Below are 72,089 nucleotides of genomic sequence, written 5' to 3'. Positions count from 1 at the left end.
CACTTATTTTTACAATGCATAAAATGAATGCTAATTTGGTACATTGATACTACAGGCCAACAGGAACCCACAAACCAAGAATGGCCAACATTCGCCCCTAGGGGGCGCTACAGGCCACGCCAAAATTCCCATTTTCTGGTCAAAAATGTTCTTATTTGGTACATTGATAGTACAGGCCAACAGGAACCCACAAACCAAGAATGGACCACATTCGCCAATAGGGGGCGCTACAGGAAATGCAAAAATTCTCATTTTCCGGTCAAAAATTTTCTAATTTGGTACATTGATACTACAGGCCAACAGGAACCCACAAACCAAGAATGGCCCACATTCGCCCTTTAGGGGGCGCTACAGACCACGCCCAAAAGTCTCATTTTCTGTTCAAAAATGTTCTAAATTGCTACTTTGATACTACAGGCCAACAAGAACCCACAAATCAAGAATGGCCCACATTCACCCTTAGGGGGCGCTACAGACCACGCCCAAATGTCCAATTTTCAAACAGTTCGTAATGATGTCTCGCATGTTTCTGTATGGGCAAAAATGACGCAGTGTTTTATTTAAGTTGTTTCCGCTGTTTTGAGAGAAAAATATAGCAGGACGTCACCTGGAATAATGCCAGAATTCAATATAATTATACCAGATTTCTTTCTCAACTGTTTGTTCACTTGAGACATAACAGACTCCTCAATATTCAAAATTCTAATTCAAAACAGTTAATGTCACCTTTTGCATCCTCACTGTGACATCAATATTAATACATACTACTGATTGCAAAACACATTTTCTCAATAAATGTAAATAAAAGTCAGTAAATTTGGGTGAAAAAAATGTCACTTTATTGTATAATTCACAAGCATTTAATTAGCTTGTAATGCAATAAGTCAATTTGGTTTTAAGTGACATTCTCACTTAATCTATTGTAATAATTCACAATCATTTAATTTCGGATAAAAACACATTCTGACTACATGCATGTTTTTGGTCGCTGTAATTCTAAAATTAACATTTGAAGTGATAATCAGTTAATTTGGGAGAAAAACAAATCTCAATTTTAAAAAATGTGTTAAAACACTACTGACTGAAAAAACATTTTCTCACTAAATGCATTTGGCTGAATAACAAATTCTCACTTACTCCTTTAAGGTAAAATAATTCACAAGCATTTAATTTGGGTGAAAAAAACATTAAGACTAATTGCATGATCTCTGTCACTAACACACTAATGAATACAAAACAAATTTTTTCACTTAATGCATGCTCTTGTTTATTGTAATGTTCATTTGTGTGAAAAAGTAATTCTGACTTTATTTATTGTCAGTTCCCAGGGTGATACTAAGAAGGCTGCTTGCTGCCTTGAGTCATACAAGCCAGCTCTGCGACATTCTGATCCAGAGATATCCATCTAAGCAATTTTGAATATAAGTCAATGGGCGATGTGTGAATGGGTGATTAGGGTGCTCTAAATGGTTGCTAGGGCATGGCTAAGTAGTTGCCATGATGATACTTGAAGACTGATTGCTCACCCAAGTAAAACAAGCCAACTCTCATTTCTCTTGAACAAGGGTCTTCAACAGGGGGTCCGCAAATTCTTGTTTTATCCACCTTGGTGGCATTTGTAATAATAACTGACTCGCACACGAGCGATAGCGAGAGACAGGAGTATGAATTATCAAAATGTTGAAGTCCTTGCAGCTGCATGCCAAATCTTAGCGTGACTAAACATCGGTAGTCAGCAGAAGAACGCAGCCCGGAAAAACCCTTCACGCGCCCACCATTCATCACGAGCTGCTTAATGCACGACAATCATCAGGTTCAGCAGCACTGCAGCGGAGGATCATGTAAGTAAGCATGTCTGCTTTGCGTTGGTCATGCTGTGTAGTTGAGCAGATGACTGCCTGCTTTCAGAAGAATTTTAATCCTTCTGAGCCAATTCGAAAGAAAGTTTATGGGGCGGTTGTCGTAAATGGTTGCTAGGGTGTGGCTATGCCATTTCCAAGATGATACTTAAGACTGATTGGTAACCAAAGTGAAATTAGCCTGCGCCCATGTCTCTATGATTGGGAGATATGATCCCCCAAAATTCAGTATAGTATGAAAAAACTTGTTTTCACGGGCAAGACCCTAGCCATAGGATGTCTATGGGGCATCGCAAGCACCACTAATAATAATATGTGAGATTTTAATAGTAATTATTTTCTTCATAAGCAACACTAATAATAATAATACTACTACTACTACCACTAATAATAATACATTTAAATAGTAAATCAGTAGGTTTGCTTTTTCAAGCTAACCTAATTATAATAATAAGTTTAAATAGTGGATCAGTAGGTTGTCTCTTTCAAGCCAACCTAATTAAACAGATTGAACAATCACTGAGTCATAAAGAGTAGTACAGGTGAAGTAGTACAGAATTTCATTTAATAAAATGTATACAACAATAAGATAAATAAAACACACACACGTGTGTGTGTTTTTTTTTTTAAATAAGTCATGGGTCAGGAAAGATCTAAATTCAGCATATAAGGATACACAGCTTTTAATATTAATAATTTGCACTTCTGTGGAGTATGTGGTAAGGGGCCGATATATATATATATATATATATATATATATATATATATATATATATATATATATATATATTAAAGATATACTTTCAAACAACATCAATAATACATATTCCCAACTAAACTACAAATCCCTCTCCACAGCCCCTCCCTGAGAACCCTCCAAAAAAATCAAAATACACCCCCCCCCCCTTCCTGACAAATAAATCCTATTTCCCAAGCCTTCTAAAAATCACCTTCACAAACACCGCCACGCTGCCCATCTCCCCGGCACCACGGTGCCCCAGATGACTTCCAGCCACTGAGAAGTACTTTTCTGCCAATCATGACTCCGGCTAGGGCCCAAAAAAATCTAAAAATCCACCCTTCTTCCTATTAAACAAATCCCACTTTCCCAACCTTCTGTGAATCACCTCCTCGAATGCCGCAATCTCACCCAGAATTATACGCCTGGCCACCATAACTCTGGCCAGAACCCAACCTCTTACGTGGCTATCCCCAAAATGAATGACCTCCCAATCACCCAAAATCCTGAGTCTGGAGCAAAATGAAAATTGTGTGTCCAACACATCACACATAAATGCTTGAATTTTCAACCAAAATTCCTGTATTTTAACACATCCCCCCAAAAAATGGGTTGTGTATCCAAATGTTATTGTGTGTCTTTAAGACCAAGTCTATGCAATCTAGAGGGGGTCCAATACAATCGATTCAAAATCTTAAATTGCACCCTTGAATCTCTAGATGTATTTTAGTATCTTAGCCCACACCCCCTCGTCCAACACCAAGTTTAAATCTCTCTCCCATATCCTCTTTAGAGAACTTGAAGCTCCATTCCCCAGACTCTGAATTAGCAAGTAGTAGTACACTGATGCCTCATGACCTTTTCCAAAGCAGTAATCACCACTTCTAGAGTATCTGCCCTTTTAGGGGGGTGTATGCTACTTAAAATAGTACAGAGCAGATGGCGCAGCTGTAAGTACCTGAAAAACTGAGATCTAGAATTTTCAAACAATCTCAACCCACCACTCTCATATAGGTCACAGAGCATATTAACAACCCTCACAATTCACTCCAACCAGCAGAAAAGGGACTCACCAATACGCAACTTTGGGATTAGCCATATGCTCGAGGCAACATTTAAATAAATGCCTCAATTAAACACTCTGGACACTTTTGTCCATAGTGCATGAAGACGCGAGGTAACATGGTGCGATTTAACTTCTTCGGTTAGTTTAATAGAAAGGCTTTGCAGTAGTAAAATAGGGGCAGTCATTTTCTGTTCAATTCCAAACCAGGGAGGGGCTCTTTCATGTGGAAGTGATTAATGAGCTAAATGTCTGAGACTGAGTGCATTATAATAAACAATATCTTAGGTAGGCCTAGCCCACCTTTGTCAACCGGCCTATGTAACTTTTTTAAATGTAACCTGGGACGCTTTCCATTCCAAATGAAGGACTTCGCTATGGTATCAAATTGCTTGAAATAAGAGAGGGGGACATCTACAGGGAGCGACTGTAGTAGATTGAATATGTATTAGATTGTAGTTGAATTTTGGAATACACTATACATTTTAATAACATTAACCTTTCCAATCTCCAAGCCCACCTACACACATCACTCGAAAACCTTTTTATTAAAGGGTCAAAATTAACTAAATCACATAAATTTGCTGGGACTAAAATACCCAAATACTTAATGCCCTGTTTGGGCCATTGAAAGGTGAAAAGCCTGAAATTAAATCTAGAAATTCAAATGGCTGAAAAGCCATTACTGGACAGTACGCAGTCAGAGCCAACGCTTCAGATTTAGACGAATTTACTCTATATCCCGATAATTTAGAAAAGGAATTGATAATTCTGTGGAGGTAAGGCATAGATCTAGTGGGGTCGGAGACGAATAACAAAATATTATCCGCATAAAGTAAAGGCTTATGCACCACACCTCCCACCGTCACCCCTGGAAAATCATCCTCCTATCTTATCACAGCTGCTAATGGTTCCAGAGCAAAACACGACAATAATGGGGAAAGAGGGCAACTCTGCAGAGTACCCCTATCCAGAGTAAAATAACCTGAAATTAATCCATTTGTTTGTACCGCTGCTACAGGGTGTCAATAAATTAACTTAATTCATCCAATAAAAGTATTTCAAACCCATATATTTCCAAAATCTTAAAAAGTCCCATTCTACCATATCAAAAGCCTTTTCAGCGTCAAGTGAGATGGCCGCGACCAGAGTCTGATCATTTGCCACTGACCACATGAAATTGATGAGACGCCTAACGTTATCAGAAGAACTACAGCCCCGAATAAACCCTATCTGATATATATGTATAAAAGATGTCATAAATTTACTTAATCGGGTAAAAGTAATTTTATTTTCAAATTCTCTGAAACCATCATTCAACATACGGCACTTCAGTTCTGCCCCTGCACTTTTAATATTTCCTTCCAACTCCACATGTTCTCGTGCTTTGAATTTTCTGATGAATGAGGCATGCTGTATGATCCAACCCATAAGAACCACCTTAAGTGCCTCCCAAGCCATGCCCACAGAAGATACCAGTTGGTCTTCATATCCACATTGATTTCAGTCCTCAACATTTGTTGAAAATCAGGATTTTGTAAAAGGGATACATTAAGGCACCAACTATATGATTTATTTTTCTCTGTATGTTGCAGCACCTCTAAACTCACCAGGGCATGATCTGAGACTAAGATGTTTCCAATTGAGCAATCGACAACAGATGAAATGAGGGACTTGGATATAAAAAATAAAATCAATTCTAGAATAAATCTTATGGACTGATGAAAAAAATGTATAGTCCCTACCAGATGGTTTCAAAAGTCTCCAAATATCTGTAAGACACAGATTTTTACACATCCTGTGAACCATCAATGTTGCTCTAGTGGGCTTACAGACTTTTGCTTCACTATGATCAAGGACTGAATCCATCATTAGATTAAAGTCTCCTCCCAATAGTATATAATGAGGGGTGCCAGCAACTTGCAACATCCCTTCTAGATCTATAAAATAGCCCTGATCATCAGAATTAGGTGCGTAAATTTTAGCCAAAATCAGCCTTTGCTCCTGAATTTCACCTTAAAAAATAATAACTCTTCAAAATGACTTGCCTGCTTTAACTTTAGCCAGCACTGAAGAAAACATATCTTTCCAATTTTTCTAGCATCCTACAGGGAAAAATTAGTTTCTTGAAGAAACACTATATTGTATTTCCTACGTTTAAGAAAATAACCTTCCTTCTTTTTATGGGGTGCCCCAACCCATTCACATTCCACGTGGAGAGAGATAACCCACTCATATTAACATTTTACATTTTGATATATTACAAAAAATAGATTGTGTATCAAAAATAAAATGATAAAGACCAGCAACAAAACAAACAGAAAAAATTGAAATGTGCGCATTAACCCCGAGCGCCAACCAGCGTCAATCCCTCCAAACTCAAAAGGTCCATGTATGCCTACAAGAGCCCCTGCAACAACTTTGCCATCAGATTGCTAAATTTTGCCACACAAATTTGTAAGGTAAAATTACATAACAGAAAATAATTTGTAAAACAAACCCAGCCAAAAATCAGAATTTAATCCTAAACAAAACAAATTCCAGCCGATAAAAAGCCGTTCAGTTTCCTCGGACAGACAAACGAATGTTCAGTGAGCCAGCTGTTTATGAGTGCAGCAGATGATGTAATCCTTCCAATGTCCCGCAAAAATACTCCACAAAACAAACTCCAGACAACAGGAGGCATAAGCACAAGGAACGAACAGATTCATCCACAACTGTCCCTAAGCAGTGTTATTCCACAAAACAAGCTCTAGCTGCTAGGCGGAACCAGCACATAAAGAAACAAAACATGCATCCCAGTTCATCGGATGGTTCACCCGGAGGCCGCATAAAAATATATGTACCATGACTTACTCAGTCCATCACCTTTATAAAAGACATCGTTTGTGTAGGCATGTAGATATTTTGAGGTCATCCGTAGTGTCTATTCTCAAACTGGCTGGGAACTTCAGTGTAAATGTGATCTTCCGTCAATGCAAAAGTTTCTTTAAGGAAGAGTGTTATTCACAAAACAAACTCTACTCGCTAGGCGGAGCCAACGCAAAAAGAAACAAAAATGACGCCCAGCTTCTTCCAAAAGCCAGAGTAAGTTCAGCGAGTTGACCCATTCACGAGAAACACCCAATGGTTTACTCACCCATTGAGTCTATAAAAGACAGAACCTGTTTCGGACATGTAAATACTTTATGACCGTCCTTCACTTCTATTCTCAGCTTGGCCAGAAACATCAATGCAAAAGCGATTTTACGTTGATGCAAGTGTTTCTTGCATTCCCTGAACTGATCGCATTTCTCTCGTCGAACTCGCAGTCTGGGAACAAGAAAATATTATGATTCTTCCAAGAAAGCTTTCCTTTGCTCCTCGCCTGGCGCAACACGTCATTTGGCCAGGATGGAACGGGGCCTTTCTCCCTCAGCAGATCTCCGAGCTCGCTCGATTTCCAGCTTGTGGCCTGATATGTTGAGCAAACTCAGGAAAAGCTTGTCTAGGAATTTCACCATATAAGCTGGTCGCCTTTCTGGTTTCTAAATAAATTCACTGTTGTCTTGCAGTGAAAATGTATGAACCGGTTGTAATAAGTATACTACTAGAGTGGAACAAAGCCAAGTTAATCTTACTCTACCGTGGCCAAATAGTGAGGTTAGAAAAATGTGGTCTCTCTTTGTCCTTTGTCCAGAAGGAGGGAAAACTCCTTCATATGTGCAGATACGAGTCTCTTTTCAAACCGCTGGCTTAAAAGCTGGGCGCAGAGAGGCCGAAATCAAATCTGTCCGCTAGTTTTGTTGACAAGATGGCCTCATCGGTCATAGGCCACTTTTTGACCAATGCCGTTTGAGATTGGACATGGACATTTCTCCAAAAAATAAGATCTTTGTCCCCATTTGCACTTGCAAACTGTAGTCTGGCTTTTTAAGGTGGTTTTAGAGCAGTGGCTTCTTCCTTACTGAGCAGCCTTTCAAGTTATGTCGATATAGGACTTGTTTTAATGTTGATATAGATAGTTGTCTACCTGTTTCCTCCAATATCTTCACAAGGTCCTTTGCTGTTGTTATGGGGATTGATTTGCACTTTTCACAACAAACTATGTTCATCTCTAGGAGACAGAATGCATCTCCTTCCTGAGTGCTATGATGGCGCATGGTCCCATGGTGTTTATACTTGCGTATACAGATGAATGTGAAAAACCTTCAGACATTTGGAAATTGCTCCCAAGGATGAACCAGACTTCAAGGATGAAGTCCACAATTTTTTTCTGAGGTCTTGGCTGATTTCTTTTGATTTTCCCATAATGTTAAACAAAGAAGAGTTTGGTAGGCCTTAAAATGCATCCATCGCCAATTCAGTCCACCTCCTCTAAGCTAATTGTCTAAAAGCTTGACATAAATTTCTTGAATTTTTCATGCTGCTTAAAGGCACAGTTAACTTAATGTTTGTAAACTTCTGACCCACTGGATATGTCTGTAAAAAATTGTTGGAAAAATTACTTGTCAATCACGAAGTAGATGTCCTAATTGACTTGCCAAAACTATAGTTTGCTAATATGAAATCTGTGGAGTGAAAAAAATTTGTTTTAATGACAACCCAAGAGTGTGTAAACTTCTGACTTCAACTGTATTTGATACTAATCTGTCCTTTGAAAATCACATTTCCAATGTTTGTAGAACAGCATTCTTCCACCTGAGAAACATTGCTAAATTAAGGCATATGCTCTCTGTTGCTGATGCCAAAAACTCATTAATGTGTTCATGACCTCAAGACTAGATTATTTTAATGCATTACTAGGAGGATGTCCAACAAGTTCATTAAGTAAACTTCAATTGGATCAAAATGCAGCAGCCAGAGTGCTGACTAGAACCAAGAACTATGATCATATTAGCCCTATTTTATCGTTGTTAAATTGGCTACCTGTTAGATTTCATATTAATTAGAAAATGTTGTTAATTAAGTGCTATCCAGAGGTCACCACAACTGACCAGATCCAGCTCCATTCCTGCTTGCTGCCGGACTCCACTGCTACGTGTCTCTGAGTGATAATGACTAAATTCAGCTGGTGCTAGACATCACTTCAGTCTATTACGATCGACTTCAGAGGATGAACTGATGCCAACGCCAACCTTAAGACATGGGATACTTCTTATGCCACTGCCTGAACCTTGGACATAGGATAGATCTCACCGAAATGACTGGCCGGTTGAACTGCTATGCACCTCACTCATTCCTGCCTGCATCACCTTGGTCTAATGATGGACTACACTCTTATAATGGAATACATAGACAATTAATTGCCAACAAAAGCCTTCATCAGTCAACTAACAAAGGACAATGCATCTATGTGAACTCAGTGAATCCAAGATGAACTTCCAAAGACATTAGTCATTAATCTTACAGTTTTTACAAAAATTGTTTTTAAAACTGGCCCTTAACACTTAGTTTACTACTTTTAAACCAAGACTTGCACTGCACATAAGTAATATTGGCATTATATTCATGCTGTTAGCCAGAGGGAAACTGGCCCCAACAGTGAGCCTGGTTTCTCCCAAAGTAATTTTTCTCCATTATCCAACATTTTATGGAATTTTGTGTTCCTTGCCAAAGTCACCTTCAGCTTGCTTATTGGTGTTCTAAATACAATAATTTTATTATTTATTTTTATACTAAATTTAAAATCATATTTAATCAAACTACACAATGATGACAAAGACTTTATAGATATTACAGTTTAATTTTTTCTGTAAAATCATGATTTTCTGTAAAGCTGCTTTGAAACGATGTGTGTTGAGAAAAACGCTATACAAATAAAAATAACTTGATGACTTAAGGCATAGCTTAATACATTTTGTGATGTAGTCTATTTTGCAATTAGAGTTAAGTGTATTTTAACCATGCATTACATAGTATTTGAGAAAAACACATTGAGGATAAGCAATGTGCAGGCAACAGCAATCTGCTGCTCAATTGGTAAACCTACAAGATGCTTATGTGAAAAGATATTAAAGGAGTAGTTCACCCAAAAATATAAACGCTCTCATTATTCAATTACCCCGATGCCATCCCAGATGTGTATAACTGCCTTTCTTCAGCAGAACACGAATGAAGATTTTTAGAAGATAGTGCTCTATCGGGTCATTATAAGGGAAGTAAACAGGTGCCAGCACTTTGACGGTCCAAAAGTCAAATTTAGGTAGCATAAAAGTAATCTACACGACTCCAGTCAATCAATGAATGTCTTCTGAAGCCATCAGGTACATTTGTGTAAAAAATAAATCGATAATTAAAACGTTAAAAAGTGCTTCCTTCCAGCAGCTTATGTGAGGTGCGAGTTCGCGTGAGAATTCGGAAGTGGCGCTTATTTACAACAGAAGAATGAACATCATTCGCGATTTTGACCATTTCAAACAGAATTAGAGCCCTGGAAGGAAGTGTTGATTTAAAGTTAAAAACTTTTTTTTTTAATTATTGACATGTTTCTTACATAAACCTGTCGATTCGTTTTAGAAGGGCAGGGGGTAACCAATAATCCCTCAGCTGTCCGAACTGTCCTTTGTGGTCTTCTGATATCCGAATTCATAGCTGAACCAAACCAGACAGTTATTGAAGTGCAGAGTACAGATTCAATGACTGCTTAGTAGAACTGTATCAGCAGCTGCCTGTGGCAGGTTAAACTTCCTCAACTGGCTAAGGAAGTACAACCTCTGCTGGGGCTTTTCCACAATGGAGTCAATGTGGGTCTCCCACTTCAGGTCCTAGGAACCCAGGTAGTGCCCAGGAAACTGAATGACTCCACTGCTAACACAGTGCTGTTTAGAATGGTGAGGGGGGTCAATGTTGGGTTGTTTCTCCTAAAGTCCAAAATCATCTCCACCATTTTGAGCGTATTCAGCTCCAGGTTGTTTTGACTGCACCAGAAATTGCCAGATGTTTAAACTTCCTTCTTTATGCAGGCTCATCATCATCTCGGATGAGGCCGATGACAGTGGTATCATCTGCAAACTTCAACAAACTTGTTGGTGTTTGTGTGAAGTGAATGTCAGAGCAGGTGTGGGGTGTGAGATTGGGCCTTTCAAATCTACAGAAGAACACATTCAGGTCGTCAGCCAGTCGTTGGTAAACCACAGGGTTGGGGGTAGAAGTCCTGTAATTCATAAGTTGTTTCATGCCACTACACACTGATGCATGGTCATTAGCTGAAAACTTGTTTTTCAGCTTCTCAGAGTATCTCCTTGTGGCATGGGGGGTGTGGTCGTGTGTCGGTCTGCGGGAGAGAGAGCGGTAAGGCTTGTCACCTGGTTTGAAATTATCTCTAACACCTATGTCTTGTTGTAGTGATACGGAGAGAGACATTTAAACCAGGTGACAAGCCTTACCGCTCTCTCTCTCTCCCGCAGACCGACACACGACTACGCCCCCATGCCACACTCCTTTTACCCACTCTGATTTCCTTATTCATTGTGTTCCTGGCCTGATTGTACAAGACTTTATCCCCACCTCTTTAAGCATCCTCTTTGGCTGACAAAGCTGCCTGAGTTCTGCTGTAAATCATGGTTTGTCATTGTTGAACTTTAAATAAGTTCTAGTAGGAATGCATATATCCACACAGAAACGTATATATGATGTCTCAGTATCTGTGAGCTTGTTAAAAACACTCTAATCAGTGCAGTCAAAGCAAACTTGTAGTTCCAGCTCTGCTTCATTGGGTTCCCTCTTTACAGTCTTTACTACAGGCTTAGATGATTTTAGTTTCTGTCTGTAGATTGGATGAAGATGAACCAGACAGTGATCAGAGTCCTAAAGCTGCTCTAGGAACAGAGCGATATGCATCCTTTATTGTTGTGTAGCAATGATCCAGTATATGGATTATATATTGTCTCTTTTGTGTTTGTTTTGTGATTGTGTGATCTAATTTGTTCTGCTATCTTGGCCAGGTCTCTCTTGAAAAATAGATTTTATATCTCAATGAGACAAACCTGGTTAAATAAAAGAAAAATATATATGTCTGTCTCTGGTGGGACATGTAATGTGCTGTTTGTGTTTGAGCAGTTCACCTGTGAGGTTTGCTTTGTTAAAATCCCCAAGAACAAAACTGAGTCCGGGCATTGTTGTTGTGTCTGTAATTTGATCAGCCAACTGTTGCAGTGCGGCATTCATGCATGCCTTTGGCAAAACACTCACCGGAATAAACGAAAACTCCTGCAGCACATACAAAGGCTTAGAGTTGATAAGAGTGCTTCCAAATTAGGACAACACATCTTCTTTAATGTTGTTACATATGTACACCAACTTTCATTGATGTAAAAGCATGTTCCATCACCTCTTGTTTTCCCCGTTAAATCTGCGACGCGATCCGCTCTGAACAGCTGAAAGCCTGGCAGATGTAACGTGCTGTCCTGAATGGCTTCACTCTGACAGGTTTCTGTGAAGCACAAGCCAGCAGAGGTTGAAAAGTCCTTGTTTTTATGGGTGAGATGATGTAGTTCATCCATTTTGTTAAGAAAGGAGTAGTAGTACGTCCATTTTGTTAGGAAGAGCGGAGACTGGCTAGATGAATACTTGGCAGCACTGTTTAAAAGCAGCACCAACGTATGTATGTTGTGTTTTTCACAGTCAATAAGAGTCAGTAATTGATACAGCATAAATAACTCTGATTCCAAGTATTTGTGAGCATCATCCAATAACTGCAACCATGTTAAAATTAAACATTATAAATTCAGAATCTATGTACTGATTACCATTGTCCCATGTCTGCCAAACATATTGAGTGGTCCAAACATCATCTACAGCCAGAAACTTAACTTTAAATAGGAAGTTTGTATTGAATGCACACAGCTACAGGATGCTCCCTTGCTCCCAATTTAGTGAATGACTTAACCTCCAGTGTACTGCCCGTCTGCATTGATCTCAGAACAGTTAGAAATGCACCTCATTTTCATCCTAACTTCATATAAACGTATGATATTTCATCCTAACTTCATATAAATCTAACTTAATATTCACAGCGTGCCGTTTCGTAATAAATCACTTAAATTAAAAAAATGGCATATTGGATGAAACTAGAGACTGATCTTTTGACTCGAGCAGGTTTCAATGAAAAAATATTGTCCTTTTTTTTTTTTTAGATGTAGTTTTGTTGGCGTTTCAATCAAAACCATCATGGGAGAAAGGTGCCACTGGTTGTTCCTTGCAGTGTACTCAGCCTTCCTGGCTCCATGCATTTAAGATTAGGGTGGGGGTGGGGTAAGGCCATCTGCAGCCTCCCAGGAACAAACTGAAGCCCCTTTGTACAATGGGCCAAACACAATCTCCACGGCAATCTCCGCCATGTTGTTTGTTCCCATGACTCCGTGTGTCAAAAGTTTAACCCTTTACTGAAAGCACAGTGTCTCCCAAACTGAGATCAGTTGGTTTAAATGAAATGAAATTACACTTTGTGTACAGCGAAACCAAAAAATAACGTATTAATTAATAATGGTCCTAAACAGGTTTATGGAAAAAAAAAAAAAAAAAACATCAAAAAAAGGGGTGATAAATGACCTGCAAGGATATGATTCACCCCAGTTAACTGGAGATATATAATACAAAAACTAACCGGTGTGAGTTAGCCTAAATTGACGATAATTAGAGATACATATTTACAAAGGAGTAATATTATGCAACTTGACATTCGTTCAATGACTGTGAATTGAATCCCCAAATGAATGACACAGGAAATAAATTAGCTGTGTAAATTTAAGTACGTTTTGGCCTCCTTCAAATTATTCTCACACAAGAGCTGCTTTATTTATAAGAAAAGGCTTCTGTTCAGCCCATTGGCCTTCAGTTCAGATCAGCTGGTTGAATAGCTGTGACATGTTTCTGTGAAACATATGACCTGTGTGCTTGTCTTCTGATGCCATATGATAACTTTGTGAGAGCAACACACCAACATTTATGTTATTAAAAAAAAATGTTGTTCAATATTGCTCTTCGATGAAACATTTTGTTTTGACACAGGAGAACAAATTACGTTTGAGGCAAGATTATCAGTGCATAATGACTTAAATTTGAGTCTGTTGTTCACTAAAAGCTAGCATATGGATTCAGAAGAGTCATATGGTCTACTTTTAAGGTTATTTTTGTCCTTTTTGGAGACTGACAGATCACTGTGTCAGTAGTCACTGTGACCTATGCTAAAACAAAAACAAACAAACAAACAAACAAACAAACAGCATACAGGTAAAAAGGATGACATAAGGGTGAGTAAATAATTTAGCTCATGGTAAAGCAGACAAAAAACTGATCGGGTGAAACAACCACACTAGTTTTAAAACTGTAAAATGTATTTTAAGAATAAAAATTCATGAAAATATTAGTTGTAACACAAGAATTGTTTACAGTCTGTTTATTTCAACAAAGAAAGCTTTTCCACAAAAAGGGAGAAAACTAACACCACATTATCTACAAAATGCTATACATTGCAGACTGACTGTACAGCTGTCTGTAAAACATTGAAAATACTCAAGAAACAGATAAAATATTGTAATAAAAAGTAAATGCTAAGGCTGTTCAGGGAGGTTTGTATCAGTATAACTGTATAGCTGTGAGTACCACAAAGTCCAAATCTGCAGTCATTCAGTGTTATTATCATTTAGGTATGATACATGAACATTTGAAACCTATCGGAGATAAAAATGTGTTTTCAGTATTTCTGTGTCTTCTAGGTGGTTTATTTTTTGTTACTTTGGAGTTTGGCACAGAAGTAGTTAAAAATCAATACAAGACAAACATTTTGTGAAGCACTTCACGGCAGTAACACCAGACAGTTTTCCACTCCCGTATGTTACCCGATTTTGTATATATTTAGCTGATTTTGTCTCATTTTGTACACAAGTATTCAGATATTAATTTTAAAGTCAGCTAACATCTGCACATCATAAATAATGACTTTTCTGCCATTGAGACGCGTCTTACTGGGGGCAGTTGTAAGCAGAGGTGTGGGAACCTTACTCCACTTGTTTGCTTCCATCTGATTTCTGGTCCAGTCGACTTTTACTGCTCTTCACCATATAAATAAAGTATGTGAGCGTTTCTTTTTCATTGACTGGAATATTCCGGAAATGACGGCTCACTGTCTGAAAAAAACAAACAAAAAAAAAAAACAATTATTAATAAATAAATTATACAGATTATGCAAATAATTGTGGGTCGCTTAATAGACCACCAATGCTTATATCAATTCAGTCCACTATGATGGACTTCACAGAAAATTAACTGCTTCCAACTACTGGCCAGAAAATCATGGATAAACAATGGATACTTCTTGTATCTTAGGATGGGCATCACAGAAAATTAACTGCTACCAACCACAGCATTTGCCAGTTCAAACAGAAGTAACACTTCACTGATCACTGCCTGCATCACTTAATTCTCTTAAAATGAAATATCACTGCTTTAAATGCATTTGAAAAGCCCTCTTTGTTTTATGGTAAAGACCATGAATTGAGATATGACACACTTAAAAGGAAGCCCAAAAAATAAAAGGCGGAATTAATAAAAGCAAAAGGAATTGTGTTTCAAATGTTTAGGAAATAGGCAAAATCTGACAAAGCACATGTGCTGCCAAATTTGTAACCAAAATCATCCAGCCATCCAACATGTGAAGACAAAGGAAAACTAAAGAGAATCTCAAACTACTATGATCTTGTTGAAAGAATCATCAATAAGTGAATTGGTCTCTTTGGGTGATAGGAGGCATACAGGGACCACCCCAAAGGAGTGCCATTGCTATATTTTCAGTTAAGGTGAAGTTAAATATAGGAATCAAAATTAAACAGACATACGCTTTCCACAACCCTGGCAGCTCTGTAACATTCTGCACAGGGGAGTAGAAGACAATTAAATGCTGCTGGAACGAAAATGAAAATACTTCTAAAAACCATGGTTCAGGAGAAACCAGAGGAAAGTTACATTGTAACAACAGAACAGAATCTAAAATTGATTACTGAAAAAATGTAAAGTTATTCCTTACATCAGTTCATAACGGGAAAATGTCATTGATTCTGATTAATGTGATGGGCCACACCCGACATTGCTCAGTAGCAGCTCTATATGGTCTTTCCAGTGACACTGAATAGACATCAAAATGATAAAATTGTGAATGAGTATTTTCAATATAAGTGATCACTGTTCCAATACAAGTTTAATATATAGATGATAAGTAATGGCAATTTAGTAGGATCTAGCCCTTTTTAATTTTATTTTTCTTAATTTGGCCATCATTAGAAAAAGTTTGGACACCTGGCATAAGCAAACAACCATACCAAGACTGAAACGTGCTGCTGCAGTACACTTGGGACTGAAATCTGAAAACAGAGGCATAATTTTACATGGATGAATCTACCTTCTGGTCAGACAGAACTACAATTCTTAAGCATATTGTCAAAACTACAAAGAGATTCAAAAGGTACGTGGCAAATATCTCCATCATTTGAACCTATTCAAAGGGTGAATAGTGGAGGTACATCAGTTCTAAACTGAATCCTGCAGATGCAGTCTGAAGAGGCATGATGTTTTAATTCAGTCTAAAGCTTAAATTAGTGGCCCTCACTTTCCCTAAAAATAGCCATGTCACTGGTAAGCAACAACCAAAGAAGTGAGCTTAATCCTAGATGATGATCCAGAGGTGAGAAACCGATCTCTGCTTGAGCTATTGTGATAAATAAGAAGGAATGTCTAGCTAGCAGATGATTTAATTACTTCTAATTGGACACATCATAAAACAGTATTGACATGGGTTCACAAGTTCATAAAAGTTATTAAACAGTTAATAAAGGAAAGAAGAAAACAGAACACACAATCAGTGAACAGAAGTATTGTCAGTTATCTTTCAGTTAAAGATTTAGCTACAGCAGAATATGCAAGTATGTACTTTGTACAAAGCCAGCATTTCAGTGGGGAAATAGCTGCTCTAAATGCACTGTGAAGAACGGGCAGGAGAGCATGTCATAACTTGCAATCATACCAAAATTATTCTCTACACATGTACATGAAAAGTTTGGTAAAAAAAAAAAGTTGGTTAAAAGGTTCATAGAAGAAGAACTCACTTGCTTTCCACTATTCATCGGCACTACTGGGTCACCAATGAGTGATTAAAGAATGCATGATATATGGTAGGTCTGAATGATTAATCGAAATAAAATCAAACTCGTCATACAAGGTAGTTTGATTATCAAACCCGTCATACGAGGTAGTTTGATTATCAAACCGTTTAATGTATGTGTGCAGCTCTGTTTCTGGACACAAACTCAAAGCATTCGTGAGCCTAATGATGTGAGCAAGTTACATTTACAGCACTCTAGATGTACTAACGGCACTTTTCCACTGCACGTTATGGTTTGACTCAACTCTATTCTACTCACTTTGCTTTTCTGAGCTTGCTTTTCCACTGCTGTTTAGTGCCGCCTCAATATGGGTGGGATTATAGGCTGATCGTCATAGTTGCGCCACCACTACTGCCATGAAATCATCTTAAACGCGACACAAAACAATGAACAATAGCACGACCGTTAGCTGTTAGCTACTAGCTCATTGTGCTGCATAAAGCAGTTGTTGCATAGTGATTTTACACAAGTGTAACAGTTAAATTGGCCTGGTTGTTTTAGAAGCAAGCTTTCCAGTAGCTGGTCAACTAAATAAAGAGAAGCTTTCAAGCAGAGTATAGAGTTATCGTACCATCATCCATCGTGGACTCCAACAACACTCTCCCTTCCATTGCTCGCCGGTTTAGATAGCGTCCATTTGGTCGAACCACTTCCACTTTTCCTTGATAGTTCTGCAGTCACTTTGAAGTAATTTTTTTTTACTTTTCCCTACACTGTTGGTAGGTCTGGTGGTTGCCGTGTGTGGCCAACAGCCAGAGCATGTGAGCGTAGCGGAGCGTGAGCGTAGCAGGGAGCGGAGCGGTAATACTTCCTCCTGAGCGGAGAGCGCCTTTCTGAAGATTCCGCTCCGCTCGCTCCGTCCGCTCAGCGCCGCTCGCTCTACCCGGAATGCCCTATTGTGATTTGCTAGTTCGAGAATCGGTGAATTAGCTAAAGCAATAGTGGGTTGGTTATGGAGTTCAAATATTGTTTTAAGGAAGTTGCGAGCCTTATGCATAAATGCACAGTAAAAATCACAGTTAAGAACGAGCAGGGAGGAGAAATTGAAAGGGAGTGTGGACAGACTGTGAGAGTTAGCAAAGATTCATATTGGAATCTAAAGCGTCACATTGCCAGAAAGCATGAGGATGTGCTATGCAAACATGGTAGTGCAGCAAAAGGTGAGCTATAGCCTATACCATTCGAAAATAAAATTAATAGATAAATGGGTAAGGTAGGCTGTTGTACTGAGCCCCTCTCATGACATGCAGACAAAAATATATTGTAATATACAAATTAACATTTCGTTCCCAACTTCCCAAATTATTACAACGTGGTCACGATTTACTAAACCATGGATCGAAATATTATATTGTTAATTTTGTACGATTTACATAAAATGAGGAAATTAATTATTAAAACATGCTGACGTCAGGTTGGAACGAATTGTTAATTCGTTATGCAATCATCATATCAGTGCAACTAAAAATAACCTATAGCCAACTCACAATATGAATTAGCCTACATAATTGTAGTTGATGTAGCCTATTTTTAAGTTGAAATTAGACAGAAGTTATTGAACCACTTGTTAAATTTAAATTAAAAAAAAAAACTGACCCGAATAATTAGGTAGGCCTATAATTTAGATGTAGGCAACAGAAAATTTACTGTACGCTATTATAATGTACGCAAATTTGTTTTTACAGAAAAAACTGCTACCAATCAAAGGGAGATAAATAATTTTTTTTCTCTCCTGCGTCCCCAGACTCCCCAGTTCTCTATGTCTAATGCACGGAAGAAAGAATTAGATGATGCATTTTTTAAGATGGTTTACGTGGATTATGAACCTCTCACAAAAGGTGAACGTGAGGGTATGCGTCATTTTGTCAGCGTTGCCCAGCCCGGCTATACCACACCGTGCTACAGTACGTGACACTCTGATGCCAAACTCTTAGCGAGATGGAAGGCAGACTTAGAGAGCTGTTGCAGTTAGGAGATGGCTTTGCACTTACTTTAGACATTTGGACAAACAGAAGAGGACACAGCTTTCTGGGTGTTGTGGCAAGTTTCATTGATGAAATGTTTAACAGTCACACTGTGCTGCTGTCCTGTGAACATCTTAAAGGACACCACACCGCTGAGAATATTTTTCATAAATATGAAAGTATCTTGCAACACTGGAATTTACAACGGCGAGTTGTCAGGGTGGTGACTGACAGCGCAAGTAACATGGTAAAGGCTTTCGACCTCCCAGGGTTTGATGAAAGTTCAACTGAAGAGGAGGGTGAGGAAGAGGTCCCTGAGGAAGATGGCAGTGGCACAGAGGAAGGTCCACTTTCACCATTCCAGCCAGATTTTGCGCAGATCATAGAAAACACGAGCGCCACATACATCACTGAATCTAATCTGCATATGCGATGCCCCATCCATTTACTGCAACTCGCCATAAAGGATGCAATAAACGGTCATGCTGATGTAGACAAAATGATCACACGAACGGCAAAACTTGTAAAGAGTATTAAAAAAAGCACCTTAAACACAGAGGATTCTGATAAACTAGGTGTGCGTCCCACCCCAGCATGTGTCACCAGGTGGAGCAGTCAGCTGCGCATGATCGAATCAGTACTGAAAATGTTTGAAAGAGACCCGCAATTCCAAAACAAGCTGAAAATTCCCGCGCACAGTAAGCTGACCATGAATGACGTACTTCATCTCCAAGCCCTGACTGAGGTGCTATTGCCTCTGGCAGAGCTTACAACTACTATGCAAAAAGAGCTCGGAAACCTTGGCATGATTCTTCCAGCTGTAATGGAAATCAAACAGCTTTTGTCCAGTGTCCCAGACAACCGCTTTGTCAACATTCGTGCATTTGTGGAGACACTGTCAGATAATGTCTCTACTCGTTTTAACAGATTTTACTCTGACAAGCACCTTGTGTTGGCGGCTGTATTGGATCCACGTTTTAAAACTGAATGGATCATTAGAGATGGTACAGTGAGCAATCAACTCGTAGAGATTCGTGAAATGTTGGTAAAGGAGGCAGAATGCAGTGGTGTGGAGACTGCGGTGGACACAGTGACTGAGGCTAGAAGCGCTCCCAAGAAAGCCCACATTTTCGGCTCATATGAGAGCAACTCGAGTGTAGCTGACAGTGCCAGAGGTGAGATGGAGGAGTACCTGGGCTTAATGAGAAAAGGTCCACATGAAGACGTCCTAGGATTTTGGAAAACCAATGCTGGATCAATCCCTCGACTAGCCAGGGTCGCCCGCAAAATCTTTAGCATCCCCAGTGGTTCTTCCAGTGCTGAGCGCGTGTTTTCCGCCGCTGGATTACTGTCCCGGGCACACCGCATGAGCCTGAAACCTAATACTTTGTCCAAGCTAATGTTTCTAAAAGTAAATTCTAAAGTGATGTAAAGATTGAGACGTTTTTAAATAGACCGCAATTACCCACAGTTTTGGTCTATTTAAACTTTAGAACACACGTTTATTTTACTAATACCAGTAAATCATCCAGTTGTGCTTTGATAAGATGTTGTTAAGTGCATTTCACCTGTGTGAGCTTTTATGAGCATGATAGTCCAGATGTGTTTTGTGAAGTTCTACATGCATTTCATCTTGTTTGTGTGTGCGTGTGCGTGCGTTTTAATATGCCTGTTTTGCAACTGCAGTTATGTTCACGGAAATAAAATAACGGAAATCAAATATACCTTTTCAGTTATTGCATTTAATAGGCAAGTTTGCCAAAGGGCTAGACATGTTTTTTAATTAAGTTAATTTAATGCATTTAAATGAATAAAAAGGACAGACTTTTATTCAGAATCACCCCGAAATAACTTCTATTTACAATCCTAGCTACTGTAATTTATACATGTATTCCAGATATTCATTACAAAGTACAAACAGAAAGCAAGTAGCCTACAGAGACATTTTATGTCTGAGCGGGATCTGAGCGGGATTTGTTTTACCGGTGAGCGTGAACGATTCATCAGTGGAGCGTTCACTTGGGACGCGAGCGACTGAGTGGAGCGCATGCGCATAGAGCGGAATATTCAGCGTCACACCGCTCCGCTTCGCTCACATGCTCTGTTCAGCACCAAGCGCTTGAATGCAATCATCAAGTTTGCTGACGATATGACGGTGGAAGGTCTGATCACTGATGATGATGAAACAGCCTACAGAAAGGAGGTGCACACTCTGACACGCTGGTGTCAGGAGCACAATATCTCCCTCAACGTCAGTAAGACCAAGGAGCTTGTAGTGGACTTCAGGAGGAAAGACAGAGAACACAGCCCCATCACCATTAATGGAGCACTGGTGGAGAGAGTCAGCAGCTTCAAGTTCCTCGGTGTCCACATCACTGAGGAACTCATATGGTCCTTCCACACTGAGGCCGTTGTGAAGGCTCACCTGCACCCACCACAGACTCATACGGTTCTACACCAGCAATGTAGAGAGCATCCTGACTGGCTGCATCACCGCCTGGTATGGTAATAGCATTGCCCACAACTGCATCAGAACATGCACCAGCTGACTACATGACAGCTTCTTCCCCCAAGCAATCAGACTTTTGAACCCTTGATCTCTCATGATCAATATACATCAGCACTGCACTTTATTAATCTTATTATCTCACACTGGACTGTCAAATTATATTCTCTTCACAATAAAACTACTATATATATATATATATCCTTTTATACACTTTATATACTCGTTTTATTTTTATTGCATGTGTATTCTATATTGTGTGTATTGTTTACTGTACATTGTATATTATTATTGTGTTGCGTAATTATGTGTATATTTGATATGTAAACTGTGTTTGGTAAATATGTTGTTTATCGCCATGGAAACCTAAGCCCGCGGACGGGCCCTTAAATGTACAAAATAAAAGTATGCGATAAACAAAACTGCTGTGTGTTACATTGGTACACGTGCCACATATCTTTGGAAAGCTACATTTCTTGATTTTCTATTGATATAAACCATTTTAAGATACAATCACAACAGCAGGTACAATCTATATCTTTGTCAGACCACCAACATATAAACAACCAATAACAAAATTTAGGCAACTCACCTATGAAGCTTCATAGTAGTCCACTGAGCCATAACTTCCCGACAAAAACGGTGTTGTTTCATTGTCAAATGTCCAAATGATCAAATCAAGTAAAATGTTTAGTCCAAATCACATTATTACATCAATAAATATCCACAGACTCTTGTTGCATCATTTCAAAGCACCTGGCAGCTGTGCCTAATCTTTCACACATAATCGGTACTAACTTCAGTTCAGATGTAAACATTTCCTATATCCGGTATCAAAATGGAAGCACGCACTCTGACCTTTCGATTGACACCTCATTTGACCCAATAGGAGCTTCCATGTCCTGTCCAAAGCCTTCAATACCCAACCATAGTCTGTGTCGAATGTAAGGGCATACCCACTTTCCTTTGTTTACTGATCAAACCAATTACATTGAAGAGTGGAAATGACTGACGCATTGTATAGCCAATGAAATTCTGATAACAGTGATATGCGGCTTTAGTGGAACGATTAGAGCACGATTCTGTTATGCGTGTGCGCAAACTATAATCTCCTTTACCCACTGTTTTGCGCCTCCGCGTGTAAAGCCATTGGAGAGTTGTTTTGGAACCGTTTACACATTTGGCGATTTAAATATGGTGAAACGGACGCGAAAACAGGATTTTCACCTCAGGATGTGATATAAGAAGGCATTTATTGTGAAAATTCTGAGTTTGGAGATGAAATTTCTGAAAACAATACGGATGATTTGGAGGCAGAGGAAATATGGAGAGATGAGACATTGCTCTGGACAAGTAAGTGTTTTCTTGTGTTTTATAACATATATTACTTTATATTCCGCATAAATAAGCTTTAGTTTGAATAATGAATACACATTTTGTAATAACCCTTTGTCGTGTGTTTCCTCAGTGAGTGTTTGAACCGTTTGTGCGTGTTTTTAGTTCATTGTTTGTTTCAGATCTATTGACATGCTATATAGATGTTTTGTATATTTACTGTAAATATATATATATAGAATACAGTAAAGATGGAAAAGTTGTGTCTAGCTTTCTAAATTACATTTATTTATTCTCCCCCACTCAGCAAGCGGCCACATAAAGTGGAGCAGCAGGACAGCACCTCATCAAGAGAGGAGGGCTTTCAGAGAGACCCTTGCTGAGGAGCTGGCAGAGTTGGGGTCTCACTCCACAGCCAGAACCGTATCTCCTGCTCCACGAAGAGCACATCACAGGCCGTTGCACATCACCAAATCTTGCACCGCTGGTCGTCTGAAGTGCAGGCAGTGTCATGCAAAGACACCAGTGAAGTACTCTTCCTGTGTTGTGCCTATGTGCTTTGTACACAAATGTGACTGCTACAATGACTGGCATGTTGCTAGAAACATGTAAAATTTTATAATGGTTTGTAAATACTTTGTGTAAAAATTCATGTAAATAGTTTGTTGTGTATTTTTTATATAAACAAATTGTCCACCATAGCACTAGTTTTGACTCTTTTATATGCACGACATTTAGTTTCAAGAAGGGAAAAGGCACTCTAATGTGTTTATGCATCAGTTACTCTGTGTCAGCAAAACTAATAGTGGATCTGGATATGGAATATGATAGCTCTAAGTGTCATCTTTCATTAGAGCCCAAAATTATGACTGTACGTTGAAGTGTTCAAAAGTAGTAGCCTTTTTGTCCTAGGTTACCAAAGGGTCCTTTTGGAGTATCCAAAACACATGTTACACATGTTTTGTAAAACACACTTTTGTAAAACGCCTGGGTGTACCCTTAGAAAAACATGTGTAAAATATTCATTTTTTATGGTATTGTTATAACATTTGAACTTGGACTAGGTAAGGCTTCATGCTGTGATCCCATTGTGTTCTCAAGCTAATAGCTACAAGTTATAGTCATCTGCAGGCATCTGTATGCAAAAAAAATTTCAGGCGGAAAAAAAAACTTCTATTTCATTGTGTTCAAACTTCTATTACTCAGAATCAGTAGCACTTACAGTAATTCTGACTGCTGGGGAAAAAACTTCAGAGTGTCCCCTTTCAAATGTGACCAAAACCATGCATGTACTCCAAACGGTTCAAGAACAGCTTTAAATTTACTTTGGGTATGCCTTGATTAGGCGTTTTAGGCTAATTTTACAGGATTGGGAAGAGGTTATTGTAAAATGGTATATGTCTCGTCACTGTCATGACTGCTATGTTACTCGGAACTGCACACAAGACTTTCACCCACTGTTGCACTTGTGTATATGGTCGTGTGACAATAAAGTGATTTGATTTGAACCCCTAATAATAATAATAATAATAATAATAATCTCAATATAAATCTCAACAATTACAATAAGTTTTCAGCGCTAACCAATTGAACCCCTAATAATAATAATTATTATAAAACTGTCAATAACAATAGATTTCCTCCTACCGGAGGAATCTAATAATAATAAAAACGTCAATAACAATAGATTTCCTCCTACCTTGGGCAGTTGTCCTGTTTGTCCAACTGGAGGAATCTAATAATAATATTAAAACAACCAATAACAGGCATAATAATAATTAAAAAAAAACATATCAAACACCTTTTCGGCATTAAGTGAGATGGCAGCGATCGGAGTCTTATCATTCGCCACCGACCACACGATATTGATGAAACGCCTAATGTTATCAGAAGAGCTATGACCCCAAATAAACCTCATCTGATCTATATGTATAAGAGATGTCATAACTTAATCGGTTAGCCAGTTTTTTGGACAATATTTTAATCAGAATCACTTCCCTGGATCTGGGAAATTGGACGGTAACTCTTACACTCACTTAGATCTTTGTCTTGAATCAGACTGATTCGTATTGTGTTATGGTTGGCGAAAGCTTTCCATTCTTTAATAATTCTGTATAAACGTCAGATGTTGAGCCAGATCTGTAGCATAGATCTAAAAAACAAAGCCGCAAAGCCATCTGGCCCCAGAGCCTTGCTCTTCCAATTTATCTCAGAATTAAGATAATGCTCAGTCACAAATTTTCTAATATACTCATCAGTAGATGAAGATGTGGAACTATAGAGATTAAGAAAGAATTCTTTAAAAGCATTATTAATATCAAATGGCAGAGATAAAAATGTCACCATCAGCAGATTTAACTGAGGGAATGGAAGAAAAAAACTCTCTCTGCTTTATATAACTAGCCAGAAGTTTTTCTGCTTTGTCCCCCTACTCAAAGTATGACTGTCTTGCCCTGAATAGCCAAAACCCCACATTCTAAGACAAAATCATTTTATATCTGTATTTCAATCAGGTCAGTTCTCTGAGGCCATCAGACAACATTCAGTGCTTCAGCTCTGCCTTTTTAATACTCCCTTGCAACTCCACAAGCTCTCGTGCTTTGTATTTTTTGATAAATGAGGCATACTGAATGATCCGACCCCAAAGAACCGCCTTAAGTTGGTCTCCATATAGACTTTGATTTCAGCCTATAACATTAGTTGAAATTCAGAATTTTGCAAAAGGGATACATTAAAGTGGCAACTACATGATTTATTTTTCTCTGTATGTGGCAACACCTCTAAACTCACCAGGGCGTGATCTGGATGTTTCCAATTGAGAAATCAACAACAGATGAAATGAGGGACTTAGAAATAAAAATAAAAACTATTCTAGAAAAACAATCTATGCCAGAATAAATCTTATGAAAGGGATGTATAGTCCCACCAGATGGGTTCAAAAAGATTTTTACACATCCTGTGAAGCGTCCATGTTGCTCTAGGGGGTTTACACACTTTTGCTTCACTATGATCAATCAATAGATTAATCCCAATATTATATAACCAGGGGTGCCCACGGCTTGCAACATCCCTTCAAGATCAGCGAAAAAGCCCTGATCATCAGCGTTAGGTGCGTAAATATTAGCCAAATTCAACCTTTGCCCCTGAATTTCTGCTAAAACAATAATGACTTCCTAATTTATCTTTAATCTGTCTGAGACATTTGAATTGTAAATGCTTATTTGAATGCTTATTCAATGTAATTACTCCCCTACTCTAACTTGAGCCAGCACTAAAGAAAATATCTCCACCTCATATCTTCCCAAAATGTTCAGCTTTCTGCGGGGAAAGATGTGTTTCTTGAAGAAACATTATCATATTTCTTACATTTAAGAAAATAAATAACCTTCCTTCTTTTTATGGGGTGCTCCAACAAATTCACATTCCACGTGGAGAGAAACAATCCACTCATATTAACATTTGACATTTTGACATACTAGAAAAAATAGATTGTGTCAAAAATAAAATAATAAAGACCACATTCCAATATTGGTGCAACAATCAACACCCCAACATCCCCCAGAATAAAAAAACAGAAAAAAGAAAAATGTGTGCATCAACTCTGCGCACGACAGCACCAACCGCATCCATCCCTCTAAACTCAAACAGTCCATGTACGCCTAGGAGAGCCCCCGTGACAACTCTGCCATCGGATTGCTCAAGTCCGGTGCTTCTATACAAATTTTGTGAGACAGAATTACACAACAGAAAATAATTTATAAAACAAAATCCAGCTGCTAGCGGAACCAGAACAAAAGAAAAAAAAGCCATTCAGTTTCCTCGGGCAGTCCATTCATTTGTAACGCGAGTGCAACAAATTCCCTAATCACTCCAATGATTTGCAAGAAATATTCCACAAAACAAACTCCAACCAATAGAGGACATAAGCACAAAGAACGTGCAGATCCATCCACAAACTGTCCTTAAGCAGTGTTATTCCACAAAACAAACTCCAGCCACTAGGCGGAACCAACACAAAAAGAAACAATAAGGCACTCAGTTTCCTCGGACAGTTCAGTGAGTCAGGCCCACTTGACTACATCGAGAGTATCACATAATGACTTATTCATTCCATTGACTTTTTGAAGGACATCGCTTGCTGTGGGCATGTAAATATTTTGTGGCCATCCTTATCTATTCTCAATTTGGCCGGGAACATCAGTGCAAAAGCAACCTTCTGTTGATGTAAGAGTTTCTTCCATTCCCTAAATCGATCACGTTTATCTTGTCAAATTCGCAAAGTCTGTGAACAAGAAAATGCTGTGGTTCTTCCAAGAATGCCTTCCTTTAACTCCTTGCCTCGTGTAACACAAGATCTTTATCGGATGATCTTAGAAATTTGCCCAGAATCGATCAGGGCCTGTCCCCCTCAGCGGATTGCCTAGCTGGAACTCTGTGAGCTTGCTTGATTTTCAGCTTATGGCCTGTTATAGACTTGGGAAGAGCCTGTCTAGAAATTTCACCATATCTCTGCCGCCTTCATCCTCAGGAATTCCAACAATTTGGATGTTGTTTCACCGGTTACGATTCTCAAAGTCTTCCCACTTTTCCCAGACGTGATCCAACTACCTTGGGTTAGCAGCGGTCTGATGACTTCAGATAATCGATCCGTTTCTCAACGTCTGACACTCTTGCAACCAAACTCAGTGATTTTTGTCTCCATAGCAGTTATGAATCGACGTATTACAGCAAGATCCTTCAAGTCAGCAATGACCTTCCGTCAGCATCGCCGACATGTTCAACATTTGACGCTGAATCTCTTTAACCTCACTGGCCAAACGGAGTTCCCAGGCTTTCGGCCTGCTGCTGAGAGGCTACCGCTTGAGCACGCAAAGTGCGCAGAGCTCGCAGATCACAACCCTGAACCTTGAATTGTGCCACTCTCTGCTGAACATCGATGACTCCTCTGTGGAGATCGTCAAGCGCACCAAATTCCTTGGTGTTCTCCTGGCTGAGAACCTCACCTGGTCCCTCAACACCAGCTCTATTACCAAGAAAGCCCAGCAGCATCTCTACTTTCTTCAAAGGCTGAGAAAAGCACATCTCCCACCCCCCATCCTACATTCTATAAAGGGACTATTGAGAGCATCCTGAGCAGCTACATCACTGACTGGTTAGGGACTTGCACCGTTTCGGACTGAGAAGATCATCGGGGTCTCTCTTCCCTCCATCAAAGACATTTACACAAAGCACTGCATCCGCAAAGCAACCAGCATTGTGGATGACCCACACACCCCTCACACAAACTCTTCTCCCTCCTGCCATCTGGCAAGAGCTACAGAAGTATTCGGGCCTTCACGGCCAGACTGTGTAACAGCTTCTTCCCCCAAGCCATCAGACTCCTCAATACTCAGAGACTGGACTGACACACACACACACACCCCATCCAACTTTTGCACATGTTCAGAGTTGCACTTTAATTCGTTGTCACTTTATACCTGGCTGCTACCTCAATAACGGCTATGTCCATAGAACACCATTTCATAGTATGTTATGTTTACATTTAGCATTTTTAGAAAGTGTCATCTTTTTGCCCTATTCATTACAAATGTGTACTGGTCGGCACTGCACTGTCTCTTACTGTGTCCATTGTCCTGATCCTTTTAGTAATTTATTGTACTGTCCCGTACTTTTTTGCACACATTTGCAAGTGCACTTTATGAAGAAATGTTATTTAGTCTGTGTAGTCTCATGTGGTTCTGTGTTTGTCGTATGTTGGTTTATGTAGTACAATGGTCCTGGAGGAATGTTGTCTCGTTTCGCTGTGTACTGTACTAACTGTATTGAATGACGGGGCATTTAACGACGAACATGACTGCATGTCACAAATCGCAGACCAAACCTCTTGCAGCCCGGACGTCTCAACGTCCGCTCTGGAGGAGGGGGATTATTGGTATATAGATGGATCATGTTCAAAACCGAACGATTCAGTATATTGGTGCGGCTATTCAGTAACCCAACTTCCAGGTACCGTAATTGAGGCATATTCATTACCGTACATATCAGCACAGGCGGCAGAACTGTTTGCATTAATTAGAGCATGCCAATTGGTGAAAGGAATACCCATTAATATCTCTCTCTCTCTCTCGCTATACCCACAGAAAAACCCACTCACCCATATGTTCCAAATCAGCAGGTCCTAATCCACAGATTGAAACCAACAAAGACTTGAGAACCACAATACCAAGGTCCGGCAATGGTCATAGCCATGACCCGAACAGCAATCCTGAACGATCTACAGCCACAGTGGATACACGCAAGCCGCGTTAAGCCAGCACGAGAGGAGGGACTGAAAGGGGACTGTTGAGTGCGGCCCCACTGAAGGAGCTGAACACGCAGCGTCAGTGGCAAGCACAACGCAGGAGCCTGAAGGTCCTGAAGAACCACGATATATGTGGGACCTATTGATAATCCAAGCAAGTGGAAGGCATAGAAAAGGCCCAAAACTGTCTGTGTCATTAATTTGGACACCACCCTACCTGTGCAAAGTGTGATCCGGGTCGAGAGAAACAACCCCTAGTCACACAACAGGATGAAGGAAATCATGATGATACTGACCGCTCTCGGAGCCGTCACAGCCGTAAAGCACCTTAGTGATCTCGAGCACCCCGATCAACCCCACTCATATGCCACAAACTTGTGGTGGCAATTAGCTAATCACACAGCCTGCTCGGCACACCCCAACGAACCATGTTATGTTTGTTCCCACTTTCCCCATAGTTCCAAGCACATGGGAACAAAAGTTACGGAATTAAGTTATCTTGAACCCCTGAAGTGGACGACGCATTACAAAAGACACCACCCCAGCAGATCAAGCCCTGTGGTTAATACAGTACTTTCGCCCGAGAAACGGTTCTGGGGCATTGCCCAAGGTGACATATTATCCATACCCTATAACTTAACCTGCCATGAACGAAAAGGAGGTAGTGACCCAGTAGGTAACATACCCGATGAACACTACAGGATCACCTATCAGAGCACACCCTGGGGAAACCGGTCGATCTGCTGCCAATGGTGCCTGAGGAAACATGACAGGTACTCCATGGGGGTCTTCTTAGTGCAGAATCAAATTAAACTCTCACAGTTTAATCTTGACAATAGCCTATCATCATACACCAAAAAGACCTGCGCAAACACCATAACGGATTTTGAGCCACACCGGCAGCAAGCATACACCTGGATGCGGGCCTCACGGGCAGCCCGGAGACATTGCTCGGATGTGTGCCTGCGTGATACACACCCCTTAACCCCCACGGTCGATGGAACTAGGTCCATGAGAGGGGTACAATGGCTCTGTGGGCATAACCTACATGCCTCATTACCAAATGACTGGACCGGACGATGTGCTCTAGTCAACAGCTCTGGATCAGTGATGATAATCAGGATGAGGCCAAACAGCTCCAAAGGACCCAGTCGAGTGAAGAGGTCACCTTCATCAACTCTGACTCTACACTCCGGAAGATCAACGAATATGGGGTAGAGTGGACAAGTTTTTCCAATCATTTTTTGCCCCCATTGGCGTAGTGAATGTTATGAATCCGATCGAAATGAATAGGTTTGACTTGGTTACGTTTATGAATGTTACAGAGCAAGTGTTAGAGGGAATAAAGAAAGAGCTCAGGGAGCTGCGTTTAATGCCCTCCAGAACAGGATGGTTTTAGACCAGCTCACTGCAGCGCAAGGAGGAGTTTTGTAATGGTAGGTGAAGCATGTTGTACGTACATCCCAGAAGAGGATGGAGCAGGTGGAATCATAGAGCAAGGTATAAGAAATATTTCTGAAATGGTAAAGAGGTCACAAGACCGTGCCAATGGGGATGTTGATTTCTTTTTAGGTTTTTGGATGTTCATTTATAAAATTGAACATTACTTAATGGTCATATTCTGCGTTTTGCTTGTATTTTTCATCATCGCCTGCCTACGGCCTTGTTTTATGGCTTTAATCAAACAAATGATCTCCAGCTCTATTAGCTTAGTGGTAAGACCACCTCATGTTGCTTATTGACTGCTAAGAATGAGCCAAGAAGATACAAGGGAAACATTTTATGTGATTTTAGCATGGTACAATGTTCAATCTGATTGTGATCATTTTATGATCAAAGGGAGCATTGTGAGAAATATAAATTGTACATGCTGTCTTAAGTTTGACATCTAACTATGAATGTATGTGTGTGAATCACAGAATCACACCACACGCACGAAGAGTCCATGACATTCATAGATGTTGTTAGTTTCTCTTGTCTTATCCTCTTTCAGAATGTTTTGCACTCCAACCAGCACATACTCTTTTCCTTAGCTAAATATCTCAGTCGGACATAACAAATATCTAGGACTGCTTGACCTCATATGATTACCGTTCCCGTGCTATTCCGGTCAACATTTATTGTCCTTGGCTGTCTCGCAAGTCTTGCCATCACTATACTATTGGCTGTTGGTTGTTCTTTGTTCTATGAAAGGTATAAATATTATGCTTGCTGTAATAAACTTTGAGTAGATTGAATAGAAACAACCGTGTGTTGTCGTTCTTTCTTCTCCCTTCATGAAGTCTCCAGATACGCAGACTCCCGACTGCAGTTACCTGGGCATGCACATAAAGGGACCGTGGAATTCTTGATGGTAGAAGTGTTGTGTGCTAAACTACAATGAGATCCAAGTTTCATTCCTAACAGGGCCGGATTCACGAAAATACATTTCTTCTTAACTACAATCTTCTTCTTAAATTTTAACTTAAGAAAAAAGCTAGGAATATTTTGTATTCCCAAATAAACTTCTTAAATTTCTTCTTTTTTTTTTCTCTTAAGAACATTTTCGTGAATTATTCGTGAATAATTTGTTAACATTAAATTAAATTTATAAACGGTAAATTATATATTAAAATGTAAATGACGTCATCACCACTACGTGCGGGGGGATTACGTATCAACAGGTTAAGACATGTCAAACGGGAAACTTTATTTTTGTTTGTTAAACTTCATAGGACTGATTTCTGCTTTTTTCAAAAATATCATTCGATTCCTGATGATGTCTGTTTTTGGAGGACACAATGGGGCAACGACATCTAGTGTGCACATGGATCTGAGCTCTCCGCTGGTGTTATCTCTCTAAAGAACAGATTCACCTGGGAGATTCTGCATACCGAACATGACGATCAGGACATTTTTTGTGCCAAATTCTCAAAGTTCATGGTACTATATTATTAATTGCGAATATTTATTGATATAATACTAAAAATGAAAATGATAATTTATTTGAAACTTTAGAAGAACATATCCTTCAGGGACTGTCGCAATTCCTGGATCTCTCTCTTATCATAGGGGGTGATTTTAATACTGTTATGGACAGCTTTCTCGATTGTTTACCATCAAGACCATCTCATACTCAAAATGCAAACCTTAAACATTTTATGGAGAAATTTTATTTGGTTGATATATGGAGGCCTAAGTTTCCTGATTCGTTGATGTATATTTGGAGCAACAAGTCTGGTAACAGACAATCTTGTATAGATTATTGGTTAGCATCTGTGAGTATACAATCCTCAGATGTCTCTGTTAATATGATTCCTTTACCGCTCAGTCACCATAAGGCTGTTCTTATTTCCATTAACCTAAGCACTACTCCACATGCTCATATTGGAAACTTAATAGTTCACTACTGCAATATGAACAAATTAAAACAAAGATTCAAAAACTTTTTTATATCTTTGGTATAAAGCACTTTCAAAAATGAAATTCTGCAGTAATTGGGAGCTACTGAAATTTGAGGTAGCCAAGTACTTTCGAAAGCAGGTTTAAATGGCAAAAGAAAGAAGTATTCAGGAGGACAATATTATTTCAAGATTAGCGGTCAACTCCTCAAAACCATGTCCAAATGAAGGTGAACAAGCCGAGTTAAGCACCCTACAACTGGAATTGGACAAATTATATAAGAATAAAGCAGAAGGAGCCTTCGTTAGGTCACGGAAGCAATGGTTGTAAAAAGGGGAACAAAACTCTGCATATTTATTTTTTGAAATAATACAATTGAACAACTTAAAATAGATGGGGATGTCACAGATGAACAAGTTAAAATATAAAAATTTTGTACAGAATTCTATAGTAGGTTATATTCATCCAAATTCTGTGAAAACTCTCCTTCTCCATTTCTGAACTCTATTTTTTTAATTAATTTTAAGACTACCAAACCTGTGCAAAAAGAACTCTGTGATAGATCAATTACTATTGAGGAGTTCTTAAATGCTATCACACTTAAGTTTACCAAATCTCCTGGGGTTGATGGTCTCTCAGCCTACTTTTACAAAACCTTTTCTGATCTTATTGCCCCCTTTCTTAAAGAGGTTTATATAGAGAATATAGAAAATCTATTTCTTCCACCTTCTTTAACTCAAGGATTAATAACATTGATTCCAAAACCAAAAAAAAGACCCATTGCTGTTAGATAACTGGAGACCAATTTCTCTATTAACCAATGATTACAAGTTCTTTGCATAAATCTTTGCAAATAGAATCAAGTCAGTTATGGACCCCCTTATAGATGAGGCCCAATCTGGATTCTCAATGAAAAGACATATTTCAAATAATATAAGATTAGTCTTACACTTGTTTAAGTACTGCTGATGGATTTATTCTTTTCTTAGATTTCTATAAAGCATTCTATATGGTGGAGCATGCTTTTATTTTTAGGTAATTACAAACATTTGGGTTTGGAGACTTCTTCTGTAAAGCTATACTAACAATGTATAGAACGCAAACTGTTCTGTTAAACTTAAAGGTGGTTCATCCTCTAGATTTGATCTAAAACATGGTATTAGACAAGGTTGTCCAATCTCCCCTTATCTTTTTTTTGTTCTGTACTCAACTTGTGAATATTTATGTTAAATCAAGCCACTTAAAAAGGTATATCTATTGCTAGCAGGGATATTATTATATCCCAGTTATCAGACGATACTGCACTGTTCCTGAAAGACCTAAAGTAGTAGATGCCTTTTCTAAAGCTCCTGGCCATAGTTTAAACATCAGCATATGTGAACTATTATCTATTGAAGACTGTCAGTTACAACATATTGCTAATATCCCATTGTTATCTTAAAAGATCAAAACTCTAGATGTAAGATCAATTTTATCCCATTCTGCAGAAGACTAAAGCAAAGTTTAATCACTGGCTTTTGAGTGGTGGTGGTGAGAGAGAGAGAGAGATCGTTTATGGGCAGCTGACAGTCATGTGTGTTTGTGTCTTTTTGTTCAGTTTTATATTAAAACTATTATTTATATTGTCAAGCCGGTTCTCGCCTCCTCCTTTCCATTAATCCCTTTACACCCAGTGACACCAAAATAATTTTCTATGGTCATGGATGTGATTCCCACAGGGGTCTTAGCAATATTCAGAGCTAATACTCAAAGTATTGCGCCCACTTCTGCTTTTGATTTATTTGATATAGCAATTGGGAAACTTTGTTTTGCCCGGCGGAGTTTTAAATGTTAATAAAATTGTTTGTTATTTACTAAAAGACATTGTCACCATGCCAAACTGTATTGTTTATTGGAATAGACTGGTGTAAGGTTTATTATGGAAAGCCATCTGGACTATACCAAACAAAAATGTATTGGTAAATAAAGTTTAGGAATTAACTTTCAAAATCTTACACAGATACTACCCAGCAAATCATTTTCTTGTTAAATTGAAAAAGGATATAGATTTTAAGTGTGCTTTTTGCAATACTTTTTGTTTCATTTATTTTGGCATTGTGCTCATGTAAGGAAATTTTGGACAGATTTGACTAGATTTATAATTGATAACATTGACCCAACTTTTTCTTTGTGTTTAGAAAACATAATATTTGGTTTTACTAATACCCCCTCAAATAAAAGGAAATAATTATATATTATAAATGTAATTAAAAGTTTGTAGTTTAAATTTCATAAACATAAATGTACGTACAGTAAAACCCAACCTTTATATTTCGTTCTTGAAAAAGAAATTTGAATATATATCAAGACTATTTTTCATTCACATAATAAGAAAGCACATATATTTACATATTGTTTAGCCTACCCCCTGGCTGTATGTTTCTCTATATAAATATATGTATTATTGAAGTTCTGACTGTACATTGACTGTTTGTTTTAAGTTCAATTAATAAAAATATATATATATATAAAACAAAAGCAAATGATTGGTCCAAGCAATCGAACCAAAGTGAACACCCACCCCCCCTACGGGTCAAAAACTTTGGGGGAGATTAGAATAACCCCCGGCCCACCCTTGTGCGACAAGCTGAATGGCGAGCGCAGAAATGATACGCCATTTTTTTTTATAATTCGTTGCTTGAGATTTAAGCAACACATTAATCATTCAGTAACACGCTAACTTAAGGATTGATGTATACAGTAATAAAATCATAGACCCTCGAACACAACTGGTCAAAAAGGACGCATATTATCAGGTTTTAATGGTGATGGCGCCTGTTAAAGCAATAGTTCACCCAAAAATGATAATTCTCTCATCACTTACCCTCATGCCATCCCAGATGTGTATGACTTTCTTTGTTCTGCAGAACACAAACAAAGATTTGTGTATAGTTCATAGTATTTGTGTATAGTTCATAGTATATAGAATAGTTCAGCTCTGTAGGTCCATACAACGCAAGTAAATGATGACCAGAACTTTGAAGCACAAAAAAGCACATTAAGGCAGCATAAAAGTAATCTATATGACTCCCGTGGTTAAATCATTGTCTTCAGAAGCGATATGGTAAATGGTTTGCACTTAAATAGCGCCTTTTTAACCTTAGCGGTATTCAAAGCACTTTACACTGCGTCTCATTCACCCATTCACACACCAATGACGGCAGAGCTAAAATGCAAGGTGCTAGACTGCCATTGGAGCAACTTGGGGTTCAGTGTCTTGCCCAAGGACACTTCGGCATGTGGAGTCGTGTGGGCCGGGTATCGAACCACCAACCCACTCTACCACCTGAGCAACAGCCACCCCAGATATGATAGGTGTGGGTGAGAATCAGATCAATCCTTTTTTTTCTTTACTATCAATCTCCACTTTCACATTTTTCTTGTGCTTTTGGTGATTCAGATTCTTTGTGCATATTACCACCTACTGGAAAGGGAGAAGAATTTATAGTAAAAAAAATTTTTGATTTGTTTCTAAAACCACACCTATCATATTGCTTATAAAAACATGGATTTAACCACTGGAGTTGTATAGATTAATTTTATGCTGCCTTTATGTTCTTTGCAGCTTAAAAATGATGGTACCCATTCACTTTTCAACAAATTTAATTCAGGCAGGATCTATAAGTGCCCTAAAAGTGTTCGGGCATCAGAAACATCATAGAAATCACAAACTTGGCAGGATGGTCCCATATGCGCACCACTATTCAGGCGGTTAGCAAAAGAATTTCGTTATGTCAAATAGTCCTGAAGATATTAGCGTTATATCCTTCAGTAAAATACACTTTGATTCATAGATCAATATCTACTATCTAACGCAAAGCCCAAACACAATGAAACCCAGTTCACATATTCAGCAGGATGCGCGCAAAGTTTCGTACAATTCTACCCACAGGGGGCACTACAAAAAAAAAACACTGTAATAACTCTGCAGTTGTTTGATCGACAAAGTTTACATGAGCGAACATATCCTTGACATATCGATTTGACAAATCAACAAAAATGGCCAGCAGCAGCCAATCAAACTACAGCACCTCACCTGCAGTCACATGGATTTTAGTTTCGGTAAGAACATTTTGTTCCACTTACATAAAAAAAAATTATCGAAGAATAAAAACGGAAATAATCAATATCTAGCCACAGCAATTCACTGTGAATCAGGGCCCGTATACACAAATCATTTTATCTTACCACTAGGAGTTCTCCAAAGAGATCATAGCAAGACGTTAGTGCGTAAAACCCATTTACAAAACTGAAAAGAGCATGTTTAACTAAGGAAATCGTAAGATTAGTGTAAGGCGGAGTTGACCTAGCTGCTATGGACCGTTTTAAGAGAATGCTCTTTTAAATCACCCATATATTCTTTTACGTTCATCGTTTTATCCTTTGCCATTTTAACGCATGCTTCAGGTTTTTTCTCTTTTCTACCGTTTCATCTGTGTGTATTATACTGCGCGCACCTGTTTCTCGCGTTTTTTTTTTTTCTGCTTGTCTACATCTTGCTTCTCGACTGTGTGCATTCGTTTTCTCCACAGTGTTTTACACAGATTATTGCATCAATCTCAAACATCTGCTGATTAGAAACCACATCGATCACAAACCCTCGCCACTCAAGAACAACCATAACAACAATAACATACAATTGCGGTAAAATCAAGGCATCCACTCATGTTATTTAATCCTGCATTACACGCCACGTTTACTATAGCTTCTTCCGTCAGCAGTGAGGGATTCACATGTGATAAATGTAAGGAATTAGTCAGGCTGACGGAGAAGCTTAATGAGTTAGACACATGCATCCGAACGCTAGTGGAGGGAATTGTAAATTGTAAGGAACATGGCAATTTCGGCACAAATGATGTCTGGCTTCGCCAGTCGGAGATCACTAGAGATAATGTTAAAGAGGTGTGTGAACTTGCAAAAACTATGTCAGACACTGTAGTATGCTCAGGCCCCTCCCTACACGTCATGGTGATGAGGTTTGTAGTAGATTAGTGTCACTGAACAGCTGGATGTCTGAGTGGTGTCTGGATAATAGCATAGGATTTATAGCCAATTGGTGGAACTGGAGTTTTTGTGGTAGACCTGACATGCTATAGAGAGATGACGCCATCCCTACAGAAAAGGTGCTGCTCTCCTCTAGTATTTTGGCACAGTCTTAATAATGATAGTATCTGACCAACTGGGGCCCAGGTCAGGATGCACGTGCTCTGTTTGACTGAAACCTGGTTTAAACCGGATTAATATAATAGTTTAAATTAATCTACTTCCTCAGTTATTGTTATAAACATGAGCCTCATCTGAAGGGTCCAGGACATGTTGTTGCTACAATATACAGTGAAGTTTTAGGTGTTACTCAGAGGACAGGATATAAATTTAAGTCTTTTTAACTAATAATGCTTAATGTGACACCGTCAGATATATATAAAAAAAAAAATCTCTGTCGTCTTTTGCCCTTGCTACAGCATATAGATCAATTGGGCCTTAATCTGGTTTGCTTGGTGAATTTGCAAATTTTCTATCTGATCTATTAGTTAATGCAGACTGCAGAGCTTTAAATGTTGGTGACTTCAGTCATATAGGTAATAAAAATGACACATTGTTATTAGCATTTATTGATATTCTCAACTCTCTTGTAGTCAGACAAAATGTGACAGGACCAACTCATTGCTATAATCATACGCTACATTTAATTCTGTCATATGGTGTTGATACTATAGAAATTCTACCGAAGGGTGACGACATCTCAGCTCATTACCGTGTCTCTGGTTTGTTGCGATCAGTTTGTGTCACTCACTCTACACCACGCTATTGTTCAGGTAGAACTATTCTTTCAACCACTAAAGATAGCTTCACTAATAATCTTATAAGAACTTGATGAAATAACAGAAAACATAAATACAGTCTTCAAGCACTCTTGATAATGTCGCCCTCTATGATTAAAGAAAATTAAAGAAAAAAAAGCCTTGCACCATGGTACAGTGATCACACTCATAATCTCAAGAGAGCAGCTCAGAAAATGGAGCACAAGTGGAAGAATACAAAATTAGTGGTATTTCACAGTGCATGGCAGGATAGTTTCAGAAGATACAGACAGGCACTAAAAGCTGCCAGGTCAGCATATTTAGCAAACTCAAAGAAAAGAACCACAACAATCCTAGGTGTTTGTTCAGTACTGTGGCTAAATTGGTTAGGAATAAAGCATCGACCGAACCAGATATTCTGTTGCAGCACAACAGTAATTACTTCATGAATTTCTTTACAGAAATAATTGAAATAATCAAATAAAATTGGAATTATGCAATCAACTGTCACAGCACCTCAGAAAACAGCAATATGCACCGTGGTACAATGATCTCACACACACAGCAACCGCTTGATCCTAGAGAATTGGCTAATTACAGACTAATTTCAAATCTACCATTTATGTTGAAAATACTAGAAAATGTAGTATCCTCTCAACTATGTTCATTTCAACAGAGAAATGGAATATATGAACAATTTCAGTCAGGATTTAGGCCCCATCACAGTACAGAGACTGCAATTATCAGAGTTACAAATGACTTATTCTTATCATCAGATCACAGCTGCATTTCTCTTCTAGTGCTTTTAGATCTTAGTGCTGCATTCGACGCGATAGATCACGACATTCTCTTGAATAGGCTAGAGAATTATGTTGGCATTGGTGGACTTGCATTAGCATGGCTTAGGTCCTATTTTTCAGACTGCTACCACTTTGTATGTGTAAATGAGGAATTGTCAAATGAAAAAAGGTAGGGATGGAGTGCCACAGGGATCAGTTTTAGGGCCTCAGCTTTTCTCCTTGTATAGGCTTCCCCTGGGAGATATTATCAGGAATCGTGGAATAAGTTTCCACTGCTATGCCGACGATACACAACTTTATATTTCTTCAATTCTGATGAGATTTCACAATTCTCCAAATTAGCAGTGTATCAATGAAATAAAAGATTGGGAGGCCAGAAATGTCCTACTACTCAATTCTGACAAAACAGAGGTACTAATTATCAGACCAAAAAACTAAAAAAAAAAAGCCACTAAAATATAGTTTGACTCTTGATGGATGTACTGTTACATCATCTTCAACAGCAAAGAACTTGGGTGTTATATTTGCTGTCCTTTGAAAATCAAATTACCAATGTTTGTAGAACAGCATTCTTCCACCTAAGAAATATTGCAAAATTACAGCACATGCCCTCGGTTGCTGATGCTGAAAAAATAATTAATGCGTTCATGACCTCAAGACTAGATTATTGTAATGCACTACTGGGATGTAAAGTAAGATCAATAAAATAAATTTCAATTGGTTCAAAATGCAGCAGCCAGAGTACTAACGAGAACCAAGAAATATGATCATATTAGCCCCATTTTATCATCATTAAATTTCATATTACTTTTAAAATTCTGTTAATTACATACAAAGCTTTGAATGGTCTAGCTCTGCAGTACTTTAGTGACCTTCAACCACGCTATATTCCATCACGTTCATTACGATTGCAAAATTCTGGCCTGTTAATAGTGCCTAGAATATCAAAATCCACAAAAGGAGGTAGATCCTTTTCATATTTGGCTCCTAAACTTTGGAATAGTCTCCCCAACACCGTTGCAGACACACTCCCTCAGTTTAAGTCTAGACTAAAGACTCATCTATTTAGCCAGGCATACACCTAATTTATCCTTTTATTATTATTTATAATTTTAAACCTTGACTTGAACTATACATAAGTAATATTTACATTATATGTATGATGTTAGCCAGAAGGGAACTGGCCCCACAGTGAGTCTGGTTTCTCCCAAGGTTATTTTTCTCCATTAATCTACATCTTATGTAGTTTTGTGTTCCTTGCCAAAGTTGCCTTCAGCTTGCTCACTGGGGTTATTAATACAATTATTATTGAATTACTTATTTTTAAACACGATTAACAATCGTATTTTATCTAATTACATAATGAAGATTCATCGACATTATATACATTACAGTTTTATCTTCTGTTAATGGCTGATCTTCTGTAAAGCTCCTTTGAAAAGATGTGTTGTGAACGGCGCAATACAAATAAAATTGACTTGATTTATTTTGGCTGTAAAAATTTGAAAAGTAGGCCTAGACAAGCAAAAAATTGTGTGATTTGAGGAGAGTGAAGAGGAGTGTTGAGCCTTTTATGTTTTGTTCGGCACCACAGCCCACATATTTTACCGAGGGACAAATAAAATAAAGTGAACAGACTGTCCATATTCCAAGAGTGTATAAAATAAATGAAGAACTAAAACTAAATTAACAGCAGTTATTAAAAAAAATAAAATAAAATAAAAATGATCAAAAATAAATTATCGTTTTTGTTATCAACGAGCTCTCATCACATGGCGTAAAAATCTGACCTGTGTATGTGTGTTTGAGATGTTCATCTTCATATACGAAGACACAATGGGCTGTTTAGGTGAACACCTGCAGGTTGCATTATGGCATGTAAAGCACATGAGGTTAGCTGATACTGAAAGACTGATATATGATGACGTCTCGGACATGAATTATGGCTAGTAGGAAGTCTTTATTTAAAAACGTATAAAAGCTTTTTTCACAATCTTCTATAACTATTTTCAGGTCCTACTGTGGCGAAGGCTGACATACTGGGCTAACAGGTAGGGTTGCCACTTTTGAAGTTTTAAAATAAGGGACACTTAAATGGCTATTCATTTATTACATAAAAAAAAAACAGAAAAATTATTTGTCTTTATCTTATTTATATATACATTTAGATTTTTTTTTAATTTTCAAGTTTTAAGTTAAAAGAAGTAATCTGACTATATATTTTCTTTACATAAAGACTTTACTTAATTTTAGACCTACACTACCATTACAAGAAGTCTCTTCTGCTCACCAAGACTGGATTTATTTGATCCAAAATACAGAAACAACATTGATATTCTGAACTCTTTTTACAATTTAAAAGAACAGCTTTCTATCTAAATATATTGTAAAATGCAATTTGTGATCAAAGCTGAATTTTCAACATCATTACTGCAGTCTTCAGTGTCACATGATCCTTCAGAAATCATTATAATATGCTGATTTTCTAAAATGTAAAATTTTCTTCAAAATACAAATGTCAGAGTCCCGCTCTTCTTCTGAAGAAAATGTTAACTTCCTTAATATCTTGGAGCTTTCTCGTCTGTGTATCGTTGCAAACGTGCAGAAAAATGAATGAAATGTGTTTAAATCAAACCTCACAGTCGCCTGTGTATCGTTACAAACACGCAGAAAAGTTGAGTTGTGTTGTGTTTACATTAAACCTCACCGTCAGGGACGTGTACATTTGCATTGATCGTCTCAGCACATTAGCGTATGAATGGCACGCTCTGCTGGGGGTGGGATCACATTACAGATAATTAGATAGACCAGTAAAAACTGTACAAACTGTATATCGCTTTGTTTCAAACAGATTGCATTGCAGGAGAATATTTGTTTAAAATTGTAATTGTTTTATTTAAAAGTAGACATTTTAATCTTTCTTTAGACATGTCTCATGTTTGTGTGATAAGTATTCCCGGAGTTTCAGTTCATTTTTGTGACATGTTTCTGAAATATGCTCGTGAACACAGAGACAGCTGAAAGCTCACACTTTATTTTCTTTATTTTACAAAAGCAAAAGATTTTGTTATTGTGAGTGTACACAAATAAAAGTAGACCCTTTATAGTCTCTAATGATGTCTTACACTTATCTGTATACCCAAATATGACAAAGTATTTTAAGTTATTTCTGCTGTAATGACGAAAATATCCAGCAGGACGCACCGGCGCGTCCGTCGACCCCAGAGGGTTAACATTGCAGATACTGTAATTACACATACTCTAATGCAAATATCTTACTTTCAATCATCACTGAGGTTTATAACAGCTTCTTTTACTGATTTCATGTGGATTCTATTCATAGAATGAAGCAGAAAGCATAATATATCTATAATATGCATGTGCACTCTTTTTCTTCATGTTGGCATTTGGATCATTTTATGCACTAAAGCGGCCTCTGGCATCCTGGTTTAATCGATAAAATCCAGTCCCAACAGGATTTTGCGATGCAGATTGCAGGATTTTTTGGAGGGTTGTTTTGCAGTGAATACTCACAAATCATCATTGTATTCCTCTGTAATTGTGTTAATTACATTGTAAATGCAATTACATGTAAATATTTTAGCACACAACAACGTAAGCTGTTAGCAGGCAAAAAATAAAAATAGAATCTCACACACACACTTAGAAGACCGACAGATAAACTTATATAATAGACATGCAAAATATCTGCTAACTAAAAACAGAAATGAGGATTCAATAATTAGGCCTGTTGCAATTATTACATTGTCTGATTTATGGCCATACAAACAAATACAATTAGAGCTGATATATTTGAGAATTTATGTACAAATTTTAATTCCACAAGTGTATCAGAAAATGTTACATATATGAAAATTAAATTGTCATAATTTAAAATATATGTTGCAAAAAATTTATGAACATTTATTTTCAGCAAAGTAGTCAGAATGTTTAGATTTGTATAGCGTACTGTATTAATAGCACATCAAATTATTTTAGTATCTCAATCGCAGCACGCAGGGTGAAGATTAAACGCTAGCTGTGATGTATGTGTGCTGTCTGCGGTCCAGTGAAATTAGAAGGATTTTGATAGTGAACGCACAACGTGAAGGAGACGCTACACTGTTACTATGGAGATGACGGCAGCTGTGCATTTGGATGTGTTGTGACTGCTTCAAGCTTTCAAGCATTATGTTTTGCCACCATCAAACATGAAGGAAAGCAATGGGATTCCCTCAGATTTCGGTTTAAATTTTTTTAAGAAAAATTTGCAAGATCGCAAAATCCTGGAGGGATTGCATATTTAACAGACAACCATGGATTGGAGTGCCCCCCCCCCGTCGGTACAGTGAGTCTCAACAATTTAACAAGATTTCATGTTTAACGTTTTGAACTTTTTATACCTTTGATTTGCTTTTGTTTGGTTCTTTGTGACTTCGTTGCATCTCAAACCATTATGTTATTGTTATTATGCACAAGTATGCCGAGTAAGTAAACTGAATATATAAAACTGAAACTAATATATATATATATATATATATATATATATATATATATATATATAAATGTGTTTACAAAATAAAAACTAAACTAAATCTAACAAAATCATTAATGAAAATAACTCAAACGAAACTGAAATTTATAGCAAATCTGAAAATAAAAACCGATTTGAAAATGCAAAACCAGAATAATCTTGCTCCCAACTTGGTATCTTTAGCTATGTTCATAGTTGTTCATGGTGTTGTGGCACAGTAGGTAATGCTCTGGACAGTTGGAAAAGCTGCTAGAAAAGCTGCATGCTCGAAACCCAACTGCCTAGTCTAAAAGTTTTACATCAACATTCTTTGTACTCTTTGAATATATAGGTGAATATAGGCTTTGCTTAGCCTTGTCATTGCTGCTTGCAGCTATATTTTTTCCTTATTTTTATTTCATGAAAAACAATGTGGAAAGCACGCCTTGATATAATGATGACATTTATTAATGAATAATTACGTTTTTAACATTTTGAATGTACTTGGCAACAATGGTTATGTTAAAAAGATCTTCAAATTACAAAAAAGTAAAAAGAGAGAGAATATACCTCTGCTAGCTGGGCTTTGTTGAGTCCAGGTCTGGTCTGGATTTTGTAGTGCCGCTTGTAACGTCTCAGTGTGTTGACCTGGAGCTGGAACAAGTCAACCTGATATAGAAAAGGTAAGCACTTATTAAATGTATATTATTAAATTAAACATACTTTTACATTCACTAACATCATTACTGCTAAAAGAACAGCATGGCACAAATATGATGCTTGTGTCAATGGGCATTTGGTGATTATTCCAAGTAATCAGAGTTATAACTATTTTTTAATCACAAAATGCATCACGGTTACAGACAGAACATTTTAGTAAATGTATCTGAAAGTCTAGGGCTGCACAATTTGGACAAAAAGTCATTTTGCGATTTGAACTGCGATATTATAAACAAAAAACTGGTAAGTGATTTATTTTGACCAAAAGGTGGTAATATTTTGCCCATGTTCTTAGACTTAGGCTACTCTTTGAGGTTTAAAACTTGAGACCTCTTTCAAAAAACAAACAAACACCTTTTCACTTCAGCCACAAACAAACAAATACAACAGTGAAAACCTCTTCATATTCATTAAATCACGTTACCAGTGCTTCAACTCTCAAGTGCTTCAGTTGAGAAAGTTTATATACCGGAACGTGGTTGTTCAAGACTGAATAGTCTCCTTGCAATGCTGACAGAGGAACAGGAAATGCTTTCAATCTATGGCAAAACCTTTTAAATGTTCATTCAACACACATCTATTAACGTGAGTGTTTAAAGATTTGCAGTGAGGTAGGTCTCTGACTGGGGCTCCTTTGTTTACATTGATTGTCCTAGACATGCTATCGATCAGTCGATCAATCCAAGCTTAATGGGAGTGTGTTAATCAATCTAAGCACTTATATTTTTGAATCAACGTCTTGGAATCAGTCTCAAAAGTTATTTAAGTGTAAAAAACATGAACATGCTTTCAATACAGAGTACATGGCTTGGCATTTATTTGTGCATTAAATTACAGATATAACATTACCAATGTGATTCTGTGTAATGTATTGTGAGCTTACAAAACAGTGTTTTGTTAAGTGCATTTTGTTATTAATCGGTCGGCCGATTAATCGGACGATTTTTTGCATTTTTTAACATAATCGGCATCGGCCAATATCAAAGTATATCAAGCCGATTATTAGGCAGGCGCATCTGTGGGTAGCCTAGTGTTGTTGTGGAACACGTGTTCGACGCACGCTGCCCCTAGTCATTTTCCAGCAGAGGGAGCAGACCTCATCCAGTGCCTAAGGAAGGAGCCAAGTTCCTTGGAGAAAACAGTAAGGATTAAATTTGTATAACTTCTTTATATTTAATTAAAAACTTTTGATATGTTACTGCCAACTTCGAGAAAAAAACGCGACACACGCGATGTTCGGCTACTTTGGATATTGATAGCGTAGTTGAAGTTGCATTATCACAGCAGAAGGGTTGCTATCATGTAACAATAAGTAAGCAAGAATTTTGCAATTACAGACAGTGAATCTGAGACTTTTATTTGTTCTGTTTGTGTGTCTTATATTTGAGAGGGATGTCACTCAATGCAGAGAAATAAGTAATAAAAAAAGATACCAACACACTATAGGCTATTGAAGGACTGGCTTTGGTAAGCTCGGACGTTATCGGATCTGCTGTCGGTACTGGAGAAATTAAATCCAAAATAAATGTATTATTGCTATAAAGAGAAAGTTATTTTATCTCACCAGCCATTTCTATGTATTATAATATGAAACCATTTGTCTGTGATGCAATTTAGCTATTAGCAGTCAGAGAGAGAGAGAGAGAGAGAGAGAGAGAGAGATCGATCTCGCTGACGCGGTGCCACAGCGAGCACAACATGAGCCCTGCATAATGAGTGACGACGGAGGACAGAACTAAACATTCAAACATAGCCTGGTTTAGATCTGTGATATTAGTCTGATTTTATTTTAGATTTCGCCTTCCAAAGATTATAAAAAGAATATTTATACATAAGCCGCATTCTGTCTAGCACAACTTCCTTCCCTTCACAGCGGTGCACTGACATTTCTCCCTAAAACTCAAACTTAACATCAGAATCAGCACGATCGGTGATTGTTGTAAAATGCTACTGTTGCTAAATTGCGGGACGCTTTTAATAATAAAAAGAGCGCAAGAGATACCGTTCCCAAGGCGGCGCGTGCTCCGAAACAGACCGCAAAGAGACAAGCAAAGTATAGGCTACTTTGGGTTTCATGTGCGGGTCTAAACGATCAAATATACACAAAAATATGTCAAAACGACCGGCTTGGAGATTCACTTAAACACAGTATATGTCTTAAATGGACGTAGTTATGGAAATAGTTGGGAGAAAATATGTTGCATCAGGAGCCTATTAGATCTGAACTCGGTCTTAAAGGGGAAGCAGTCTAATGAACATGCTGACGATTGAGCCATTACTGCGAATCAAACAACAAAAGGCAAAGAGAAAATCACTTGCAGCTCTTGAATGAATAACTTCTGCATTAATGAGCATTAATCTATCTATGATAAACTATGCAGTGTTATTTTACAATTGATTACTTTATTAGATTTCTTTTTAGACCACACCTGAACAGTAATGTTAGTAGACCTTCCTGAAATTAAATCACTCTGCCTATATAACGTTTAACTTTGTGTAATATATATATATATATATATATATATAACAAAAAGAACCGTTAAGAATACCTTTAAAGTACCGGATTGATAAGCAGACAGTATCGGTAAGAGTAGTAATATCATTAAAACCTTAACAATACCCATCCCTAGTTATGCCTGTGCTTCTCTTGGATGCTCTGAATATTGGATTACATGTCTGGATTGCCCCTTAATTAAAGCTGCATTTGGATCTCAACCTTCGTGTCTTGGAGCAGTTTGTAACACCTGCTTTGTTTATTTTATATATTTGTTATACATTATTTATACAATATAATTTTACATTATACATTTTTAATTTAAGTGTACAAGTGCAGATTGGTCAAGTGTTCAATAAATGTATTTGTTGAGAAATGTTGTCTATCTTAAGTAATTATTTGTGTTACATTTTATCTTTCAAATAAGAGGTTAAAAACAAGCACATATCAGCCAAATATCGGCCAAAATAAATCGGCAGCATTAATCGGCCGACCCGGATTTCAAAAGATCGGCATCGGCCTGAAAAAAACAATATCGGTCGACCTCTATCTTTGATGCTTTTAACAGCATTAGCTAAATAAATCTGAATTATTTGGATCCCTTCCCCTTCTCCCATCACTCCACTGCTGATCACGCCTACTTTGGTTGGCATTTTGTGAAAATGTGGTGAGAACTCAACTTTGCTGAAACGGGGTATCATGACCCTTTAAACTCACAGCAGTCTTATTAGCACCTTATATGAGCATCAACCCAGGAATATAAACCAGAGCACAGTGCCATTTTATTAGGATCGTTCGACTGAAGTGATGAGCCATCTCTCAGCCGCTTAACAGCAAGAAATCAGTAGTGCGGCAAACTAAGCAAAGTCATATTCCCTCCTTAAGTTGGTCACTTCGACACTATGGGAATTGTATACCATAATCCTGTGCTACTGATTCATAAGCACTAAAGCAATGCCCACTAGCCAATAGGGTAGTGAAGAAACATTGACAACTTCCACCTGGTATTGATAAACAAAGAAAAAGAACCAGTAGCCTATATGGGGTTAAATTAGTATAACAATGTACTAATGTACTAAAACTAGCCAATCTGAAGAATGAAAACTGCTGAGAAAATCTCCTTTACATCACAGTGGAAGGGTAGAGAAAAACACATGCCATAGACAGATTGTATAATTACAATGACACTAGCCAAAAGGGAAGTGAAACATTGACACATAAATTCAGTCAAAAACACAGTCAGTCAAAATTTGAGAGGGAGGAAACATCCAAGTTGTTAAACCTGGCAAAGGTGTTAGGGGAAGCCCAGTATGCCACCAGACAGATCTCTAAGGACACACTCTTAGCCCAAGCCAAGAAGGACCTTCAGTTGAGCACCGGCAGGAGGATGTGCACCACCTTCAGTTGAGAGCATCGCTAGTAGTGTTGCCACGGTGTACAGTGTTACTGGTTTAACTCAGAACAAAAGACAACACCGGTGTGAAATTTTATACCATTATGAATAAAACTTCCAATATCAGTACAATAGCCTGACAAATAGAACAGCCTTAACTAGAGAATAGTTGCCTAATGAAGAGTTTACGACCCATGATAAACAAACCTAAATAACGCATTGAAAGCCAGATGTCCTTTTCCAATATATCAAATTACACGCTCACTGACAAAGGACATTTATATGCAGGTAGTAAATATAACGTACATGGTGGGTAACTGTAAGACGTCTCAGATTCAGAATGACACAAGAAATGCTGTTAGACACACAGACATGCGCTTGAAGAAACACATAAAAAGCCATCTATGTGCATGTCTGACATATAATTTTTTTATAAATTTTTGTTTGTTAACAAACTGAAAAATATTTTGGTCTGAACAGAATGCACGGATGAAGTAGATTAGTTTCCAAAGAGATGTTGCCCTTCACAACTGTTGCAAAGTCATCTTTCAAAAAGTTGAACAACACAATTTGAATTGCCCTTCATTTGTTTTAGTTTAATTTGAATTTTTGGTTAAAATAAATAAAAAACTTAAGTTCAAAGTTTGCTTTGCAAGAATTACACCATAGTATCACCTAGCTTTTCTTTTTTCTTTTCTCTTCGGCACCACCTAGAACATGGGCATGTTCGGAGGGCTATCTAGCACATCCCTTTTGAGGTACAGTCACCAAACTTTGCACACATATAGATCTCATTAAGCCGGACAACTTTCACGCTCACAGTCACAGTCCAAAAGGAAGATTCGAACATTTCTAAAAAGTAGCTTTTTTAGATAATTAGAAAAGCGGAAACATTTTATAAAATGCCATAGCACGAAGATATACATTTTGTAGGTCTTAGTGCAAGGAATAAGAGAATAAAAGAATTTTGAGAGTTATTGTCGAAAAGGTAAATGTCTGTATTATAGTGCCAACTTATGGCCGATTTTCATAAAACTTGGTAGCCTCATTGGTAGACATTGGTCAATACGTACAAAATGGACGATGCATGACCAATTTGTTGGCTTATATCTTCGCAACGCATCGACGAATCAAAATTCCTTTGATAATTTTTCCTAGTAGACACAACCCATTTTTTGTGCGAATCGCACATACGCCGTAGGAGTTAGAAAAAGTAGTTTTCCGAATTATGCAAATTAGTGTGAAACATTTCATGACAGAAATGAAATCGGAGATACGTTTTGTTTGTCTTTAGCCAATGAATCCACCGATGTAAGACACTTGAGTCTGGGCCAAAACGTAAACATGATCACTATAGCGCAACCTTGATGTTGATTGGGCCGAAACTGTGATACGCTGTAGTACTCTGGGGGACTAACTTCCCTCAAAGTTTCAGCTCTCTACGACTTACGGTTTGTTTGCACGATCAGTTTTAGGACAGAATCAAAAAAATAAATAATAATAAATATAGCTGCTAGCAGCAATTAACGGGGTTCAAGCCTTTTAAGAACTTTTCAAAGTATGCAAAAAATGAATGTATTTGTACATGTAATTTGTAAGTTGCTGAATTTGCAAACTGGTGTTAAATATGACTGATGTCTTGTGTTCAACGATCCTGAAACAGGGTAATTGTTATGGTGGTCATTTTTTTTACTTTTTAACTGTTATAAAGCCACAAAGCACTCAATCTCCAAAAAGGTCTTAGAAGTTTGAATATTAATTTTAGGAATTATAGGCTTTTGGATACACTTGGTCAAACACACATGATAAACGCAACCACTAAATAAATAACTAAAGTTCAACTGATAATGATTGAACTAGGGAGTCCTAGATGTAGTTCACAATAAAACATTGGATAATATACAATAATTTACACACCATTTATACAGCCATTTTGCTGAAATATGATTGGCTGCTGGTGGCCATATTGTAGACTATGTTAACAATTGGCCCCTTCAAGAAGCATAAAAATGTTTCAACTTCATTGATAATACAGTTGCAGAGTTATGAGCATTTTTTAGTTATAGCGCTCCCTATTGGCGAAATTTTTTGAGACTGTGTGCATCCTCAGAATGTCCTTTTGTCTATGTTTATCAAGTTTTGTACATTAACATTAACGGTCGGCCATTAAGATTTGATATTATTTGCTGAAAACTGATTGGCTGCTGGCAGCCATGTTTTTTATTTGTCCAATTGATATTGTAGGATATGTTAGCCTTTTGGTTGCAGAGTTATTAGTGTTTTTTTGTTGTAGCGCCCCCTATAGGCGAAATATTTTGCGACTTTGCATGCATCTTCAGAATGTCCTGTTGTCTATTTTTAACAAGTTTGGTAACATTTGGCCTTTTCGTTTGGTAGATATTGGTCAATACGTACAAAATGGACGATGCCCGACCAATTAGTTGGCTTATATCTTCGCAATGTATCGATGAATCAAAATTACACTGATACATTTTGGCAGGAGGGTTCATAGTAGACACACCCCAATTTTCATGCGAATCGAACATACAGCTTAGGAGTTCGAAAAAGTAGGTTTTTTGAATTCTGCAAATCGGAGATAAACGTTTTGTTCTTCTTGAGCCAAGGAATCCAACGGTGTAAGAAACTTGAGTGAGCTTCAAACGATTTAGGAGTTATGGGCCAAAACGTAAACATGATCACTATAGCGCCACCTTGAGGCCGATCAGACCGAAACTTTGATAAGCTGTAGTACTCTGGGGTACTACACTCCCTCACAGTTTCAGCTCTCTACGACTTACGGTTTGGTCTACACGGTCAATTTTAGGGCAGAATAATACAAATAATAATAATAAAAATCCATACAGTTACAATAGGGTTTCAGCCCTTCGGGCTTGAACCCCTAATAATAATAATAATAATAATACAAATCTTAGCAATTACAATAGGTTTCTAGCACTTCGTGCTTGAACCCCTAATAAAAATCTTAGCAATTACAATAGGGTTTCTAGCCCTTCGGGTGGATGATGTCTTACATTTATCCGTATTGGCAAAAATTCTGCAGTATTTTAAGTTGTTTACCCTGTTATGAGAGGAAAAATCCAGAAGGACGCGCCGGCATCTTCGGACCCTCTTCGGGGACACGCGTTGTCTGAGACGCGACGCAGCTCTCTGTGTCACACAAAATGGCTTGTGAGCGATGAATTGAGTTGTTTTGCCTTTTGTTGTGCTTGAATGGTGTTAAATCGCTTTAATTTTCAAACTGGCAAGCCTTAAAACACATACAATTGACAAACCTGCAAAGATGCAAGCTAAAGTGGCTTCGGGAGCACGCATTGTCAGAGACACGATGTGGCTGGGCTCTCTGTCACAAAAATCAGCTCGCGAGCACTGAATTGAATCCTTTCGTGTTGTCTTGCACTTGAACGGTTTGAAATCGCTAGAATGTTGAATTCGGCAAGGTGTATTTGTCTGTTCAACCCTAAGGATGAGACGAAAGAGAAAGCAATTCGGGCTTGTGCGCTCTCTGTTTGTGTGCTCGTGTTACAATGAGCGCATTAGTTTAGAACAGCAATTAAATAACCTGTACAATAAACTGTGTAAACCATGCAGACACCCGATCAATACAGAATACTCTCTCATTTGTTTGGGTGTGAGATGATAAAATACAGACTGTGTCCACAGTCCACAGAAGCGCGTTGTCAGAGACAGGACGCGGCTCGGCACTCTGTGTCACACAAAATAGCCTGCGAGCACTGAATCAAATCGTTTTGTGTGTTCTTCCGCTTGAATGGTGTAAAATCGCTTGAATGTTCTTGGCATGGCTCTCTGTGTCACACAAAACAGTGCTCTCGAAGCATGCATGTATTTGTCATTTTCAGCAGATGAAAAATTAATGTTCTGGAGCTCCACCCTCTAGTACACAGAATTGCTCCAGTAGAGGTGGTATTTTTGCTCAGCCAATGTAAATCTATGGGATTTTTTACATTTGTGATCATCATTTATATCAAAACTTTGCAAGCACCTCTAAGAAGTATTTGAGATTGTAATAGTGATGCTTTGCAAGCACCATTAATAATAATAATAAGAATGTGAGATTACAACAGTGATGCTTTGCTCCACAAGCACCACTAATAAGTATGTGAGATTATAATAGTGATGCTTTGCGGATAATTATTTGTCAATTACTACACTCACAAAATTCTAATTCCCCAAGAGAAACTCAATCATAAATAACATATATTGGTGGAAAGCATGGTTATTACCTTATAAATACTCCATGAATAATAAATGCAAAGAAGTGCATTTTAAAATCTTGCACAAAATGTACCCTTGTAACATATTTATATCCAAGTTTTCTGATGTAAATAACTCATGTACCTTTTGTGAGAATAATAGTGAAAGTTTTGTGATCTTGTATCTACTTTTTGACATGATCCGAGTCACCATTGTTTTTCCAAGTTAAAGTAAAAAAAATTTTTTGTGTCAAATAAATATTTTATTTTGAAAACGAAAACAGATCTCTGGAAAACACTGTAAAAAAATGTTTATTCTGGTTGCGAAATTGCATATACACAAACAGAAATTTCTCAAAAGACTTATATATGCAGAATTCATGCTAGAAGAGATATAATAGTGATTAAAAAAAAACATTTTTACAATTCAAGGGTACTTTTTAAAAATAATTAAATAGTATTAAAAAAAGTTTGTAAAACTACAAAATAGCTATTTTCAAGAGTTATCCAGGACATGAATTTGAAAAAGCCAAATTCAAGTACTTTAAGTACCTTGTAAAAACCCTGTTCATTAAAGTTCAAATAATAAGGAAGCAATAAGTTAATGTACATAAACTCAGAAACTGGCATTTCTCTGTGCGGTCAGCTCTGCGACATCTTACATGATGGCCTGCGACATAGTGAATCATAATAAATGTCACGGTCACAGGGTTAGTCTTATAGTGTAGAAAATTGCCGACGCAGATCTATTAAGAAGAGTTTGTTTTTTGTGAGTTAAAGATTGATTGAAGTGAACGTAGGAGAGAGTGAGAGAATGTAGTCTTTGTACACTGCAACTAGTGTTTTTAGTCAAATTTCAGTAGTCAGTATCAATACCAGTGTAACTTCATGGTTCTCGATACCAATTTTGGTACCACAGCATAAATATGCCATTATGAAAATGTGCTATTGAACACACCGGTTTAGCCTATTTAAAAAGTTACTTTTCAATGTAAATAATAACTTAAAAGAAATCCATGTTTCCTTCAAGAGTTTCTCAATCAAGGATGCATTGCTTAAATATTTTTAAGTAGCACCCTACTGAAATCAGTTGTATTCTTTACAAAATCATGATTTCCTTTTTGTTATTATTTTTCCAGAACTCCCTGTTTTAGTTTAATTGCATCATCAAAATAGAGTATAATCAAATCATTCTTAATCTTTTAACAAGTGAAAATTGCATTTTTTTGCTAAACTTTTATTCAATAGCAGTCTTGCTTGTGATATATTGCTTCATTGTTATTATTATCATTACAGTGAATATTACATTACAAATTAAATGTAGAACACAGTTTTGGAGTACTTGTATTTTTGTGTTTTAGATTACTGGTGTTTATTAGGTAATTTTTAAATGTTATTTTTTAAATTGTATTAATGCACTCTGGTCAACTCTGTTGTTTTAAATGCTTTACAAATAATGTTGAGTTGAGATTAAAGTGCAAATGCTGTGATTTAATTCTATAAATATATAGTTTACATGTGCTGTGTAGTTCACAGTAGATTAGTGCTTTATGTCATCTGATACAACATCAGGAATGATTCTCAATATGTTGGAGCGGTCGGATATCTTAATTAATTCCAAGTACGCAGCTCTTCCACACTAAGACTGCAGCCTTGGGCGGTTTAATAAATCACACTAGTACATGTCATGATTTTAATATGATTAATTGTAAGTTTAAGGATTAGCAGAGCATGCGCTCAAAATAAGCATTTTAAAGCAGTCGTGTGTCAGTCATTCCACGCGCTGGTACCTTATCGAGTCGGTTCTTGGTACTTCCGGTAATGCAGAAAAACTAGCATTGTATTTACAAGTGAAAAAATACACTAATATACAAAATACACTTATATTCAAGATACATTCTCTTAAAGCAAGTCTACTTTTTCAGTTCTATATAAATTATATATATATATATATATATATATATATATATATATATATATATATATATATATATATATAAATCATATTTAGCCTTTTGGTTTTGTGTTGATGAAGTACTTGAGCCTTAATGATGGTGCTGTCTGGGTACTGACAGCGAAAAAAGGTTGGGAAACACTTTTGTAGCGTGTGCTTCATTTTAATGTCACTCTTGACTGGTGCGTTTTATTTACCTCTGGGACTTCGACATCATGGTCAGGTGACTCACCACCATCATCACTGGTCTTCCTCTTCCGTTTGTTGCGCACACTCTGGATGAAGTTCTTGTGAAAGTCACAAATGTACAAATGTCGGACCTATTTAGAAAAGAAAAAAAAGTGCACATCTCTTTAATATGTAAATATTGCCTGGCTCAATTCAGGGCAGAAGACCAAAAATAGAGAATCGTGCTACAAGCATGTATTTATTCATGATATTATTCACATTAGGCATCAGTCTAGTGTGACTGTAGCTTTATCTAGAGCAGGGGTGTCAAACTCATCTTGGGTCACGGGCCCAATGTATTACTGCATGATAGAGCACAAAAAGTAAAAGAAAAAGAAAGCTCTTAAAACGTGCAGTTTCCCTTAATTATACTTGCATTTAATATAAGCACAAACATGATATTCCGTGCAGAATTCGAAGTAATGTAGTGCAATACCTGAAATAACAGAGCTTCAATATATAAGCGTAAGAAATATGATATAGTGTTTCTTTAGGAAATGCAACGTTCACCACAAGAAGTTTTGTTTTCTTTAGTGCTGGCTCAAGTAAGAGCAGGGGAGTCATTACACTGATAATTAAGCATCTACAATTTAAATTAAAGATAAATTAGGAAGAGTCATTATTGTTTTAGCAGAAATTCAGGGGCAAAGGATGATTTTTGGCTAATATTTACGCACCTAATGCTGATAAGGGCTTTTTTTTATAGATCTTGACGGAATGTCACTGGCACCCCTCATTATATAATAATGGGAGGAGTGTTTAATCTTTTGATGGATTCAGTCCTTGATCAAAGTGATTCAAAAGTGTGTAAGATTAAAATTAAATCAATAATAATAATAATATTAATAAAAATGTATAATTATTATTATTGTCATCATTAGTATTTATTTACAATTTATAACAATATTTATACAGATTTGTACTACGTGTGTGTATGTGGGTATGTATGTAGGTGTGTGTCTGAGTGTACGTACGTATATGTATAATTATTTATTTTTATTACTTAATTTTTTTTTCTTTGTTTTGTTTTTAATTATCTGTGTCTTGCTGCTGTTTTCGTATTGTTGTGCACTGGAAGCTCCTGTCACCAAGACAAATCCCTTGTACGTGCAAGCATACTTAGCAATAAAGCGGATTCTGAATGTGTGAAGTTGCGTGCAACAAAAATTACGTCATTTCGGCATTGGCGCCGCAAGCCCAAGCAATGTATGAAGTCAATCGGACCAACAGTTCTATAGTTACAGCCATTTTCATGTTTATCCCTGTTAAAGCGCCACCAAGTGTCAAAACTGCTCTAACTATGCAACAGTTAGTCTGACTGAGTTGAAAACCAGCACGCAGTGTCTTTGTCCAAGGTGATATGACTGTCTATGAGGACAATGGTGTATCTCAAAAAACATGGCCACCATCAGCCAATGAATTTGAGCACCTATTAGACAAGGTTAATGGAGGCCGATTGGCACAAAACTTGGTGGGCCTGTTCGACTCCTGGCCCTTAAGGTCTTTGAGAAATTTGAAAGAAATCAGCCAATGGACGCGTGTTGTTTCACACATACACACAATGGCTGCATCCCAATTCAAAGGCTGCATCTTTCAAAGGACTCGTACTTCAAATGTCATGCCTTCGTAGGCCGTAAAGGTCAGACTGAGCATTGTTAATTGGGAAAGTCTAGCTTACAGAAGACTGTTCTTGTCACCTAACAACTGTGACAGCTGTCTAGTGACTGTAACGTTTGTACTGGACTTTTTGGAAAGTTATATTAAACTGTCTAAAACAAAACAGGGTTCAAAAACTAAATATTTTCACCATGGTCTATTTCTGTATATAATAAAGATAATAAACTATATATAAATCGCATCTTAGGATTCAGCTGTTGTATCTATCATTTTACCGAAAACGAAGGACACATTTGGAGGCCGCATTTTGAGGAGCCTTCAAATTGGTACAGCCTATCACACAGCAGAAACGCAATCGTCCTTCGAATGCAGCCTTTGAAGGATGCAGCCTCTGAATTGAGATGCAGCTATAATTCATTTCATTTGTTAGATCTCCTCATACTGAACAACTTTGCCTTAAGAACCACTGCTGTCAATCAAATCGTTAATTAAATTTTCATGATTATGTAAAAAAACTTTTATGAACAAGTCCTAAGTTTTTCGCTCAACCTCAATAAAACCAATGCAGTACAATTCTTTGGACTCTCTAGGTCAACAATTATGAAACAACATTTTGAACTTTACCCTTTGGGTAGCTATAACTGTGTCATTTAGAAAATGGCCATGGTCAAGTGTACAAATAAGCCCATAATTCCTAAGCAAAAACTCAGAACTTCACAAAAATTAGGTGAGCACATGCGACATATGATTCTAAACAAGTATGCAAACATTTATGGAGATCGGACCATAAGTGGCGCTATGAGCTTTAAAAAGCATGTATTTCCTTAGTAAATAGCCTGCATTGGCTGAAAATGAAATCTATTCCATCTATAATCTAGGTAGTTACATGCTAGCTAAATAAAACATAATACCTTTTTACGCATGTGCTTAAAGGCCTCAAACAGCTTGAACCCCGTTAATTGCTGCTCACAGCTATATTGTTTTTATTATTATTATTACTTTTCTGCCTTAAAACTGATCGTGGAGCCCAAGCCGTAACACGTAGAGACATGAAACTTGGTCCGCACTGGCACTGCTCTGGCACAAAGTCTCGCCACGATCTGCTAGATGATGGCACAATAGTGAGCAAAACCAAAAACTTTTAGAAAAATGGCCATAATTTTAACCGTTTGTCACATTTGTCTCCAATTTAATTTCCATCTTGAAAAATGTTCTGCCATCTTGTATTTTTTGCAAAACCTACTTTTGCGAACTAGTCGGGACCAAACCAATGCCAAACGATTCTATGGAGTGTCTATATTAGAGGTCGACCGAGTAATCGGTCGGCCAATTTTTAGCATTTTTTTACATAATCAGCATTGGCCAATATCCAAGTATATCAAGCCGATTATTAGGCAAGCGCATCTGTGGGCAGCCTAGTGTTGTTGTGGAACACGTGTTCGACGCACGCTGCCCCTAGAGTCATTTTCCTGCAGAGTGAGCAGACCTCATCCAGTGCCTAAGGAAGGAGCCAAGTACCTTGGAGAAAACAGTAAGGATTAAATTTGTATAACTTCTTTATATTTAATTAAAAACTTTTGATATGTTACTGCCAACTTCAAGAAAAAACGCGACAAACGCGATGATGATAAGCTACTTTGGATATTGATAGCGTAGTTGAAGTTGCATTATCACAGCAGAAGGGATGCTATCATGTCACAATAAGTAAGCAAGAATTTTGCAATTACAGACAGTGAATCTGAGACTTTTATTTGTTCTGTTTGTGTGTCTTATATTTGAGAGGGATGTCACTCAATGCAGAGAAATAAGTAATAAAAAAGATACCAACGCACTATAGGCTATTGAAGGACTGGCTTTGGTAAGCTCGGACGTTATCGGTTCTGCTGTGAAAGCACTGGAGAAATTAAGAAAATACATTTATTATTGCTATAAAGAGAAAGTTATTTTATCTCGCCAGCCATTTCTATGTATAATCATATGAAACCATTTGTCTGATGCAATTTAGCTATTCGCAGTCAGAGAGAGAGAGAGAGAGAGAGAGAGAGAGAGAGCGAGAGAGAGAGAGAGATCTCGCTCAAGCAGTGCCACAGCGAGCACAACACGAGCCCTGCTTAATGAGTGACGACAGAGGACAGAACTAAACATTCAAATGTAGCCTGGTTTAGAGCTGTGATATTAGACTGATTTTATTTTAGATTTCGCCTTCCAAAGATTATAACAAGAATATTTATACATAAGCCGCATTCTGTCTAGCAAAACTTCCTTCCCTTCACAGCGGTGCACTGACATTTCTCCCTAAAACTCAAACTTAACATCAGAATCAGCACGATCGGTGATTGTTGTAAAATGCATTCTAGCTACTGTTGCTAAATTGCGTGACGCGTTTAATAATAAAAAGAGCGCAAGAGATACCGTTCCCAAGGTGGCGCGCACTCCGAAACAGACCGCAACGAGACAAGCAAAGTATAGGCTACTTTGGGTTTCATGTGCGCATCTAAACGATCAACTATACACAAAAATGTCAAAACGACCGGCTTGGAGATTCACTTAAACACAGTTTATGTCTTAAATGGACGTAGTTATGGAAATAGTTGGGAGAAAATATGCTGCATCAGGAGCATATTAGATCTGAACTCGGTCTTAAAGGGGAAGCAGTCTAATAAACATGCTGACGATTGAGCCATTACTGCGAATCAAACAACAAAAGGCAAAGAGAAAATCACTTACAGCTCTTGAATTAATAACTGCTGTTTTAATAAGCATTAATCTATCTATGATAAAATATGCAGTGATATTTTACAATTGATTACTTTATTAGATTTCTTTTTAGACCACACCTGAACAGTAATGTTAGTAGACCTTCCTGAAATTAAATCACTGTGACTATATAATGTTTATCTTTGTTTAATATATATATATATATATATATATATATATATATAACAAAAAGAACCGTTAAGAATACTGTTAAAGTACCAGCTCGATAAGCAGTATCGGTAGGAGTAGTAATACCATAAAAACCTTAACGATACCCATCCCTAGTTATGCCTGTGCTTCTCTTGGATGCTCTGAATATTGGATTACGTGTCTGGATTGCCCCTTAATTAAAGCTGCATTTGGATCTCAACCTTCGTGTCTCGGAGCAGTTCGTAACACCTGCTTTGTTTATTTAATATATTTGTTATACATTATTTATACAATATGTTTTTACATTATACATTTTTTAAGTGTACAAGTGCAGATTGGTCAAGTGTTCAATAAATGTATTTGTTGAGAAATGTTGTCTATCTTAAGTAATTATTTGTGTTACATTTTATCTTTCAAATAAAAGGTTCAAATAAGAGGTTAAAAACAAGCACATATCAGCCAAATATCAGCCAAAATAAATCGGCAGCATTAATCGGCCAACCCGGATTTCAAAAGATCGGCATTGGCCTGAAAAAACCCATATCGGTCGACCTCTAGTCAATATCAATAATTATAAAAAAATGTAAAAAAAAAGTTTCAACTTTCAATTCAAGTTAGATACGATACGCGAAAACACAGCAAGTAGGTGTGGCCATTTTACGTAAACGGCTATAACTCTTGAACGAAATGAGATATCTTCACTAAACTTGACGTATGAAGTCAAAACAAATGGTTGTAAATATTGAACCATTGGTCTTATTGACTTCAAACTTTGCATGCAGTTTCTTTGTCTCTGTGCCATCAATGTCTATGAGAAAATTTGCATAGGTTTAAAAACATGGCCGTTTCAGCAGCTATTAGTCAAGGTTAACAAAGGTATCGTAATGAAACCCAGTGGACCTATCTGACTCTTGGCCTAAGAGGTCTGTGCAAAGTAATTTTACTAAATCAGCCACTGGGTGGCGCTATCAATATTTTTGTGTTTGTTAATGGTTGAATATAACGCAAAGTTTTTAAAAAACTCAAATGAATATCAAATGATAGCTCTTCTCATTGTGAACAACTTCGCCTTAAGAACCGCCACACAGTTTGTTAAATATTTGAGATTATGTTAAAAACCTATTTTTGCGAACTAGTCCTAGGCCGTTTGTCCGGTCGGGATCAAACCACTGCCAAACAATTCAAGTCTTAACTTTCAATTCACATTAGCTACAATACGCGAAAACATGGTAAGTAGGCATTGCCACTTTTACGTAAATGGCAATAACTCTTGAACGAAATTAGATATCTTCACTATACTTGACATATACTTTAAAGACAAAAGTATTGGGCCACACCTCTTAATCATTCAATTCAGGCCTTTCATTCAGGCCCATTGCCACAGGTGTATAAAATCAAGCACCTAGCCATGAAGTGTGCCTTTACAAACATTTGTGAAAGAAAGGGTCGTTCTAAAGAGCTCACTGAATTCGAGCGTGGTACTGTAATAGGACGCCATGTTGCAACAAGTGAGTTCCTGAAATGTCTTCCCTCCTAGATATTCCACAGAGGGTCAGGCCCTCTCGTCCAACATCAGTGTCTGACCTCACAAATGCTCTTCTGGAAGAATGGGCAAAACTTCCAACAGACACACTCCAAAATCTTGTAGAAAGCCTTCCCAGAAGAGTGGAAGCTGTTATAGCTGCAAAGGGTGGACCAACTCGATATTAAAACCAATGGATTTGGATGACATAAAAGCTCCTGTAGATGTAATGTGTAGGTGTCCCAATACTTTTGTCCATATAGTGTACTTAAGTATGGGCTCTATCTGAGGACACACAAAACAATCCACACAGTTTTGACGTTAAATCTAAAAACCCTTAAAACAAGATACATTTACCTGAAAAGCAACATATAAGATATTTTGAATTGCTTTAAGATAATATATCTTAAATTTAAGTGTATTTTATCTTTACTGCACTGGCAGAAGTATAAACAAGATAAATAATACAAATTACACATATTTAAAACGTATTCTCTAAAAACAAGTCTAAAAATGTTTTAATGATTTTTTGATATTTTTAAATGAAAAAACAAACAAACACGAGATTGTTTTGCAGTGTTTTTTTACTGAATTAAACTTAATTAAACCCTTATTTCTATACTTTTTTTCCTGTAATTCAGGGAATGTCATTTAGAGGTGTTTTTAAAAGATGATTTTGTCCTCTTTGTTGTTAGTAATGCATGTGGACAAATTATTTTCTTTATTTTATACTTTGCTTATATGATATCATGCTTAGAATCAATTATAATCAGCTATGAATTCACATTAATATATACACATTCATGTAATAATTTATCTATACATTCATTTCATCAATGTACTTGATAAAACTCCAAATGTATGCAGGGATTTTTAGTATTTATTTTCTGTTCAGTGAATATATTATGATACCTACCAAAGTGCTAGAATTAGTTATGGTTATGATTAAAAAAAATGGTATATCTTAAATAGTACATTTCACGCAGTTGTAGGCCCTGAATGTCATAGGGACCCCGGCTGAATGTGTTGTTTTCTCTGTCAGAACAAAAACATTGAGATAAACAAAGCTTGCATACAGATTTGTATTATATGGGTTTGGACAAATATATTTTCAGTTCTTCTCTCCTTGCTCTCTGCATTGACTACATCTCTGAGGCCTGAGTCTATCCTATTCCCTTCTTTTACTTAGTTTATTAGATGAGACAACATAATATAGACTTTAATTTAAGGGTTATATATTTAAGACCTATTTACTCAATATTCAAAATGTATTTCTTTATTATTTTGCATTTATTTAGTGTTCATTATAATTTATTTTATTTCATTTATTACATTTGACCAAATAAAACTGTTATTCTTCTATAAACCATCTAATATATTTAAGTTATTTCCATCTGCTGGATCACCTTGCATCAGTTAGCAAGCACATTTAATACAACCATTTAACCCGAGACATAAGATGAATCGTTGGTTAAGTGATAATTAATAATCATTGAAATAATCCCCAGAATAGTTGAATAATCGTTATATTAGATGATTATCAAAATAATCGTTAGTTGCAGCCCTACTTCAAGGGTAAGAGCTGTGCTGTGAATTTCCCAACCTCCAGAGTGTCAGAACTCGCACTGTGTACACCCGGCCTTACTTTAGCATTTAATGTTGGTGGGCAAAACAGCTTTCGGTGCTGTTGTGTCACCAGTTTTGGTAATTGCAGTTGCTTCTGATGACAGTGAAACACTCTTTTGTCTGCACAAATGTTCACTCCAGGTGTGAATGGCCTCACAGGAATCCATTGTTTCTATTCAAATGTTATCACGGTGAGAAATCGAGGTGCAATTTCCCATTTGGTGTGAAAATGGATTCTGATCATTTTGTGCAATAAAAGGTTATAATTATTAGTGATCGAACAATATGGTTTTATAATGGCTGATGCTGATATCCAGAGAGCAGTAATTTACTATAATTTAATATAGTAATAAACAGACATAAAATTGCTTAAAATATTTTTATAAACTCTTATTTTGCAATATATTTACTCAATTTCACACTAAACTTTAACTTAGTCAAATTAATCTAAAATAAAAAAAATTAACAATTATATTGTATGTTAAGTGGTAGATAGCAGTTTCTTCTGATTTCTAATTCGTCATCAAATTTGAGTAATTTATTTGCACATGAAGAAATTGATAATATATTAGGGAGAAGGAAATAACAGCACACACAGTAGTCCAGCAACCATGGATGACAGGTCCACATCCGCATTTTCTCAAAAAACACAGAATCAAATCAATTGTACATTCAGTGCATAGTGAATAAGAAATGTACATACAGCACAAGTGCTTTTACTTTGAAGTTGCTCTCTCATGCTCATGTGAATCCAGCGAAAGCAGCAATCTCCTGACATTGTAAATGGCCTGGATTGCCTGCTTGGATAGTCATGGAGTGACCGTCATGATTTGTGAATCAGAGGAACTTTTGATCGTGATCCTGAAGTTTTGATTCTGGCTAAAGGAATATGCACTTCATAGTGCGATGACTAATAATTATTTAACCTATTTGTTGAATATCTGTCTGCTATTTTATTGTAGGGTTCCCCTTGGTAGCCATTAAACTGTACCAGAAAAACATGTCTGATTGGGGTCTAGTGGACATTTATACAGTTATGGCGATTTTGAACTATGCACATCCATACTTTAAGCTAATACAACATTAAGCCTACTGGGTAAATATCATGTCACATAATTTATATTCACTAGCAATGCCTTCACCTTAGTTAGATCAAATACCAGCATACATATACATATATATATATATATATATATAAAATGTATAGTAAAAGCATGTTTCAATAAGTATTAATACATTTTACATAATGATTTACAGATCATTATGTCATGAATGTTTGATATATATTACCCTGTACATTCTTATTTGAATTTTCATGAACCAATCTGTTATATTGTATATAATGCTAATAACTAATCACAGTTATTATAAAGCGTTAACAATACATTTTTACTTGGTTTATAAGGTGATCAGCCGTGTCTGCTGTTAATTAGTGGCGAGTGTGAGGTTAACAATATAAACTTTAAAAAGTTTATCAGTAAAGGTGTCTAATGTGTTTTCTCAATTATAATGTAGCCCTATATATTGTCTTTCTTGTTCCTGTAGTAATTATTCATTCATTTACAGCCCATACTTATGCATGTGTTGTATTGCGGACAGAGTGAGATTTTTTTTTATTTTACTTAGTGTTCTTTCATTTTTGACCGTGCTCCAAAATCATTTAAATTAAACTTTAACTTGGGGTCACGAGTGCTCCTAAACGATATTGTTAGCGTAGAGGCCTGTGATACCAATACCAAGTACGAGTATTAACCCCCAAAATACCAGCCCGAATCTCTATTTCAGCGTTAGGGATGCTTACGCTCTTGTCGATGTCCAGCTTGAGTTTCTTCTGCGAGATGCTCTTCTGGATGCGCTTGCTAAAGGAGGCGTTTCCAGCCGAGCGCCCGCAGCGCTCCCCGTCCTCGATCAAACAGCAGCTCTGGCCGAAGAACGGCGGAGCAGGCGGGCCGTCATGGCTGTCCTCTTCCGTGCTGAACCCATTCATGACGAGTAAATCCAGAGAGAACCAGGCCAATAAATCAAACGAATTTAAAGCGCCTTAATGAAAGCGTTCGGAGAAATTTGACGCAACACTGACGTTGTAAATGAGCGCCTCAACGAGTGTATGGTCCGGTGTTGAGCTTCAAAATCTCAAAGATCCACCTCGCTGAAAATCCCGCAACTTTAAGCGACTTGGCACACTACAGCTCCACACAACACTACAGCTTAATTCTACACACACACGATAGAAGAGGATTTTGTCTGCGGAGTTACCGCAGATCTGGCGTGCGTTAATCTAACGAGCAACAGTCTAGCTTATATTCAACAAAATGTACATACAATAAAACATGTCCTACGAGAAACCGGAAGAAGTAGTTCTGAAACACCATTGGGTCGACTACTGACAAAGGCGGGCCGCTGTGTCTGTACGTTCAATTCCAGTTGGCTAACTTGCTTGTCATTCAAGCTGCACTTCCTGCTTGTTTGCCACTGCCTTTCGAATCCATACGTGTTATGACGCATTTCCGCATTCTTTAACAACGTAAATGTATAGCAAAACTTTTTATGTTTCCCATTTTAAAAATATTTAGATGTATTTATGTGTAAATTTATAACATTGTGCTTTGTATTATATTACCCTGGAATACATAAAAAATAAATCAGTTAACACAGCTGCAAAGAGGCTTCTAACAGATGATGAGTGAGTGACAGAAACGTTGACATCTAGATATAGATATCGGAAGCGTATAACATCGGCGAACAACCTCGTAGCTCACGGTAGTTCTGTCTTTAACATTTGATAAATTATCAATGAAAATCAAATCGTCTTTGAGATAAATTAATGGGATTATTACTTCTGGAACCAAGCTGTTGCGCTGTTACAGTGATGTATGCCAGTGTAAAAATTCACAATTCACAGCCAGCCATAATTCATTTAATCCATGAGCAAAAGTGTCCAATAACAGGGTGGTATTTGATAACAGGGTGGTTACTGAGCATGTAGTATTTGGCTGTTCATGTGGTCTAATGGCAGCCCCCATGAGTGGACCCTCTCCATATAGTATAAAACAGCTTTTTATTAGTTTACTGATGTGACTGGAGTTTTTATTTCATGTGAGTGGTCATGGTTTTATATATATGTTTCAAAATGACACTTAATTTGTTACTGGGTTCAGCTTTTTAAATGAGTGCTGAGTGCACCTTTAACCACTCAATGATGATATAAAGTAATATATTTCCAGTATAAAATGTTTAGATTCTGAATTCATGATGCTAATGTGCTAACATGCTATACGCTGCCCTAATAGTCAAGTCAAGTGGGTTTTATTGTCGTTCAACCATATACAGTTAGTACAGTACACAGCGAAATGAGACAACGTTCCTTCAGGACCATGGTGCTACATAAAAACAACATAGGACAAACACAGAACCACATGAGACTACACAGACTGAATAACATTTCTACATAAAGTGAAATTGCAAACGTGTGCAAAACAGTACGGGACAGCGTGTTAGGATCAGCAACCACAAATCCTCCACCCTCACTTTGAACACTGGTACCCCACTGGGCTGTGTGCTAAGTCCAATCTTCTACTCTCTCTTCACCCTCGACTGCATACCTGGGCATGGCTTCAACTCCATAATCAAGTTTGCAGATTACACCACGGTGGTAGGCCTGATCAGCGACGACGATGAGACAGCCTACAGGGAAGAGGTACAGCACCTGGCATTGTGGTGTGCCAACAACAATCTCACACTCAACACCCAGAAGACCAAGGAGCTGATTGTGGACTACCGGCAGACTAGGAAGGGCCACACACACACTCCCATCTACATTGATGGGGACGAAGTGGAGCGTGTGACAAGCTTCAAGTTCCTGGGTGTCCATATCTCTGAGGATCTTTCCTGGACCTACAACACCTCCACTCTGATCAAAAAGGCACAACAGCGCCTTTAATTAGGAAGCTAAGGAAAGCTCACCTGCTCATCCCCCCACCAGACCAGAAGGCACTCAGCGGGTGGTGAAAACTGCCCGATACATCACTGGTGTTCAGCTACCCTTCATCAAAGACATTCACAACAAACGCTAACGCTGCCTAAGGAGGGTGAGAAGCATTATCAAAGACACCTCTCACCCCAACCACGGCCTGTTTACTCCTCTCCCATCTGGGAGATGCAATAGGAGTCTTCACTGTCGCACCAGCAGACTCAGGAACAGTTTCTTTCCCTCAGCTGTCAGCCTACTTAACTCTAAACTCCGGTGTTGAACACTACATCCTACTCGGACTACATATGTTTATTTATTGCACATTCCCTTGCACATTTCTTTGCACAACTTTTACCTCCTGATGCTGCTTGCACTGTTATGGTCACCGGCCATATACACATATTTTCACATGCACCTTCAGTTTTATACTTCTTCATTTGCACCTTGTACTGTATTCATAGACATTTGCATTGAGCTGGTCTCTGCTTATCTACCTCATAACTTTGCACCAAAAAAATATATATATATATTGTATATACTCATATATATATATATATATATATATAAAGTAATAAAGTCATAAAATAGAGTAATAAAACACAAAATAACATCAGATTTATATAAATCTGATGTTATTTTGTGTTTTATTACCCTGTCGCTTTCCCTTTGTGCTTGCAGACTGTTCTTGGTTTGAGGTTTCTTTATTTTGAAAACGGATGATTCCCTAGAGGGTTGCCTTTTTGAATAATCCATGGTCTATGTCACTCATTTGTTGTGGATAAAAGCTTTCAGCTTCAAACTACAACCACACCTATCACCGCACATATACAGGCGCTGTAGTAGCTGAACATTAATGGACCTGGACCTTAGTTGGTGTACTTTCTCATTGTTTAAATTTTGTTCATTTCTAACAAGAAAATCTTATTGTAGTTTTAACAACAATGTATCTGAAAAAGTTTTTTTTTATGATCTTCCATTTTTAAAGAAGAAAGATGCTGCCTGATTCTGAGCAGCAGACAGAATATGCTGCAAGTTCGTCTGACATTTTGCCAGTAGAAGTTTGGCTTCTACGCAATAAAGAAGGCTATTAGTTATAATCTGACCAAAACATGGTCGCATTTGGTCGCACTTCACCGCTACTTGCTGGAAAAAGTAATTTGCTACTGCAAAAGCTACACTGTTTTAAAAGCAGCTGAGCTATGAGATGAGGAGGAGGGTGTGGCCGGGCATTTAGCTGTGAAGTAACGCTAATAAAAATAATCATTTGCGTAAAGGTATTTCAATGGTGTTATTGCAGAATAAACTATTATTAGGGGTCCAAGCACAGAAGGTGCAGGAACCCTATTGTATTTGTTCCGATTTTCTTATTATATGGGGTTCTAGCACGAAGTGCTAGAATACCTAATGATTTTGCTCAGATTTATTTTATTATTAGGGGTTCAAGCCCGAAGGGCTATAATTTGGCTAGAATTGATCGGGTCTGTCTCCTTCTGTGGCTCTCCTAGCCGTGACTCTGTGAGCTCTGTCGATTTCCAGCTTATGGCCTGTTATGTCGAGCAGACTCGGGAAGAGCTCGTCTAGGAATTTCACCATGTCTTGACCTTCTTCATGCTCAGGAATTCCAACAATTGTTACGTTGTTTTGCTGATTACGATTCTCTAAATCTTCAAACTTTTCCCAGATGCATTCCAAGTCTGTCTTGGTTGCTAGCGGATTAGCAGCAAATTCCCTCTCCGATGACTCAAGATAATCAATCCATCTTTTGATGTCCGGCAATCTTGTATAGCTCAGAGAAGTCTGCCTCCATCACTGTAATTGATCGACATATTATAGCAAGCTCCTCCAGGTCCCCTACAACCTTCGTAAGCATTACAGACATGCTCGACAGCTGCCATTGAATTTCTCCCGCTGCACCATCCAAACTGAGTCCCTGATCTGCGGGCCTGCCAGAGGTATCAGCTTGAGCATGTAAGTGTCTTTTAATGTCTCCAGAGCCAGAGGATTTTGAATTTTTTGCCATGTTGACTTCATAGAGCAGTTATGTAGCAGGGTGTATCGAATCTCACCAGTTTATGACATAAAAATAATTAAAAACTAGCAAAGTGCGCAGAGATTGCTGTTTACATGTCCGACACCTGCATGGCACCACGCGACTCCCATTTTGTTATTTTTATTCTTCTTCTTTTTATTCTTCTTCCGCCATTAAGCCTATGGCAGCCCATAGAACAATATGTGGAAAAGTTGTGAAATTAGGCACACAGATAGAGGACAGTCAAAACATTAACTGGAGCAAACCCTCTATCGCCACCAACTGCCCAAATTTTCACACATGTTTATGCTAATAATGTTTGAACTGTAAGTGCTCAAATCAAAATATTTTTTTCATCTTATTCCTTGGCTCAAGAAGGATAGAATGCACCCATGTCATAATTTTCCATTTGCCATTTCGAATTTTTTTAAAAACCTACCAGGTCCTCTTAGACCGTTCGTCAGATTTGCATGAAAATTTAATCAGATCATTTTCAGACCAGGCTGATAGAAATTTGTGGAATTCAAGTTGATTAATCAAACTGGACATGAGGCTGTATCTCTGCAATTCTTTAACATATTCACACCGAACTTTGGTGTCTGTTATTAAACCATGGCCTGAGGGGACCTGTGCAGTTTCGTCACAGTGCCACCTAGTGGTCATTAGATATTGGAAATGCATATTTTGCTATAATTTCTGAACAGTTTCACCTAAAATCACAAATCTGGATTTATTAGATTCTGTGTGGGATGCCGAGACGAATGATACCAAATTTTCCAATGTGCAATTTTGGGCGTCGCCCATTTTTTATTTTGTTATATAATGCTTTATTTTTCAAGCACACTGACATATTGTTATGAAACTCGTTATGTGTCATTGGCAAAATGCCCTGCAGGTACTCAAAACGTTTTGGGCCAGCGCCACCTTCTGGTCAAAAGTTATACCAAATGATAATAAAATGCTAATAACTTTTGATTACTTTGGGCTATTGTCATGAGACCAGTCTTGGTAGATTCCGTTGGTCATGCAGAGAACGTGAATACCAATTATGCAATGATCGATCGAAATTCCTGTCTGCCATTTTTAAATCCTTTTAAAACCTAATTTTTCGAACTCCTCCTAGAGCATTTGTCAGATCTGAACCAAAATCAAATCAGACCACCTTCAGACCATGCCGACAAAAAATGTATGGATTCCATGATGATAGACTAAACTGTTTAACACAACAATGAATTTGATGGCATGGTGCCAGAATGGTTTTCATGCTCTATCTCGGCAATGCTTTGGCATATTGACATGAAACTTTATATGTGTCATTGTGACCGAGGATTTTTAGGGCCTGAGCACTAAAAGTGTGGAGCCCTATTGTTCATCTAAGGATTAATTCTTCTTTTCAAGGTTTTCAGTACTTTTGGGGTACATAACATGCGTGAAAACCTATGCACCTAGAACATGGGCACGTTTGGGGGGCTATCTAGCACATCCCTTTTGAGGTACAGTCACCAAACTTTGTACACATATAGATCTCATCAAGCCGGACAACTTTCACGCTGACAGTCATAGGCTCTGCCCAAAAGGAAGTTGGCCATTTTGGATTGTTTGAAAAAGGCATGCTGAGGAATTTGAAATACTCCTCCCAAGGATTTAATGTTACAGGTACCAAATGTGGGCGACATCATGCCAAGATATTGACGATGCTAAGTTGCGGAGGGTTTTCTGATTTATCGAATGCCGTTGCCAAGGCGAAGGGACAAAATTATGTAAAAAAAAAACTGAATAAGGAAAAGTCTCTTCTGATTGCAGAAAATTAAAAACATCAAATGGTTGTCCTTGCGGGCTGATGATCACTTTGATGTGACTATTGTGGGTCACGGTCGTAGCGCCACCATCTGGCGGAAGGAAGTGTGTCACTTTTAACAGATGTTGAGAAATTCCTATTATTTTCGTCTGAATTGCTTAAAATAAATACAGACTAATGTCAAGGCATTGCACATTTTAAATTCCGAAGGTATTCTTGATATCTTAAATACTGTTGGCATGGCAACGCATTAAATGTAATCATTTATTTTTGTGCATATTCACATGTTTTGTGGTATTTGGCATAATTTAACTTTAAAGTTTAATGTTAATAAACATATTTATTACATTTTATATAAATGAAATATAGTAAAAATATCAACTGAAATGTAAAAATACAAGAAAACTAAGGATGCACCGAAATAAAGAGTCTTCAAAGTTTCTGATAAGGACATCAAATTTGCGATCTGCAGTGTTTGTTCAGCAGAAATTTCACTAGGGGGTACGGTGCCGAAGAACTTTTCCACGACAGGTTTGATACGCCACCTAAAAACACGACATCCAATTCAATATAGGCCTACAGCAAGAGAGCACAGCACAACTAGCGCAGCTACACCATAACTTGAGACGTATCTAGCTGAATTACCCATTGCCAGAAGCGACAATCCCCTTGACTCCTGGCGCACGAACAAAGACAGCTTTCCTTCGCTTGCGCGGATTGCACAAAGGTATTTATCTGCCTACGCACCAGCACAGAGAGTGAGAGACTGTTCAGTGCAGCATCTCATGTTCTTGGTGAGCTTTAGCAACAAGTTTAGCAACTTTTGTTCTTGAAGAGGAACCTGACACTTGTACTTAAATAGAAAGCGCTCTAATTTGATGTGTATAGCAATTACATTACACTTGTTCTTCACTTGAGGATACATCTGTCGTTTACAGTTGAGGTTGGATTGTTCAATTACTGCTGTTTTGCACTGTTGTTTTGCACAGTAATTTTCACTTAAAGTGGACATATGTTTACATAAACAGAATAGAGGCACTCTGCCATTCTGTGTTCTGCCTGTTGTTTTAATTAAAATGACTGTTGCATATTTAAACTTTTTGAAAGATGCCTTTTGAAAGATGCTAGCTAAGTTCATTACTTGACTGTTGTTTTGCATATAATAGTTTTCTAAAACTTTATTATTTGGATAAGTGTTAATAAAATCTGTAAAATTTGATGTTTACAGAACCGAATGAAGAATAATATTTAATATTGTTTTAATATATTTAGAAAACCCATGTCTAATCCACTGTCTATTAATTTTCTGAGTAGCAATTACAAGAATTTCCCAATAGAGGGCATCCAAGATCCATTGTTGAATGATTTCCAACAGTTTGAGTCCAGAATGGGCGGGGGCTGAGTTCATGAGTTGGTTGAGGTCTTTTGCAGTCGAATCCCATAAAAAAAAGGCAAGCAATGTGTCCCCACTCAATATATACATCAACTGAAGTGCGGATGCAATCTTTGTTAAGAACCTTTAACCCTTTCCAGCCGGAGCGTTCAAATTTGGGAACAATTATTCCCATGGTTCTTGTCTCAGTGTCTTCGCCGTCCAAAATTTTATTTCTGAAATCTGCCCAGATACTTATGACAATATAAGCTAAAGGCACATGTGATTGGTTATGGGGTTACTGGGCAAGAATAATAAATTTATCGTCATCACCGTTATCCTTCATTTGAATGGGAAGAGACAGAGGGGATATCACGAGTGATTTACTCCAGTGTTGGACTTATTGCTTCAAATTAAAAACTGAGGCGATTTTTGCCAGGTAAGAACGTTATTTAACATGTGTTGTCTATATTTTCTATTGAAAGTCAAAAGTTTTAGTTGCGAAGCATTTATTTGTAGCTTGTTATTTCTGGAAAAAAAAATGAGATGACTGTATTTGTTCACTGGACAGGCAGCTAGCCTCTATTTTTAAGCTCATTTAGATGAAACTTGCTAAATAAACACTAGCAAGTAATTTTGTTTGCCAATGTTGTCGCTTTTGAAAAATCCACCTGAAGTAATGTGAGGCAGAGAGCAGACGCTGTTTTATAAACCGTCTGAATGCCCGGATGCTTGCTTTATGATCCAATTCTGTTCGTGGTGGCACAAGAGAATTAATACTGAAGAAACA

At 37.6% G+C, this 72,089-nt stretch overlaps 1 protein-coding gene across 1 annotated transcript; it reads right to left on the bottom strand.

The window, feature by feature from the left end:
- Window positions 1-14,032: 14,032 nt before the first annotated feature.
- On the bottom strand, window positions 14,033-64,473 carry sap30l (sap30-like). Its single transcript, XM_052104505.1, has 4 exons — window positions 63,932-64,473; window positions 54,428-54,550; window positions 44,008-44,106; window positions 14,033-14,769 (listed from the first exon to the last, which is right to left on the bottom strand). Exons 1-4 carry the CDS (start codon window positions 64,115-64,117, stop codon window positions 14,641-14,643), a joined length of 537 nt encoding a protein of 178 aa, XP_051960465.1. The 5' UTR covers window positions 64,118-64,473; the 3' UTR covers window positions 14,033-14,640.
- Between the last annotated feature and the right edge of the window lie 7,616 nt (window positions 64,474-72,089).

This window comes from Xyrauchen texanus, chromosome 34 (genome assembly GCF_025860055.1).
Source record: "Xyrauchen texanus isolate HMW12.3.18 chromosome 34, RBS_HiC_50CHRs, whole genome shotgun sequence".
Classification (NCBI taxonomy): Eukaryota; Metazoa; Chordata; class Actinopteri; order Cypriniformes; family Catostomidae; genus Xyrauchen; species Xyrauchen texanus.
The sequence above is the reverse complement of the archived record's forward strand: the minus strand, read 5'-3'. Positions and strand labels throughout refer to the sequence as shown.

Bases quoted from the DNA above. Each gene is read 5' to 3' on its own strand.
- sap30l (XM_052104505.1), bottom strand. From the start codon at position 64,117: ATGAATGGGTTCAGCACGGAAGAGGACAGCCATGACGGCCCGCCTGCT. The intron at 44,107-54,427 runs GTAAATAAAACG...TTTCTATATCAG, and splicing joins ATGATGTCGAAGTCCCAGAG to GTTGACTTGTTCCAGCTCCA. The intron at 14,770-44,007 runs GTATATTCTCTC...TGTTTTTTTCAG, and splicing joins ACAAAGCCCAGCTAGCAGAG to ACAGTGAGCCGTCATTTCCG.